Raw genomic sequence first — 53,610 nt, 5'->3', positions numbered from 1 at the left:
TAGGTTAGGACAATTTTACCAGATTTAACGCCGATTCGTCAAATAGAGATAATTCAAATTTGTTGCTAAAATCTTGTACGTGAAGAGGTTTATCAAAGAAATGAAGCTTGCATAAATATTTATGATGAAAAACAAGTTATATAGCAAGTATTGCCTGATTACGGAAAGGTGGCTAGTGATCATTTATGACCGTCATCACGAAAAAAGAGGGTTCATTCAACGCTAACTTGCTTAGAAACATGGTCCGTTATCTAACAATAATCTAACGATAACGGACCAAGAAAAAATATCGTTGTAGAACGATTATCGTTATATCGAGGGAGACAGCACAATCATTACGGAACATCAAATTCATTCTGTTATCGACATCTCTTTTTGAATCACCAGTGCCATCAGAAAATGCACTTGCAAGTATTTATCCACTGCAAAATACTATAATGAATTATTCCATAAATAAAACTCAGATTGATGATTCACGATAGCAAATTACCCTAGCCGCGCTGTGGTGATCGAGTGGCCACATTGACGGGCTCCCATCACGAGGACTCGAGTACGAACCCCCAAACCGGCGTAACAGTGGTGTACCAATTTGTTAGAAATGCTCCAGATCAATGTTTATGAGGTGTATGTACAGGTGTCAATGTGGTTCCCAATTTCGAGGCACAAATGCGAGCTGATCTTCCCATTAAAAAGTCTCGCCATAGACAGCAACAGGCCTCTACAACGGTATGAATATTCAATTATTATACTTCACTGACAGTTCAAAAAATACACGACAGATGACAGCACTATAACAAGGTGATCCGGGTTCGAACCCCACCGTCACCACAGTGGTGGTCGGCTGAAGTAGGTTTTCTGCGGTTCCCAACTTCGAGGCGCACATGCGAGCCGATCTCCCCGTTAAAAAGTCTCGCCACAGAAAGCAACAGGCCTACAAGCAGTACAAATATTCATTCGCTACACTTCACTCACTTTACTTCTGAAACATAGATGGCAACACTGAAAAATCATGCACAACACCAGATACGCACTCAGACTGTTAGGTACACACACACTTACACTTCCGGCACGACTCGCTAGGTAGTAAATTGCCCATGGCGATAGACCTGAGTTATGCTCGGTGTGAAAAAAAAAAAGCACTATAACAAGCACTGATACAAACTTCACGTTAGGTTTACACCACATTCAAACATGCAAAAATTCATTCGAAGTTACTCAGATGAGTACGGACTAAGTACGTGTGTGGTTAAGTAGCGATAGTAAATTTCCCCATGGCGATAGACCGGAGTCATGTTCGGTTTATAGCATGGTTTCCCAAACTCTTTGTTCCATTGCCCCGTTGTTTAGAAATTTTTTTCAATTTACTCCAAATTTGGCCAACTTCTTTGTCATGCCCTAATTGAGACATTTAAGCATATATTTATAATCCCATCAACATTTACTGAAGAAGAAGTGTTTTAATTGTTCAAAAGGCTATAGAAATGATCATTTGGCACAATTTTTTTTGTTCTCGCATACCGTGGGACCCTCACAAAATGCATTAAAAATATTTGTTTTTATATTGGTATTTCGAATTACCTCAATTTGGAGCGATGCTGTGAAACTCTGAACACGTAAAATTTCAGCAGCGCTCAAAAACAAATGACACCAACAAAGAATCAACTCTTTCTAAATAAAAAAAAGTGTTTTACTTGTATAGCCGCATTTTGTCTTGAAATAACACTAATAGATGTTTTCTAAATTCTTGTCATGACCTTGCTGAAATACCTTGTTGTGAGACACACGACTCCGAATCAAATTTAATGGCAGTAGAGTGCTTCGTATTCTTCAATTAAAACAAATAGTAGTGTAGAAATTTTTCCATAAATTTTTACTACCATTTCAGCAATACAGGGTATCCCATAAGTTCTAATACGGCCTTTCTAATACGGCATCTCATCAATTGTCCGTCGTAGAGGCATAATCCCCAACTTAAAAAAAATGCTCAAAATTCCTTCAAAAATTACCCTGCACCAGTTTTGATAGTGAAAATACAATGTGTAACAAATTTTTTTATTTTGTTACATACTGTATTTTCACTCTCAAAATTGGTACAGGGTAATTTTTGAACGACTTTTGGGCGTTTTTCATTTACGACGGACGGTTGCTGAGATAAAGGCAGCATCAGCACTTACAGGACACACTGTATACCGTAATCTACTAATTTTCATTTTGAAAAAAAATGCAAGCAAAGTGATTATTTTAGTTACAACAAAGCAGAGGTCCGTATCATCATTATAAAAACTGTATCTCCTCCTTTAGAATAATTATTTTATAAACATATTTTAAAATAGGAATTCATCTCTTAGCTTATACCGAAATGACAACTTATAATTAATCAATTACGATAAGAAAGGGAGAAAAAAAATCACAATTTTAAGATGTTAAGTAGTAAAGAAGACGGATTATAAGAAACGAAATCTTGGAATGTATCGCTCCACATAATTAGAGGGATTGATTAGTCTGAAGAGAAAGACAAATGGCTCTCCAGGAAAAAAATAATAGATGCCAAGAGTAATTATAGGGCATGAATTTCGCATATAAGAAGGATCTTGAAAGAAAAACAAATCTCTCTTTTCTGTTATAGATTAAGATAAACAGTTTTATCAGAGTGGGAGAAAGACGGAGCGCGCAGCTCGAGTTACAACCTGTGTAATAACAGCGCATGCCCCGGACGATTTCCCTGACAACCGTTATCCAGAACAGCTTTAGGAAAGGTTTGGGCACACAAGGAAGGGTTTCACTCCTTTGATTTCTCTTGTGTGTGTGCATGTGAGAGACAGAGAGCACGAGAGAGAGAGAGAATCTCAAAACACAGCCACACCGACCAAACGCAGCGCTCGCTTCAAAAAACACAGAGCGGCAGAGACATGGTGGTGGCAGCGAACGGCTCGAGAGTCGCGATCGCCCGCCGCTCATCGAGATCATGACCGCTCAGAGCAACAGTCTGTATTCGATCGGCCTGGAGCCGAACTCCCCGCAACAACAACAACAACAACATTGCACGCCGGTCGAGACCATGCGGAAGTACATCGAGTCCCTGCCGCAAGATCTATCGTGCAAGGAAGAACTGACGAATTTCCACTTCTGGAAGGCCGTGAGGACCGAGTTCCTGGCAACTCTGTTGTTGACAGTCATGGGATGCGGTTCGTGCCTCAGGTGGAAGGCTCCGCCGACGGACCTCGTCGTCGTGGCATCCGTCGAGCTGAGGGTCGCGTTAGCTTTCGGACTAGCCGTGGCGACGTTGGTCCAGTGTGTTGGGCAGGTGTCCGGTGCTCACATGAACCCCGCCGTAACCGTGGCGTTGCTGGTGACGAGGCACATCACGGTGGTGAGGTCTGCGGCCTATGTGTTGGCCCAGTGCCTTGGTGGTTTAGCTGGTGCCGGCATCTTGTACGGACTGACGCCACCGAACCAGAGATCGGTGGCTGGTCTCGGAGCTACAGAACCCGCGAGTGGTGTTGCAGCCACTCAGGCGTTTGGATTGGAATTCTTAGCATCTGTTTTCGTTGTCATCACAGTACTAGCCAACATGGATCCTCAAAGGTCGGACATGGGGTTCAAATCTTTATCCATTGGCCTTGCTTACGTCGTGGGTCACCTTCTTGCGGTAAGTTGCACCTTTTCTTACATACCCAACGTAGCTCGAAATTTTCGATCATTATATAGAATTGCCTTTTTATGAATGAACAAAATGTTAAAATATACACATGCTATCAAGTTATTTGAGCTACTACGATACCCAAATAACGATGCTTTTTTACTACGATGTTTATCCAGATTAACATGTTATGGACGAATATGCTGAAATATATAATTAGGGCCATGCATATACGTTTGTAACGACACCTTTGTTATAACATCAATAATTGGTGATTCCAATTGATTCCCATAAAGAACAATGTTAATTAACCTTGCTTATGATATCGTCTTTTGACCCCGGATATAACGACAAATTTTCGTCACTCTTTTTCCTGTTTCAATGGCGTTTTCCTAAAATATACCGTAGCTTAGAGCTGATCACATTCAGGGGAATGTCCGTTTGTTACTTTGTTTATACCTAATTTGAAAAAAGTTTTATCACATGTTTAATGTTCATTGACATGACTAGTACATAAAACATTCCCGTATAAATTTTGCCTTTCCCGACTATTTCCCTATAAAAATGTCCCGTTTTTTTTCAGCGAAGATTACTTTAATTACTACTCTTCATTAGAATCGGGCAAGGGCTGAAGGTAATTTGCATTATTTAGAATTGTGCCATGATTGTGAATACAACTATAAATGAATTCTTTGCCATATTTTATAAATACAAATACAAATACAAATACAACGCCACAACAGGCAAATTGCGCAACGAGGTGGCTGACTTAAGAACATCATGGATCCCCGAGCCATTTTTTGGAGGCCCTATCTACTACTGCTACACCACACATGCACCCCCCTCCCGCGGAACCCCCCAACGAATCGGTACCTGCGGGAATGTGCGTGTACATGTAATGCAACCTGCCGTAAAGTTTGTTTCTGTGTAATGCTTGTTATGTGTAGTGCTGTCATCTGCCCCCAGTTTTTCTAACTATGAGTGAAGTGTTATGGTTGAATGATTTACCGTTGTAGGACTGTTGCTCTCTGTGGCGAGACTTTTTAACGGGGAGATCGGCTCGCATTTGCGCCTTGAAGTTGGGAACCACAGAAAACCAACTTCAGCCGACCACCACTGTGGGGTTCGAACCCGGATCCTCGCATCACGAGTCCGTGATGCGAGGATGTTAATTTTTTACCCGAGAAATATATTTTAGCAGACTCGCTATATCACTGTATTTTTTGCCAAGAGTACGCCGACAATTGATAATATGTTTGATGAGAACTGGCGGTGACACGTATTAATTATCCCAATATCCCGTATTTTTACCGATCAAATATGGCCATCATAATCATAATGAAATAAAAACTTCATATGCGGTATTTGATTGCATCTGATTATATTTTTCGTCGATAACGGTTTTAAAAATGTCTATCTTGGTTGTAACGACACCTCGATTATAATGACAAAATCTCGTGGAATCTTCGATGCCGTTATAACCTAGTTTGACTTTTAACGTCAATGAAAACGCATCTGATGAAAACAACACATTTTTCTTGTCGTTATTCTGCAATATCTATTATGATAATTTAGACAAGTGTACGGGACATTTCGTAGTTTTCCCTCCCCAAATTTCTTTTTTTAAATGTCCCGTCTTTTCAACGGTGCCTACTTAAATTTATAATCCTTGCTGAAATCATAGATGAAGATAATTTGGATTATTTATGAATTTTTTTATGAATTTCGTATAATAAATATAGATATGAATAGTAATTATTTTATAATCAATACGGTTATAATATTAAATTTATTATTTTAATTATACGTATTTCTCATGTTCAGTTTGTTTACGTGAAATGCATTTTAAATTACTGCATACTTGCAGTAGCATCGCACTTCTCGCCAAGAGAGATATTCATGAGAAATAATTAACAATTTGGCTGAAAATTTGCAACATTTTAGTGAGAATTGGTGATGTCCCGTATTTATGATGAAACATTCCGTGAATAGCCACCCAAATTATTAGTCTGGAATTTTAGGCACTAAAAATAGTCAAAATAGGCAGGCGAGTGTGTTCAAAAACTGGCTAAAAATTGGTTGCACTTATTCTATCTACTGTTTTTCAGTTATAGCTCATAATAGTTGAATTATTTTCAAAATTAAATTGTTTTCATGCCAAAAATAAAGTGTTTGTGGTTCTTCAGGATTACATTGATTCCAAGGCCAGCATTACCAGACGCAGAGCCCGTAGAGAAAGTGATTGTGAGGCTCCTCCCAGTTACGAATGACACTCATTTATTTGTTGCATCATTTGGAAAATCAATTTTATTTAAATCAATTAAATCAATTATAGTTGAAACACAACTATAATGTTTTATTCTTATTAAAAAAAAAACCATTTTTTTCTTTTATTCATATTACCACGCTCATACACTTCAAGGGCAAGGTTCAGTGTGACCTTACTCGTCTCACACACCCCTCAGGGCTTCTTTGGTCAATTCGATCGAATACTAAGTTCCTAAAATAACTTGTTGTGGTTGTTTGCAGTGTATTTGTGCTGAAATGGGCCGCAATACACAATATGGGCTCCAGGACCAGAGCCCTCTCAACGCCTGCACGTCCTGGGTAAGACAAGACGTCAACTGATGACCTCTCGGGACAGCGATCGGCAGGTCGACCAAGTGATGCCTAGCAGCAGGTGGCAACCCCCCCTCCCCCCGTTCCTCAGGCGTGTATCCAGGGTGATGTGCCGGATGGGCAACTTATTGTTTATTGCTAGTCACTCTACTGTTTCCTAAAATGATTTATCTTCTGAACTGATTTATCTTCCCATATTATCGGACTCTTGGGGGGATCTCGCCATCAACCCCTACCCCCAGAATTGCACCTACCCCCCTCTTCCTCCTTCCTGGTTGACTAAATTAGAGAAGTAGTAATTACTTTGATAATTACTCCAAATTAGAGAAGTCGGCTAAATTAGTAAAGTTATCCAAAGCTTTTTTTTTTATAAAGTAGAGGTTTGATAAACCTGATTTAGTTGTAATTACTTTGAAAATTTATTTATGATAAACAATATTTAAATATTCCTTGAGGGAGACATAGATGTAAATAGACGAAAATCGACATTTTTTCTACAAAAACGTGGAAAACACACCGCCCCCATTCCTTAAAATTTCATTATTAATGGATGAAATTTTCTTACGGGGTTATAATATACCGCTGCAGACTATACGTTTTTTTTCCTCTGAAACTATCGAAATTCGCATCTGTGGATTATACGCAGAAAAATAAGTTTGCTTTGTTTAATTCTCATTCAAGATTCACATCGAGGAAAGAGAAAAACAGAAAGAAATGATTTACGTCTCTCCCTCAAGATGCTGAAAAAATCTAATAACTTGAAAACTAATACTGTGTAACAAAAATATAGAATCGAAAATTTCTCACCAAATTTTCATCTCCATTAAATTCGTTTTGAGCTTGTTGGCCCTCGGCTTCTTCGTCGACATGTCCACGAGGCGCATCAACGGCGACTCCATCATCAATTCCATCGTGCACTTCTTTGACGCCAACTCAGCCGTCCGGTCCATGAAGATCTACACCGATACTACCAGCAAATCCGCGTGTTGCTTCTAGTTGATGACCAGATCGTTCCTCAATCCCTCATCGCCTTCGCCAAAATGGTCCTCACGGTTGTCGATCAAGAAAAAGCTGTTGTTCACAAAAGGCTGTTGATGTCGATCCAGAGCGTTATCGGACGTTGCGAATCCTGGGTTCTGCGCAGCAGTGTGCCGTATAGCATTTACGGGGATGAGTATTCTATTTTTTGTTATTTTCCGACTCTAAGCGTCCATATTATGTAAAACTATTAGCCAGGAAAAAATAGTGCCTTTCATAGTTACTTTTGTCCATAGACAACAAATGGGTAAAAAGAAAATTTTATCAGCCAAAAAATATCCTTTTTAGAAAATAAATATACAGTATTATATATACTATGAGCATGAGAAACATAATTTAATTGGAATACCTTCTGCCACCTATCAAATAAAAGACACGTCTGTTAATAATTCTTCAAAATGAATTTAGTGAAGACTAATGTGCTGCATAAAAGCAATGCAGTATGAAATTAATAAATATTTCTTTGAACAATAATAAACTGAAGAGCCAAAAAAACTGGTACAGGCATGCGTATGCAAATAAAGAGATATAGAACCAATCAGAGTACGGCGCTGCGGTCGGCAGCGCCTATATAACACAACAAGTGTCTGGCATAGTTGTTAGATCGGTTACTGCTGCTACAATGGCAGGTTATCGAGATTTAAGTGAGTTTGAACGTGGTGTTATAGTCGGTGCACGAGAGATGGGACATAGCATCTCCGAGGTAGCGATGAAATTTGGATTTTCACGTACGACCATTTCACGAGTGTACCGTGAATATCGGGAATCCGGTAAAAAATTAAATCTACGACATCGCTGCGGCCGGAAAAAGATCATGCAAGAACGGGACCAACGACGACTGATGAGAATCATTAAACGTGACAGACGTGCAACCCTTCCGCAAATTGCTGCAGATTTCAATGCTGGGCCATCAACAAGTGTCAGCGTGCGAACCATTCAACGAAACATCATCGATATGGGCTTTCGGAGCCGAAGGCCCACTCGTGTACCCTTGATGACTGCACGACACAAAGCTTTACGCCTGGGCCCCTTACACCGACATTGGACTGTTGAGGATTGGAAACACGTTGCCTGGTCTGACGAGTCTCAGTTCCAATTGCTTCGAGCTGATGGACGTGTACGGGTATGGAGACAACCTCATGAATCCATGGACCATACATGTCAACAGGGGACTGTTCAAGCTGGTGGAGTCTCTGTGATGGTATGGGGCGTGTGCAGTTGGCGTGATATGGGACCCCTGATACGTCTAGATACGACTCTGACAGGTACGTAAGCATCCTGTCTGATCACCTACACCCATTCATGTCCATTGTGCATTCCGACGGACTTGGACAATTGCAGCAGGACAATGTGGCTCCAGGAACACTCTTCTGACTTTAGACACTTCCGCTGGCCACCAAAATCCCCAGACATGAACATTATTGAACATATCTGGGATGCCTTGCAACGTGTTCAGAAGAGATCTCCACCCCCTCTTACTCCTAGGGATTTATGGACAGCCCTGCAGGATTCATGATGTCAATTACCTCCAGCACTACTTCAGACATTAGTCGAGTCCATGCCACTTCGTGTTGCGGCACTTCTGCGTGCTCGCGGAGGCCCTACACGATATTAGGCAGGTGCACCAGTTTTTTTGGCTCTTCAGTGTATAAATTGAATTACCAAATTTGCCGCAAAACAGTTGATGTCTGTAATTATTAAAATATTACGTGCGGGGATATCAGCTTCTCACGATTGTAACCGAAAAGCATTACGGCTTTATGTTACATCACTTCTGGATTATAATCACAAGAAGAATGCTCTCCCCGTCCAGTTTTTCTTTCTGCGCTGAATAAAAAAAAAAGCCCTATATTATATAAGGTAGTATATTGTTTTGAGATTCTGCACAGATGTCGACATTCTATGTTCAGAGATACATGTCAGTGCAGGTGAAATATAATACAATACGCCCAATCTGGAAGAAAAAGTTTTTCGAAGAGCGCATTTCATGTAGGAAATAGAATTTTTCCTTTCCCCACTTCCCCACGAGAACTTCTGTGCTCATGGGGAAAGGAAAAATGCCTCCCCCCTTCCCCGAGACTGAGATCTTCAGTGGAGCCTCTTCTATAATTAATTTATACTGTAAAAACTTAGGAGTGCGTCCCTTCTCAAGCCGACCAACAATTCAAAAAAGTTCAATATTCCGGTTAAAAAATTAGACCGTTTATGTGCTATTTTAACCAATTTCTGTCAATTTTAATGCTTTTTGAAGGGTGGTAACTCAAAATTTCTCTGGAAGACATTTGTACCCCCCCCCCAAGCCTTTTGTACCCTCTCCAAAGGTCGATCCTTCGTACACCCCTGATTAAGAGGTGGTGTGTTAAGCCAATGAGTTAATATTGAGCAGGACATGAAAGGCATTAAATTGGTTATAATTATTATTATTATTAATTATAAAAAACATTAATATTGGTTAAGCAGCCTCATTATCATCAAGGGTTCCGCGAGCAACTCTACGTTGGAAATCCCTGTTTTATAGTGTAATATCCAGTATTCTAAGTGATATTCCTGTATTTTCGGTCGTTCCTACTTTTTTCCATGCACTCGTGAAGTTTTATTCAACGTAACATATTTGAATTTGTAAATCTTTACTAAAATTGTGAATGAAAATAAATTTTATAACTCGTGAATTATACAGTGATATAATAACTATGACCTACAAATATTATCTAAACATACTGTATTCGTCATGTTCAACGTTTTTTCCGTGAACTACATTTAAATTCACTGCGAGTTCCAGTAGCCTTTTATGTCCTGCTCATTGGTAATTTTTACGCAATAACTGGTAATTTGCCAACATATGGCAATGTTATTGATGACAATTGGCAACCGTATTTTACACCATTTGATATCCCGTTTTCCTGCATTTTTTTGAATGAAATATGGTACAAGATATGAGGAATGTTGTTTTTTCTCTTCAATTACGTTTTTTGTTATTACTGTAGTGTGATTTGCTGCAGCTGTTCAGAAATTTTAGCAGTAATTAGCAAATTTGTCGTTAACTGTATTTTCTTGGCTACAATTATCGATATACCGTACTTACGAGGATCGTAATCTCTCGTATTTTTCTCGTTAAGATATGTTTATCTTAAGAAATGAAGATCTAATTTTCCATTTCATAAACCTATAACGATATTGCTTTACTTAGAGCAGCTGATGTATTTTTTCATTCAGTTAGAATTAAGTCTGCCTGCTGACCACTTGTGCCATCGTCACGGAACATAGATATTGAGGGAACACTGATCTGAACCAGTGTTATTCAACCTTTTTATAGCTGCGGACCGGTGAAAAAGTAATTGAACTATTCTACGGACTGGCGGAAATGGCAGGAAAAATTTCCGGACCGGGAAAAAATAAATATATATATATAAGAGAAATAATTTGCGGGGACCGGCCATCACAAATGAATCAGAGAAATAATTGAGGAGTCACAAAAAAAAATAGATAAATGGAAAAAAATCATTTACAAATCTTCTCTGATGGTTTAGACACTAATAATTCGCAGACAGGAATAAAAACCACTATAGAGAGCAGGTATGGTATTTAAATTAATCTAAAATATAGTCGAATCCCGTTTTAATGAATTCCCGTTTCAACGTTCTCCAGATATCGGAGAAATCACTTATAACGAAATTTCGTTATAAAGGAACTCCAGGTTTAAGCAGTGTTAATTCTTAAGTAAACTTATCTGGAGGGATTAGAAAACTTTTCGTTAAAACTTTCCGCTATAACGGTATTCGTTAAAACAGGATTCGACTGTATGTAGTGACTATGAGAACCGGACGAAATATTTTGCGGACCGGCACCGGTCTGCGGACCAGCGGTTGAAAAACATCGATCCAAGCCATAGCATTTTCTGGCGGTATTTCGACAACTCCAAACCGGAAGAAAATTCTGTATAGTTTCAGCGCTTCCTTGACAACCCCAGGCTGACTTATCCGCAATCATTGAGAGAAGAGTGATGTCAGTATTATCACCATAGCTAATTGCTGTTCCCTATCCTGCTTTTTTTAAAGATTCCACGTCACTTTGAACAAAAAAAAAAAACAAAAACAGGTTTTACCGCTCCAAGATGGAGGACGGCGAGTCTTCCCGGTTGTATAGGTGCCTTAGATTCAGCGGTTCCTGTCTGGCCCATGAAGAAGATGACGCATTATCGCAAACAAAGTTGTAAAGAAAGAGGGATTTTATTGTTATAAATTCACGGTTGACTGATCGAAATTAATTGCGTTCAAATTCAAGCAGTTTCGGTTCAGGACAAATTCCGTCGTTAATTCTCGAGAGAGAGAGAGAGAGTAAACACGCTCAAAGTGTACTTATGTCCAAAACGGAATCTTTCTTAACTTGGATTAAACAATGCAAGCAGCAGCCTCATTAGGAAGTCAGCAACGTTCTCGCTTTTGTTCTCGAACTTTCTCGTTAATTCCGGGCTAATTAGTGACTTGAAAGGGGACGTCTTTAATTCAACTCCAATGACGCAAATTCCGCGGTACACAGCCCCGACAAGGTACAAAAGGAGGCGGGAGAGATGTCTCCCAGCACAATCTCTGTTCAGCGAAATGTCCAGTTTTCCCACTCCGACACGAGAAGATGAATGGGATCGGCGAGCAAGGTTAAGTAAAGCTTGATTGGAAAGTCCGAAAGCATAGCCACGTGAATTAATTAATACGAGGATCAGTTGGATCGTGCGAAAGAGCTCTCGCTGATCAGTTTTCGAATACTGTATAATCATTCCAATCCAAATTAAGAGATAATTATGAATTAAAACAAATGCTTTTCTTCCAAAACTTGCTTCATCTGATTATAAAAAACACACACACATTAGTACATCACAGGAGCGCACAACCTTTTCAGTCCACGGGCCAGATATGCAGTATTTATTCCACCCGTGGGCTTGTATACAGGGTGTCCTGTAAGTCCTATTTCGACCTTTATCTCATCATCCATTCTAATTTCAAAAATGCTCAAAATGTGTTCAAGAATCACTTTGTATCAGTTCAGAGAGCGAAAATACAGTGTGTCACAAAATAAGAAAAATCTTAAATTTTATGCGGTCCTCTAACCTCTCTATGTCCTCTAACTTCCAAGTAGAAAGTTGTTACCCTGTCTCTTCCAAGGCCAACAAAAAAAGTGTTCCATGCTCCTAAATGTAACATCCGCTGAGATATTATGTGAGTAAATGCCTTTTCCCAACTTTTTTCTATTTTTCAATTCAAATATACATTGGATACATGGATTTTTTTTGTTGACCTCAGGAAAGACAAGGCAACAACTTTCTGATTGTAAGTTAGAGGTTAGAGGACCGTATAAAAATTTAGATTTCCTTTTAAATTTTATTTTGTGTCAGTGTATTTTTACTATCGGAACGGACACAAAGTGGTTCTTGGACGCATTTTGAGCTTTTCTGAATTAGAACCATACTTCTACGATGAACGGTTGATGAGAAAAAGGCGAAATTAGGACAAGACATCCTGTATAATGACCATATGACCAGTATTTTACGGGATATTCCCGTAATTTTGCGGCCATCCCAAATTTTTTATTAAAAAAATGTCCTGTTGTTTTTTCCCCTATTTCAAAAAGGTTGGGTTGAATTTTGAAATCAAGAATTAAGGTTAATTTCATGTCATAAATATTATTATGATAATTATGACTAGTTACCATAATTGATTATTGTCATATAAATATTCATCTCACATAGTATTTGTGAGCTATATATGTTTTATTTCGTAAATTGTATTTTGACTATATCATATATACATCATTTCCCGCGAATGGCGATTTTTCAGCACGTTTAGCGATAGTTGGCAAGTTTACTTGCCTTCGATAATTTTTTGGCTGTGATTGACAACTTTTCGTACCTTTGACAACTTAACTCGTTGTAAATGACAACTTCAGTCGATTTTAACAAATTTTTGGCTGTAATTGGCAACTTTTCTTGCCTTTGATATTCCGTATTTTTTATAAAAGAAATATGGGGGTAAGCATATGCATTTATTTATTGTATTGTGTATATTTATACTTTCCTGTCGAAACAACTTTCGCGGGCTGGACGGAGCCCCTTGGCGCGCTGGAAGTTGTGCAATCCTGCTATATCATGTCATTTACGCCATATTTTGTTCACATTGGTAACAAAATATTTCCCTCTTTACCATAATGCAGAGTGTCCGGGATAAAGGTATCCAAAAAGTAATAACTATGCTACGGTAAATGTGATAAATCAGTTTATTATGATCATCAGTTTATTAACCGCTTATTATTACTAACTATTTTGGTAATTTTGACGAATTTCCGAAATTTATATTATTTTTACCGGTTATTAAGGCATAATACCCAAGTGTCGTTGATAAATTGGATAAAAGCTAAAAACAATTATCACTTTTTAACTGTGTTTATGCATAATATCAGTGTCGTTATCAAATTTGATAAATCGTATTAAATTCATCCCATTTGGTTGGTAATTATGCATAATCAAAATTTTCTAATTAAATAAATGTGATAAGTTGGTTCCATTGCCGTGATAAAATTTGTTATATTTAGAAGACCGTACTTGTAAGCCACAGTCTGAACAGGATATAATGAACTCTTATTCAACAATTGTTCCCGAACACCCCGAAATAACTCCTATTCGACGACTTCCAAAATAGTACCTTGATATAAAACAAATTTTACGATCGTCTACCCCGATATATTGTTCAACCATTAGAAAAACTTACAATAGTACCCCGATATAACGAATTGGTATTTAACAAATTCTTTAACTTACCGAATTTTTAGGTTTTGTACGTGTACAATCAGTCCCCAATATAACAGATCCCTATTTGACGGATTCTACAATCGGGTTTCAATATCCTGTTTAACAACGATTCAGGTACGATTGTACCTGCTATATTATACTGTATAAACATTCGTTTAAAACCCCTATAATTTAATTATAACTAACGGCGCTTGGGTTTTTTGCATAATCACCTATGAAAGTGATAGATTTATCAAACTTGCTCAAGTTTTCACCAAGATCGCGCATGGGCACTGTCGACAGCTGCTTTGAGACGCAAATTTAGAAGAGGTATAGGAGTAGAGAGAGAGGGAGGGACCCTATATTTTTCTGGTGCGGACTGTTAACGTGACTTATAAACGATATCCCCCGCAGCGGTCATTTTCTACGTGTTTAATTATAGCCTTTTGGAAGTGTTGTCTGTTTACTTGCGTTATTTTTGTGGGCGCTTCCATGATATACCTATGATTGTTATGAAAAGCATGTCAAAGGGGGAACGAATAACGATTCACAGGAATAAAAAAATTCATTCAATATTTTTATATTTTCTAACAGATATTAGTTATTGAAGTTTTTGCCATGCAGAGGAGCATTCATTAGAGAAATTTGTGTTCTAAAAGCTCATATTTCAATAAAACTCAGTAAAGTTGATCTCAATGAAAGATAAATTTGATAGTCAAATATCGGTTTTGAAATAATTTAAAACCATTATTTTGATACACGGTCTATTTCAGAGTAAATTTTGATTTTTCCAATTAAAAAAAAAAAGTGTGCCCCTTGGGCTTTCTTTTTGGTATTGTGAGCGTATGAGTCAGGAAATTCTAGTATACATATGTATATGTTGTTGTTAGGAACCATCGAGTCGATTCCGACTCCTGGTGACTCTATAGATCACAGCTGGTCTGTCATTCACAGCATGCCTCAGTTGTGCTAGCTTCATTCCGGTGCTTTGCAACACCTCCTCTATCCATCTGGTGCTCAGTCTGCCTCTTTTTCTTTTTCCTTCCATTCTTCCAAGCATTACCATTTTTGCTAGTGAGCCTTCTGTACGCATTATATGACCAAAGTAAGATAGTTTCTGTTTAGTAACTTGCCTCTAGAGAATAGTCAGCCTTGACTTCTTCGATAACCGATTTATTAGTCCTTTTAGCTGTCCATGGAATTCTAAGCATCTTCCTCCAGCACCAAAATTCAAAGAAATCAATTGTTTTTTTATCTGCTTTCCGTAGTGTCCAGCTCTCACATCCATACATTAAGACAGGAAAGCTCAACGCATTTACAATCCTAATTTTTGTTTTCATTTAGATATTTTTGTATTTCATTATTACATTAAGCTTTCTCATGGCTGTTTTACTCAGAACTACTCGTCTTTTTATTTCTTCTGTGCATGTTCTCTCTTTTACAATTCTTGATCCTAGGAGATCAAATCATCAAATACGTATGTATATAGCTCACTTATTCGTATTTAATCGCATTTACTCATAAAAAGCATTCTTATCCTTCATTATGGATTATTGGAGTGAACTTTTTGTTTTATTTTATTCGGGTAATCCCGGTGGAACACTGGTTATGTAATTTTTCTTCTCTCTTGTAAGCCTTTAAGGCGTCAGGTGAACCTATATAAGGTGTCACCAAAAATAATTAACTTATCTAGCCATGGCATTTTTGCACCACTGCTTCTTGAATCGTTAGAGCGATGACTTGACGCGTTATTGCTACTCGTTGGAACCTCCGCATCACCAATCAGGGTCTTCAGGTTTTCAGTTTTGATTTCGTTTTTCACGCACTTTTATCAAAATTAAATCGGTTTCACTGGAGGCGTCTATTGTCGATATATTAATTAATACTTTCTGACCTTATATACACTGCTGGCCACCCAAATTGCAACACCAAGAAAGACAAGAGATATCGCAACAATATTTATTTTGTAGATAACATGTTGACCAAGCATCAAATGATTAAATTTATAGACTTCTGTGAAGTGTGGTTCCTGCCAAAATCAGTAGCCAGAGTAGCCGCCATTGTTGGAGATCACCGCTGCCACACGCCTCGGCATTGATTCAAAGAGACTTTGGATGTGTTCTTGGGGTACAGCAGACCAAGCAGCTTCCACGCGTTGCCAAAGTTGATCTGGTGTGGCAGCTGGGGATGTAATCTGGGTCAATCGTTGAGCAACCATGGACCACATGTTTTCTATCGGCGAAAGATCCGGAGAGCGAGCTGGCCAGGGAAGAAATTCAATCTGGCGATTGACGAAGAACCTTTGGACAATGCGTGCCACGTGTGGTCGCGCATTATCCTGTTGAAATATGGCTGTGGACAAGCCCTGAAGGTAAGGAAGGACAACTGGCTCCAACACCTCGGAGATGTAGCGCTGGCTTTTTAAAGTACCGGCAATGCGTACTAGAGGAGTGCGAGAGTGATATCCAATACCGCCCCATACCATAATACCCGGTGCAGGACCAGTGTGGCGGTGCATAACGCAGCTGTTCAGCATCCTCTCTCCACGGTGTCTCCAGACTCGAATCCGACCATCGTGGTGTTGCAGACAGAAGCGTGACTCGTCAGTAAAGACAATTTCATTCCATTGTGCCGTCCACATCCTTCTTTCATCGCACCATTGGCGGCGGAGACGTCTGTGGTTCTGCGTCAAGGGTAGACGAAGCAATGGACGTCTCGCAGACAGACCACTCTGCTGTAAACGGCGTCGAATGGTACGCGCAGACACTGGATGATGCGGTACAGACTGAATGTGCTGTGCTATGGTTCGTGATGTGGCTGAGCGATCCGTCACTGCCATACGCACAATACGCCTGTCATCACGTGAAGTGGTGCACTGAGGTGGATGCGATCGAACACGTCGGTCCGTCGTACCCTCCTGCATCCAACGATCACATATCCGCATTACAGTTGTTTGGTTTCGTCCAACACGACTACCGATTTCCCTGAAAGATAATCCACAATCTCGGTAGGCCACTATCCTTCCTCTGTCGAACTCGGATACTTGATCAAAAGATGATCGCTGCTTTCTACGAGGCATAATTGATCGTTTTTTTGAAAAACCACAAGAAAAACACAATTGCCGTACTTCAAATCGTCGAAATCTCCAAGCCTTAAATAGCGCTTTGAAGTGGCGCCACAGGCGCGCGTGATGTGCGTCTGCGCTGAAATTCTAATCATTTGCATATCTCACCTCCGCTAATGCATGTTGTAAATTTCATATTATTTGCATGCTTCCTTCAGGGTGTTGCATTTACGGTGGCCAGCAGTGTATATATATATATATATATTTAAATGATATATTTTCTTTATTTCCTTCTGAAAAACAAATTATTACGTATTATTAATTTACATCGAACAATGGGTGGCCAACCTTTTTACAAGCTGTGCCATAATCAAGAATTTTAACAATCAGACCATACGTCCTGCTTTACGGGACATAATCATTCTCTCCGTTCTTGCAAAATATTGTTCGGCTGTGTTCTCATTTTCGGAAAGATATTCAGCATGTCACTCCTTTGAGTTCTAAATTGTTTTTATTTTAGAGTCATGAATTCAATTATTGCGATACAGATTGTATAGATACGCATATCGGTGGAAGTTCATCTTACCTACATCATATTGGGTACACACACCGGAACCCCCTGAGGACTCCGGGTGCTTGCCCTCCCCCTAATAAACTTTTGTACCAATGAACGAAAGAAAAAGGAATGTCATGTACCGACGGCTTTGACTTCTCTAAAGACAAGGAAAATATATATTATCCGGACGGCTGTGACTTCTCTAAATATTTACAGGACAGTCCCTACATGTCTTTTACAGATCATTCCGTTCTAATATTAACGAATGCACAGTAGCCATTAAAGTGATTTTCGGTCTCACAGCAGTTAACTCTCCAAGATATTTTTTCCACAGAATTTCGTATTACCAAAGCGCCTGTAAAGCCGGGTTTTCCTAGAAGCAGGTTTCTACAGCGCGTGCAGCGTAAAAACGCTGATTGGTGAAAAAAAACCAGAATTTCAAGTTTTTAACCATCAGTGTTTTCACGCTGCACACGGAGCAGAAATTCTACTCCTACGAAAACATCGGCTCATTGTTCTCACGGACTGGATACCTCTGGCAATTTATTTATAACAAAAACATACATTGCAAAATACATTACGATCATCAGTAAAAACATCAATAAAAATCGGTTGTAAGATCACAATCTACGTAACAATCGGAAATTAAGTACATAATCATATATTCCATATTAAATCTTAATTCGAATATAAAATCCTAAATCGCATATTGAAATCAATATTAATTCAGATATAAAATTCACATAATTGATTTCATCTTCAATTTTAAATCGTTCGATTTCAACGGCATTATATATACTCTTCTTGTGCCCATCAGCGTCTTCTTTATAGTTGATCAATTTCTTTTTTTCTTTGTGAACGGCGAGGTGGTGCAGTTTGTACTTGCATTATTGTTGAAATGGCGTCAGTGGGATCACTTTGTCTTCATTGTCTTCTATTCATCTAATTATTTTCTTGACTTTATTCACTCTCTACTTCCATTTTTAAAAATTTCTCTGATCCAGAGTGTGACATTTTTAGCAGCTGTCACAGCCATGTGCTTTAGATATGCAGTTAATTTACAGGTTATTCAGTAATGGATGGGAGTGCCGATTTCACCACAAAGGCAGTGATATGTTGTTCCTCGTTTTTTTTGAAGTGGTGAAGGTAATTTGGAAAAGGTCAGTGATTGGACGTAAAAAATACAAGTTCTCTGCTCCATTTTTTTTGCGTTGCATGAAACTTTTGGTACTATTCTGTGGACATTTCTGACGGTTTTTGCATCATTCCATCGGGTTTGCCATATATTGAGTATTTCTTTTTTTGTCTTTTCTTTTGCTATAGATGGTGGTTATAATATTTTGATTAATTTATTAATTGTGTGCCATTGATTGTCGCTGCTTTAGCTATTGTGTCTGCTTCTTCGTTTCCCCACTCACCCACATGAGCTTTGATCCAAGATATGCGAATCCATGGGCTCTCCATTTGTTCTTAGGGGAATCATGGCGACCTGTCGAATATCCCTAGCCATGCCATGAATGGTCATCGGGTTCTGTATTGCATATATACTTGAAAGGCTATCGCTATTATGATCTCTCGCTACTACATATGCTGATGCTGCTCCTGAGATACCTTTCTAGCCATCTATGTATATATAAATTTATGACATGAATGTCGCTCTTCACTTGTTAATACAAGATATACTGAAGACTGGATGTTGTGAAGATATTTATTATTTGAGATGTTAATTTTTTTTAAGGAAGGAAAAACTCATCTCTGCCTCTACCGGGAGTCGAACCCGGGTCCCTCGATTGCCGGACGAGTGCTCTGACCACTAAGCTATAGAGGAGATAGAGATTTTCCTTCGCTAGAGCGTATATATGTGCCGAACGGTGAAGAGCGACATTCATGTCATATACATAGCCATCTGGTGGCTCGTCGTCCATGAGCTATTGGCTGATCGGTTCACCGTCCATTGCACGGTTCCGTTATTATGGTCTAATATTTCTTTGTTTTTGTTATTTCCGATAGATAATTGGTGTTGATGCAGGTCTTCCGATGGGTGGATAGTTATTTGTGGAAAGATTACCAGTTACACTCCGAATGTTTTGTGCAAGGCTGCCATAATTTGGCGACTTCTAAAGTGTCTTAAGCCAACACCGCATATAGAAGAAGGTCTCCACACGAGGCTCGTGACGAAACTGAAGACGGTCCATCTCATCTACAGCCATTGGATATAGCAGGCTAACGTATGTGCCGTCTGTACCTTTTTTTGTGGTATATCCAATTGCTATAGCTGAGATTGCCTTCTTCGGTGATGTCACAAGCTTCTTGCGCAGACCTTCTTCTATAGGTGGTATTGCTGAAGACCCGTCACTTGAATAATTGTTCCGTCGTAGGCCTGTTGCTCTCTGTGGTGAGACATTTTAACGGGGAGAGCGACTCGAATTCAGATTCGATCGGCAAAGTTCTACTCTCCACTAACTAAGGTTTCGAATTATTAAAATTTTATGTTTTTTCCGTTACCTTTCGATCACCTTCTACTTACTGCCATAAACCAATAAATTTAAGCGTTCAATTTCATCTTTGGTGTACGATTCTAACGCACGAACGCATCATGCTTCCATAAATTTTGCAAAATATTTTAATAAATTGATTTTAAGTTTCTAAATTCTATTCGAAGAAATTTATTGAAGAAAATTTCATTTATCCTTTTTCTCAAAGGAAGAAAATAGGGAACCTTACCTTTCACCAGAAGTTTGCGAAAAATCAACGAAAAAAAGATATTTTCCATTAAAATTTACCATCGAAAAGTTCAATGCGTGAGTGATTTATCTTCCGAAAATCTTCAAATTAAATCGGATTTAAACGAATTAATCAGAGTTTTTTTTCTTTTTGTGTGTGAGCGTAAATAAACTTATTTTTTTTTATTAAAAAAATAATTTCATCCTTGAATGCGAATGTTTTATGATCAAGGTTCTACGAGTGCCCGAAGGAATTCGTGAATTAATTGAAAAATCCATATTTAAATAAGTTTTCGAAGGAAAATGCCTTTAACAAACGAACGAAAATATTTTTCTATACAACTCTTATGAGTCATAAATTCCATACATTTACGAATTTTATATTTTCTGTAGACATTGGAAAAATAACCTGCGGCACACTGCCACAAAAATTTTCAAAATAATCTTATTTCTGTAAGGGAATTTTTGTTTGTAGAATGAGAGAGAGAGAAGACATTTTGATTTCGATTTCGTATTTAGTAGCTAACATCGTATTAGCAAGTTTGAAATCCATATAAATGAAGGTGTTCAAAGCCGAAAAAAATCACTTATTTTTAAGGGAGAATAAAATTTATTTTTTTTTGTTTTGATTTTAATGCTATTTCTATGGACATAGGAAAGTCCGGAAAACATACAAAAATATTTCTTTTCATCAATTTTACGGTTGATATCTCTAAAATAAAGGATTAGAAGAGGAAGTAACGGAAAAAAATTAGAAAATCAATTCAATCTTAATTCGGCCGGTAAAAGATTAAAACACGAGTGTCTACATCCCAATGAAAACCTTATGTAAGCTTCAGTAACAGAAAAATTCAGAAATGAGCTGTTAATCGTACTCCCTGCATTTTATAGGACTTTGATTTGCATATTTCCCTTTGATTCGCTTTCATGTAGAGATTTTTATGGTTCTCTATCGATAAAAATTTGAACTATTTTTTTTTTGTACAAAGCAAATCCCCTCTCGTGTTAACACACTCAACCATACCAGTTCATTCGATTTTTATGAATTTTTAAACTACATATTCATGAATTTATGGGACACACTGTATAATTTTCAGAATTTAATTGACATTTATTTGAGACTTAATAATTTCTTTTTAAATACTCGGTGTCTGGAAACTGATAAATGAATTATAAATGATAACAAAAGGAAGAAAAATGAATGAGTGGTGAGTATAAAAAAAATAATTTTAGTATTTTTTTAATACTGAAATGTATACATGGGAGTGCATAAAATTTCTGGCTTTGTTCTTTGTCATCACTGCATAATAGACCATAAGAAAATTTTGAAGATCAAATAAATTCTTATTTATGTTATACTATAAACTTCATTAAGAAATCGAAGAGAATTGCCATATATAGATCAATGTCCTTCAACCCTTTTTTTTTACAAGAGCGGTGTAAATAGTGGAAAGATTTCGTGAACTGGCAAAAAAGGGACTAAAAAGTTTGCGGGTCGGGTAAAAAGGCTAATAATACGAATGAAAATTTGTTATATAAATATAATAAGAGACCGGTATAAGCAAATAAATATGAGGAAATATTTGTGGACCGGCAAAAATGCATGGGAAAAATAATTTGAGGAACGGCAAAAAAACAAATAAACAGAACAAATAATTTATCGACATGAGAAAAAATGCATAAATAGGAGAAATAATTTGCGCACAGGAAAAAGTGCATAGGAGAAATAATTTGCGCACATGAAAAAAGTGCATAGGAGAAATAATTTTCTTATCGGAAAAATAGTGCATAGGAGAAATAATTTGAGGACCGGAAAAAATACGCAAATAGGATAAATATTTTGCGGACCGGCGAAAATGAATAAGAAAAATAATTTGAATATCGGGAAAAAACCGGATAGGGGGGGAAATAATATGTTGGACCGGCTAAAATAAATAAATAAATAAGAAAAAAAATCTGCAGACAGAAAAAAAAAAAGTCATTTGCAGACCTTCTTTCGGCTAAGACAGAAATGAAAACCAATTTACTGTATTTTATAAATAAATCTGAAATTGTAGCGACTACGTGAATTGGGCATTTAGTATTTTCGAACCTTTTCTCAAAGTTATTGTAGAGAAAAGTTATAAACAACTTTCACATCTCTGCATATTCAGTTGTGAATCTGTAGGAATTGTCAGATTTCCTTATTCAATGTACATGTATACTATATATACATAGTACATGCGGAACTATCCAAAGCATAAATTGGTATTCGAGACGTTTCCAAAAACTGAATAGCGAAGATGAGCTCAACTTTTTTGGCACGGCACATTGGAGCCATTCATCGCTTTACTATCAGGAAGGTTTTTTTTTTTAGATAAAATCTTACGATACTTCAGAAAAAAAGAAAAGATACGTGAAGAAATGGTACAAACAAATGATCCAATTATCTCAAGAAACTATATCTCTCCATTTTTCTCCGAGAATTCCATTTCTTGGCCGACGAACTGTTGGTTCATGAGAAATGGAAAGTTGCCAGCAGTGAAACAACCACCCATTTTGTTGGCAATCTCGGAATATCTGCATAGAAGTAGGAAAAAAAATAATATGATGCCATCTTCATTCGCAATTAAACATTTTTAAGCTCTACACTATGCTTAATTACTTGTTTCAGCACTGTAAATTACAATGTTCAGCTAATTATTGCTAAAGAAGGTAGTTTGTGTAACGTTACATAGCATAGCATGTATGAATATAAGGATGTTTTATAACAGCCCTGAAAAATGCATTGTTACTAGACAGAAACGTTTCAAAATTTGCTCAAATAGGACTGCCAGAATTCTATCAATAAAATGAAGTGATATTACTCGTGAATCGGTGATATTACTTTAATACAAAGTAACTATAAATTGTTCTTATGATGAGCTCTCTCTACCATTACTATTTATCTAGTAGAATCTCGGTAATCCGAGTCCCGGAAGTTCAAGATTCCGGATAATCCGTGAGGTGTGTGTGTGCTGGGAATTTTTCGAAATTCATTCTCTAAAAAAACGTCACTCTCTCCGTTTTTTTGTCAAGAACGCGTTTTGTTTCATTTGTCCTTGGAATGCCTGTAGATGTTTGTTGCTGTGCGGTCGTGTAGGTATTGTGCTGAACTCTCATCGTGAGGATCCAGGTTTGAACCCCGTCGACGACACAGCGGTGGTCAGCTGAAGTTAGATTTTCTGCGGTTTTCCAACTTCAAGGCGTAAATGCAAGCTATTTCAAAAAAAAAATCTTCCCGTGGAGAAAGAATAGGCAGCAAAAACACGAAGCAAGAGCACAATTCTGACGATATAAATACGTTAAGGGAGACACACACACATTCCGGCATATACCAATTCGAAACTCCGTAGAGCAGCGTTTCTCAACCTTTTCTGACTCGCGGAGCCCTTCTCAGTGTATAATTTCTATGGCGGAGCCCTGTTTAACTCGAGGAGCCCTTTTTAGTATATTATTTATATGGCGGTACCCTTTAGGCCTCTTTTCTTTTGTTTGTTTATCAAATTTATTGCTTTATTTTATTATCCTCGAGTGGCCGCGGAGCCCCTGGGTAGTGCACACGGAGCTTCAAGGGCTTCGCGGGGCACCGGTTGAGAACCGCTTCCGTAGAGGAATGTGTACAATGTGTATATATGGTTAAGTAGTGGTAGTTTTAGTTTGAAGAGGACTTTGTTCGCATCTCTGTCCATGACTGAAGGAGGATCTGGATTCCTATACCATTCCTATACCTATATTCATAGAGAAACCATATCATTGAGAAAACCAAATAAAATTTATTGCACACCCTCATTTAGAACAGAAATATTACGCAAACATTTTTACTACCTTGCTCCTAAACTTATTTAATGAATTGTCTTTGATAATACAGAATTTATCTAAGTTTCTTCATCATTTTAAAAATAATCACTCTTTGATTTTCTAATAACAGTAGACGATAACTGTGTATATTTTCAAATATAAAGAAGCGAATGACCTTTATTACAATATGCCTGTGGTTGCCTCATATCAAATTTTTTGCATTAAATACTACTGTCATGTAAAATTTATTTTGATATAAATTTTTAAAAAAATATACAAAATCATTATTATTGTTATTTTATTTTATAACTTTCGTATATTTTTTTATATGTTTGTCTTTATTTTTAATTGGTCGCTCTGTACAGGCTTTGGTCTCTTGATGACAAATATTAAAATTGGACTGTTTTTGATATTTTGTTAGTAATTTTGGAAATAAATTTGAATATACAGTATATAATAATTTATATATATTATAATTTTTTGGGGTGAATGACATTTTGATTCATCGGTACTTGTGAAATCAATTAGTATTCACTATTTATATACGATATTTTTAGCAAATTTGGCGATCGTTTTCATATACTTGTCCCTGACATTTTTTTTTTTTTTTTGCTGTGATTGGTAACCTTACTGGTCTGATAATTTTTTGTTTGTAATTCGCAACTTTACTTGCATTTGATAAATTTTTAGGCTGTAATTTTGTAATTGGTAACTTCACTTACCTTTGACAATTTTTTGGCTGAAATTGACTACTTAATCTGCATTTAACAATTTTTTTTACTGTAATTGGAAACACTTTTTGGCTTTACTTTTGGCAACCTTGACTCACAAGTCACTTCAATGTCAAAATTTTTGGCTTTAATTGACATTACTTGCATTTGGCAATTTTTTTGGTTGTAGATCGCCAATCGCCAATTTACTTGTCTTTGATAATTTTCTGGCTGTCATTGGCAACATTATTTAAATTTGACAAATTTTTATGTCAATAATTGGGAATATTCTGTATGGATACCGGTTTTTCGTTTTTTTTTGTTGAAGGAAATACGGTCAGTCTAGTTATTTAGGGTTCGTATCCCACCTCTGACACATGTTTTTCAGAAGGGAATGAGTACTTTGTATATACTGTATATTTGCAACCATAAAACTTTTTCTGCGGGTTTTTGGATCGGCGTCCGGGGGGGGGGGGTGATTGGGGGTGGCGTCGGCGTCTACTGGGTTTGTGAGGTCCCCCTGGGCTTGCCCTGGGTGGGGGGAGCTGCGGGCCGAGGTTGCTCCGGGCAATGGGGGTAAGGGGACCAGGCATCACGGCCCGGAGCACCTATCCTAGAGTCGAGGGCCGGCGTGGCTGGCCCTCTCCAGCGTAGTCCAACCCTTCCGGGTAAACGGCTTACATCCCACCAGGGACAGAGCCTGGACTACGACTGCCCTTTAAGTCTTTAAGTCTAGTTATTTATTGTGTTGTGTGTGTGTTAACAATTTTCTGCCGGAGAACACCTTTCGCTGCCCGGATTGAGCCCCTTGGTGGGCCGGAGTTTGTGCACCTCCTCCGCAATGAGAAAGGCCTTGGAATTCGTCCCTTTGCCTTTGCTTTTGTATAGCTTATAAGCTCTACCAGGAAGCCGAATTCACAAGGTCTGTTACCGTAAGGAGCCGTTGTAACAATGAAGTACCGTTGTTTCCTGATGCAGACCTATGTCTAGTCAACGTCGACGTAGGACCGCGAATGGTCAAGAGACCTATTTTCGTTCAATTCCGTTAGAAATTCTGTTTTGCATTTATTAAGTTCTTTTTCACAAATCTATAATGGTTCTGTGATTTCATGTTAAGGACACGCACGCACACACACACACAAAATGAATAAAAATCCTTGTACATGCAGTCCCCAAAAAATGCAGAATTCAAAAAAATCCATGCAGTCCCAAAATAAAGTGTTAGTGGTGTTTTCCTGTCCCTGTGTGTAGTGCCTTAATATACGTGTTCCCATTGATAGAATCATGCTTCGAAGGATGCCTGACTTCAAGGAATGCAAGCATCCTCGACAGCAATACTGAGCCCTTCTAGGCTCTAGAGGCTTTTACAAACTGTGATTATAAACCTTACAGATAAGAATACAACAAAGATTCTTTATCAGGTTCAGACCCGGGCTCAATGTTAGTAAGTCCGAAACAAAGAAAATTTATTGTGTGGGTTAATGCTTTGCTCATGTTGAAGTAGGAACGGAAGCATTTTCACGCTGAAACTCCCACTCGGATCCCTAAGAAGCTCGTCAAGTGGTAGTAAATGTTGCTAGAGTGTTTCCTGATTATTCTTCAAGTCTGGGTTTGTCTTTCTTCAAGGATCGACAGAGCGGTTTGATCATTCAAACCAAATCCTTTCCAAATAATTATCAACCCGTTCATTGGCCGAAGACTGTCCTCGGCTCTTCCGTAAAGTTATTGTCAATAAGTTTTCTAGTCATCATGGTCATCTAAATTTTTCTCCTTGATGAATATTACTTTCAAATATTTTTCACCATAAAACGTACACTTTCTTGTCCCACTCCGTTCTCATCTTTTGTGACATTGTTTTAGACATAGTATGCATACACATTTCATTTCCAGTTTAATGTAGTTGCAGTTCTTCATACGTCTATGTACTGTATCTTTTGACACATTTAGCCACAGACTATTTTTCACATTTCTTACTTTTCATAAAGACATATTTTGAGTTATCACCGTTCTCTGGACCAGTCTGTCCGTCCAAATACACGTTGCACGTGGCGTTCCACGTCCGGGTTTTTCCATCATAAACGTCCTTTTTGGCAAGAAGTTGACATGTACCACGATTCGCCAACAGTCTCGCCTTCCGATTTGCACTTGAAGATTCTAGACATCGCCTCCCTCGTGAACTGTGACGAATTAAGTATTTTGATTCACTAGCAAAAACATTCCCTCTACTTCATTCCGCTCTAAAAATATGTCAACTCAGCTGATACGTGACACGTCATCTTTTAAAATTGCCTTAAAGTGCACAAACTTTTGAGACAGAGATTTCCCACCACAAAATAAAAATATATATTATTCTAACTAACTATCAATGTTGTATTTGATGAAATGCATTTATTTCAATTCATTTGGATTGCACTTCATTTATATACCCATGAACATTATTTTGAATTTGTGTTTTTGATTTTATAGGCATTTTTCATCGTGTGCTTAAATTTTTGAGATGGACTATATTTTAATGGAAATAAATAAATTTCAATGGAGAAATGTTTGGTTTCTTAATGCTGTAGTTTCAGAAATAATAAACTTTGAAGAAAGTATGTGATATTCGGTGCCTTTTTCTCTATATTGTAACGTCTCTTCCCAACTAAATATGTATCTGACATATTTCCTAGAAAACTTTTCCCCAAGAAATATCATTTCTGTAGGCTTATATGTGTTTCTTTTTTTCGTGTGACATTATTTTTTATATATATATGGCCTACGTATGACAGTTCTATTTCCAGTGGAATTCCTATTTCTATGCCTTCTTATCCTTTTTTTCCATAAGGGAATAGAACTTTGATAGGAAAGCAGAAGAAGAGAAGAAAGCATTTTATTGTACTTCTTGACAGCGAGTAATGATGCTGATTCGGGTACGTTCCCATACCAGTACACTGTATAGTATATTTATGGTGAGAAGGGATAAGAAGGAGCAAAAAGAATAGTAATACTTCCTTCGCATTTATCTGAATCAAATACTCATGGTTCCAAGTTCGTGATAAGATTCGGTAAACATGAAAAGAGTTTGATCGATCAATGATGGCCAGTGAAATGTAAAGGTACATAATGCGTTTGCTGTAACGTGAATCGGATATGCGATGATATTTTTGGGACTACAGTAGATGCCACTTATTAGAATCAAGGATAAAGTTATCATTCGGGTATTGATATCACTTTCTTAAAGTACGGAACGCACCGATAGCATAACATGGGAAGAAATTCGTTTATAGTTATCGGGACTTCGGTTCATGTTATCAATTTTATTTCGTTGAAAGTTTTTCTATTTGCACATTTTGAAGCTAGGGTTTTGTCCTCTATAAGTTTTCAATCTGCAAGACAATGTAGGAGCTCGGAATGCTCCCTTATTGAAAAACATTTCCGTGCTCGGTTCACAATGTTCTAAACGGGCCGTAATAGCCGCTGTGATCCATGTACGTGTCGAGCTTCCCGGTTAAAGAAATTTGCAATTTCTTTAACCGGGTGTGCCAGTCATAGAAACTAGGAAGCAAATACGTCAGAAAAAAAAATTCGATCCTAGTTTATTCATCAATAACCTGTCACAATATATGTAGTTATTTCTGATGTTGCATTTCAAGGAGACTGCTACAGAAATATTTGCACCAGGCAGACCCAGTGATTTTCAATACTTAAAGTCCATAACCATTAACAAAAAAAAAAAAAAAATAATTCCTTCTTTTGGTATAGGCTAATCGTAAAGTTTAGGCAACTTTGCAAGTTGAAGTATTTAGAAAAAAATCTCATGAGTGTGTTTCACCATTCGAAATAAGTTCAATCATATGTATACAAATATAAATACAACGCCACAACAGGAAAAATGCCCAACGAGGTGGCTGAGAAAAAGATGCCCATAACAAATATGGATGTCATATATTTCAAAAATAACAGCAACCCAATTAAATATGTAATTACAAACAATATATATTTCAATGATGTTATCCTGAAAACATGGCAGCAAATGATATGAGGTTCAACCGAAAACGTAAATAATTGACTATGAAGTTGATACATCGATTTAAAAATTTTATTTTTTACAAACATGTATTATACTTGATTCTCTTTGGTCTGTCGTATATTTGAATATACATGTCAGGTAGATGGGTCAAAAAACTCGTTATATCGGTTTTTTTTATCAATTGTTTGTATTTTATAAGTACATCAGTGTCATTTCAGTGCGAAATACTGCCATATAAGTACAATGCTCGTTTTTGAGATCTAGAAAGTGTTTAGTTAACGGTGTAAATTTTTGAAAGCCGCTGAATTCTAACGTGTTCAGAGATTTATAAAATCTCGAGAAATTGAGGGGATTGTGTGTGTGTGTGTGTGGAAATGAAATTCAAGGTAATAGTTATTCTACTTCGCTGAGCAAGATTTTATTGGTTTATTGATAACGTTAAAACGAGGGAAACTATATTTTAGCATTAATTGTCCACTGTATGTGTGTGTGCAGCGAATTAAGTAGCACACTATAATTATTATTTATATTACTCTGTTGCTCTGTTGATGTATTGTTTCAATTATGTTAACAACACCCATTTGTATTCGCATTTATTAAAAAAAATTATCAATACATTTTTATCAGAGTACACTATAAAGAATTAACCCTTTATCTACCTGTAGGTCATTTTAGTTTTAATTAAAAGCTAAAAACAAAAATAATAGTTCTTTTTTCAAAAAAAAAAATTCAGTACACAATGAATTTATCAACTTGGTAATTTAAGGTACCATCAGCACTATAGACTTACAATAAAAGTGAAAAATACCAATTGAAACACGTTGAATACTGCAGTTGCATGAATATTTATTCATTTTACCACAACGCATTTTATTTTAAACATTTGTTTGGAAACACTTTTTTTGGTTGTGCAGCTTACAAAAGTTGTAACGCGGTAAAGGCTTTTACACACAGGGACGGAACATGTAACTGAATGTTTTTAATTAACTTATCAATTGAAATGTTTTGTTGGTAAATGAATACCAACGGTGATACTAACAACGTGGATTTGAAAAATAAGTCAGAGCAACGTAAATTGGTGCATATTACATGATGCTCCACCTCCCGATACAACAAAAAAATCCATACAAAGATTTTTTTAGGACTTTCTGTTAGTCTGCAAAGTGTTATATCGTGGTTTCATTAACTTACTAGTTCTACAAATCAATAAAACTGCACGTTCAAATTATAATAGAATTGAAATTCACCATTGTTTACATACAATCTACACTTCACTATGTACTTAAAACTCCCGAGTACCATTGCGATGTCAGCCGCCTCCAGAATGCTACGTCTCCGATATCATAAACACCACGCTGGTCAACCGCTACCCGAGTACCATTGCGATGTCAGCCGCCTCCAGAATGTTACGTCTCCGATATCATAAACACCACGCTGGTCAACCGCTACCCGAGTACCATTGCGATGTCAGCCGCCTCCAGAATGCTACGTCTCCGATATCATAAACACCACGCTGGTCAACCGCTACCCGAGTACCATTGTGATGTCAGCCGCCTCCAGAATGCTACGTCTCCGATATCAAAAACACCACGCTGGTCAGCTTCCATAATGAATACCACACTGTCTTCCTCGGTTACGCAGCTTCCACCTCATCGCGACTAGAACTGTCTTCCTCCGATATGCCGCGTCCATGATGATGAACCCCGATGAATTCTGACGGTCAACCAGATCTTCCGTCGTCGATCATGCTCTTATCCTGGACCGTAAGTAAATTAACTCTAATCCTCTGACTAAACATATGTTCCGCCCAAGTAATGTCATTACCCTTCCCCATCCCGACAGCTACACTATCGTGCGAGTTGCAAAGAAACTGTAAAAGGTGTTAAATTTTTTTGTCTGTATAATTCCATAGGGGGCCCCTAAGTTTCATACCAAGTGTTATTGTTTTTGCGTGTGGGCCACCTATGAATAGGGAGTATTTACGTGTGTGTGTGTGTGTATATGAAGAATGAGTATAATAAATAATAATCACAAAAATAATAACACTACACCTTCCATTTTTCCCATTCTTCATAACACAATTGTTTTACAAAAATGCAGACATAAACCAAAGTTTGGATCAATAATGAGTCAGAAGAAAAAAAGAAATATTAAGCATTCAACCTTAGTTGTTTACTTAGTTATACGTCTTTGTAAATTTGCAGCAATAACACCGGTTACTAGTCTTCGTCATATTAAAAAAAAACTAGTTGTCCTACAGTTGTGATGTCATCTGGTAATCGCGAAGTCGGTTATACAGATTTTATACTTCAAAATACTAACACCAAAAAAAATGTATGTAAACGAGATGTCTCGGGTTCTTTTTTTTTTTTTAAAAGAAAGTGGTCTTTTTATACTTTTTATACTGTGAGCAATGACGAAAAGAGTGACTCAGAAACATGGGTATACTTGCAGGAGTGGAGGGAGGCAGAGTCCCAAGTGGGCTATAACATACGGGGCAAATTCGAGAAAGAGATAGCCAAGAAAATTAGACTAGAATGGAAGAAGGGCGGTAAAACCATAAATGCGCCTCTGTCTTTGGACTAGAATTATATCAGTTGTGAAGATTGAATCGATGACGTAAAATTTTCTCAGAGGGCAAATGAGGTTAATAAATGAGCAATTTTAACTCGATTTTTGTACTTTTTAATACTAATGCTCAGGAGAGTAGCTCTGATACAGCATATAGTTCTTAATCATATGATCATTGTCAACCAGGGATTCAATCCAAATTTTCTTTCAATCTTTAAGCATACTGGGAAGTAAACATAAATAAGGATTCTAGAGACGAAAACATCATTCGAAACTATCAAACGAATCGGAATTGTTCAACAAAACTAAATACATTATATAGCATGGTTTCCTAAGTATACAGTTTCACTTTGAGGCAAACTATAACGCAACAAATAAAAAAAAATCATATTTCTCTCCCATCTTAAAATAGATTCTCCAACCACTGAAAATGGGGGAAAAAAGAAAAAATATATAAAAATCCTATCGCACCGAAAGTTTTTCTTTTCTTGGTGAAGCCCTTCATCTTTTATTGGACAGGAGTTAGATAGAGACAGAATGGGAAAAAATAATAGGAACAGAAAAGAAGTAACAGTTGGAAAGACGATATAACAGTTGTTTATGTCTACTGATGTGGACTGTGTGGGCACTGGAAAGACAAAAGAAAAAGAAATGGCGGTTGCTATGGCTATTGGTTAGATTAGAATCGATCCTGGCTTTCTTTCACCAAAAACATTTTCTCCACTTTGCGTCTGTCCTCAAAAGCGTTTTTGTCTCTTTGACTGATAGTGGTCAAAAGGAAATATGTTGCGTAGGTCAGGGTTTCTGCACAATATGATCATTTATCACACTATGTAGCCTATCGGTCACTAGAGTAACGGAAAAAAATGTAAAAATTGAATCATATGCTGAGGAAATTCTAAAGCTACGCTTAGTGCAGAGCAATTTTAAAATTGAGATATTCCTAGTTAGAGTTTCCTTTAGAGAAGCGTTTCTCAACGTATGGTTCGCGACGATGGCACAGATGGTCGGCAGGCAGACTTGATAGATAGATAGATAGATAGAACCGCTCACAGCCCCGGACTGATGCAAAGCACTTTACTTCCGTTACCTCAAAAAGGCAGAGCTGTGTCGGAAAAGTAAGCAAAGGTTTGTAGTGGTGGCTCCCCTTGCCTCGTGCTCGCAAGTTTCGAATTACTCGCGTCGTTCTCCCCCATGAAGACAGCCATCAACTCAATGCAACATTTGACAAAAATGGCAGACTTGATAAATTTATTCACCCGTTGTAATTGATATCACTATTGCCCGCATGAGTTCAAATAAAATTATACCTTCACACTTAGGTTCACCAATCATCATCGAGGAGAATACATAAAATTTCAAAACGCCACCTGGAGGGACATTCTTGAACTTTTCACCTTATCTTGACAAATGGACGGGCCTTAAACAAAATTACAGCTCAAATTTGTCAAGTTGTATTTAATGAGATGATGATATATAGAGGATGCCCTGTGGGTGCTAAAGCGGCCTCTATGTCATCAACCTTCCGTCGTAGAGTTATAGTTTCAAAATTAAAAAATGCTCAAGAGGTGTTCAAAAATTACCCTGTAGCAGTTTTGAGTGAAAATACAGTGTGTCACAAAAAAAAAAAATCAAAATTTTTAAACGAATAAACAAAGTTCAATCAGAAAGCTGTTGCCATGTGTCTCCTGAGGCCAACAGAAAAAAAAAAATCCATGTTTTCAAGTGCAATATTCGCAAACATATTTGAATTCGAAAATCAGAGAAAAATTGGGGAAAAACAGCAAAAACTAACGGACACGCTCCTTTCCCTCCTTTATGCTGCCCTTTCTTAACTTTTCTCCGATTTCGAATTCGAATATCTCAGCTAATATTGCACTTGGAAAACTGGATTCTTTTTTGTTTGCCTCACGAAAGACAGGGCAGCAACTTTCTGATCGGAAGTTAGAGGACAGGGGACCGTGTAAAAATTTAGATTCTTTATTTTGTGACACACTGTATTTCCACTCTCAAAACTGGTACAGGCTAATTTTTGTACGCATTGTGAGCATTTTTTAAATTGAAATCATACCTCTACGACGGACGATTGATAAGATAAAGGCCGCGCTAGCAGTTACAGGACGCCCTGTATAAAGCTTACTTAGAATATGTACACTGCTTGACAAAAATTTCAACATTTAATACCATCAACTTCTAGTATTTTCAACCATCGATGTCTCGGAAAATTTTTCTTCAAATGTTGCGTATTGAATTTCTTTTCGTATAAAACTGAGAGTTGCAAATTTGAACAATTTGCATTTTTCAGACTGAAAATCACATAAAATATTTGATTTTCCCCTCCTTCAAATTATAGTTTTAAAAGATTTTTCCCCTTACAACTGATTTAACGCTGACAATTTTCAATATGTAACTTTGACTCCGAAATGATTCGTAGAATTTTTGTCTTTGGGACACTTTATAAACCCTTCCCCGTACAAGAACGAGATATCTCAACCTAGAGTGGATGGCGGAAATACACTCGCGAGCTCCCTCTCTGTTCTTTCCCTCATCAAGACGCTTTATTAGCAACCCTTATAAACAGAAATAGAGTTTTTTCCTTCATCACCCAAGCATTATATTCTAACTGATTACGATTTGACGAGTAAAAAAAAAAATAGTATCTCAGATAAATAACACAGAAGGGTGGCTGGCGAGGCGAAGTAAAAAATTGACTCTATGTTTTTCCTTTTATTTCCTAAATCTTAAATAAAGATGCAGATTTTAGAAATTTATCGCTGGTATTTCAACTATATATCCTTCAAATTTGTTACAAAAAGTCTGCATGTGAAGGAGCTGACATAGTTACAGATGCAGGTGCGTAGCGCTACAAGATACAAATACAACGCCACAACAGGCAAATTGCCCAACGAGGTGGCTGACTTAAGAACATCATGGATCCCCGAGCCATTTTTTTTGGAGGCCCTACCTACAACTACTACACCACACATGTACCCCGCCCACAACCCCCCACCCCGCGGAACCCCCAACGAATCGGTACATGCGGGAATGTGCGTGTACGTGTAGTGAAACCTGACGTGAAGTTTTTTGTTTCTCTGTAATGCTTGTTATGTGTAGTGCTGCCATCTGCCACCAGTTTTTCTAACTATGAGTGAAGTGTTATGATTGAATGATTTATCGTTGTAGGACTGTTGCTCTCTGTGGCGAGACTTTTTAACGGGGAGATCGGCTCGCATTTGCGCCTTGAAGTTGGGAACCACAGAAAACCAACTTCAGCCGACCACCACTGTGGGGTTCGAACCCGGATCCTCGCATCGCGAGTCCGTCACTATAACCACTCGACCACCACAGCGGCCATACGCATATTTTTGTCTATCCTTCATTTTTGACACTTAAAATGTATCAAGATCATTTAAGGTTTTTCAAAATTGGTGCTCTCTGTGATGATATTTTGTCTTAAAAAATGCTGTAGGATGTTGAAAACTTGGGAGCCACTGCTGTATCCTCTTATACTAACAAAGGGCTCGGATAAACAAAGACAAAAAATTTTTCCCTTTTACGATCATCATGCAATTATTATGGTTTAAGGAAATTCAGGTCCCGACATTTCATACCTCAGATATTTTGACCCTAACATTTCTGCCCCGGACGGGGCCAAGTATGTAAGTGAGTAACCGCCTAAGTGACCATATGATATACCAAGTGAGTGGGTGTGAGCGACAGTATGAGTGGGAAGTAACCGATTGAGTGAGTGCTCGTGTGACAAGACTCAGTCACACTCGCTCACTAGCTCATTCACACACTCACTTAGCCACTCATATGACCATTTACTCACTCATACGGTCATTCACCAACTAACTTTGTCACTCATACGGTCATTCACCAACTTTGTCACTCATACGGTCAGGTCATTCACCAAATTTGCCACTCATATCACTGATTTCTTCGCTGATACAATCACTGATTTGTTCACACATACAATCACTGATTTGTTCACACATACAATCACTGATTTGTTCACACATACAATCACTGATTTGTTCACACATACAATCACTGATTTGTTCACACATACAATCACCGATTTGATCACTGATACGATCACTTATGCCGCCACTCAACAACTCACCTGGTCATTCTTATGGTTACTTACGCGATCACTCTCACAGTCCCTTATGCGGTCACTCCCCACTTGGTTACTCTTACGGTCATTTTTCGATTACTCAACTCACCTTGGTCACTCAAATGGTCACTGATTTGATCATTGATACGCTCACTTACCCACACGGTAACTCATATTGTCGCGTATGCCGTCACTCACCAACTTACTCGGTCACTCGCGCCCACAATTGAGCCTGTCTGGGACGAAACATCGAAGGCCAAATGTCGGATACTTGGGAGAAATATTGGAGGCGAAACGCCGGGGGCAAAATGTAGGAGGGGAATTTTCCAGATCCCAATTAGTTTGATACCACATCTTAAGCCATACGAAAACACTCGATGAACTTATTTTGACTAATTGATGAGTCACAAAACTGTATAATTACGTAAGCCTGCAGAAAAAAATGGCGAAATAAGATACAAAAATATTTACTAAAAGTGAAGAGACATGCGGTGAAGCTGGAAAAACGGGGTCTGAATTATTTTGTTTATTTATTCATTATTACGCTGCAGCGGATATTTCGCCCGAGGATAAATTGTATATGCACAGTGATGATGATGCAAATTAGATTGCGTTTGAACGAGTCAAAGCTTTATGCGGTCATTAGTTTAATAACTTCACCCACTTTCGGAACATTTCGGCTCTCTCCTGGTGGTTTCCAGTGTTGTTAATCTGTATTATTCACGAAAACAGCTCTCTCTCTCTCTGTGTGTATCTCGGTAATGGGCATCTTCATTTAATGGGATTACACGCGCATCTTCTTCTAAAAAATTATTATTTACTGTCATTTGTAAAAGATGGAAATTGTTTTCGCTCATAAACAAACACTCCCCGTTTCTATGAATTTTTTTAATACAGCTGAGTATTTATCAACATTTGTTTGTTTATTTCTCTGTTTTCAAGGATTATGATTATAGATACGTAAATTTCGCAATAAATTATCCGAATTTCACATTTATTCGCAAAAATGAAAGAATTAACATTTAAAAAAGTTAAGAATTTTGCATTCATTCGCAAAAGCACTTCTTCAATCAAAGATATTGCATACGATTGGAAAGTGCATTCTTTTTCAATGAAAAATTTTGCGTTCATCCACAAAAACATTATCAAACATTTATCAATTTTTTTTTCAGTTCACTCTACCTAAATCAATAGTGAATCGAACTACACTTGTGTATTATATGTGTTTTGTATTTGTGTATTTTGTTCTGTGTATTGATATATGTATTAGCAGATTTCGTTACAAATTCTTAGTAATCCCCAGCGTAGACCATGTGATCCCATTGTGATTCGAATACTTATTAATATGTTATAACATGTTTGTAATTTGTATTAATTAAAAAAAGAGAAATCAGTTATTTTGCATTGGTCTTCAAAAATATTTTTCAAAATAAAACTTGCGTTCATTCGCAAAAAAAATTTTCGAATAAAAATTTTGTATTTATCCGCAAAATATTTTTCACATGAGAAATTTTGAATTCGTCCGCAAAAACAAACTAATGACACAATTTTTTTTATAGTTTTAATCACTTGGTCAAGTATTAAAGTACTTTACTTGGTTGAAAGTTCTAGAATTGAAGTGCTCAGTCAAATTAATACCTTTTTCCGCTTCGAAAAGTTTGGATTATCAAGATTTCGCAGAAAAGTGGTACAAATCAAATTCTCGCATTTATTCATCAAAAATGGCAAATTTCGCATTTATCACGTCTATGTTTCGTAAATACGGAAATTGCATATCCTATATTATGTTTTGTTCATCAAAGAATTTTAAAAAAATTATTAATTTAATTAATTAATTAATTATCGTATTGTTAAATTTTATTTCGGAATTTCATTTCAGTTCCCGTACACCGGAGCGAGTTTCAACCCTGCAAGATCATTCGGTCCTGCAATCGTTACGAATTCATGGAGATTACATTGGGCGAGTATTTATAGTAATCATTATTTTTATAAAAATTTGTAAATTTTGCGAAAATTTGGTCACAAGTACTTGAAACTCATCAGAAGTATACCATATCTCCAGTTTCTAAATAGTGCAGAGAAATCTTTAATCCACGAATATGCTATGCTTGGAACTTTTTAAATTTTAGAACATGCTTTTATTTATTTCCCATCTTTTATATTTTTATTCAACCAGCAATGTCAACGTAATAATGAAATAAATGTGAACTTAATAGCACAGAAAAAGGACGTAATATCAAAAATGAAGGTAATTTGAAATTAAATTGATGATCGAATAATGAAATTTGAAATTAATTTAACATAAATAAGTATAATAGAGCAAAATAAATTTGAACGAAGTTAATTTTTTCAATATAAACCAAACAACCAGCTATTGTAATGAAATGAACATACTCCTAATAACAAAAGAAAATGAACGTAATGTAAAAAAATATAGAAAGAATAATAGCAAAATAAATACAAGTGTAATAAGTTATCACACTAATATTTATTTCTTCAGTTATCAGTTAATAACTAAAGAAATATGAGCATAAAACCGAATTAAGCATGAGCGTAACAACGAAATAATTCCGAACGTAAAAGCAGAAAAAATATATGAATGTGATAGCAAAATAAACATGAATGTTATGGCAAAAAAGAAAGATGAACTTTACTAGAACTTTACTTATCGGCAAGGTAAATGTTATTGTATTAGCAAAGTAAATGCTATTGTATTAGCAAAGTAAATGTTATTGTATTAGCAAAGTATATGTTATTGTATTGGCAAAGTAAATGTTATTGTATTAGCAAAGTAAATGCTATCGTATTGGCAAAGTAAATGTTATTGTATTAGCAAAGTAAATTGGAATGCATCAGCAAAGTACATTGGAATGCATCGGCAAAGTAAATTGGAATGCATCAGCAAAGTAAATTGGAATGCATCGGCAAAGTAAATTGGAATGCATCAGCAAAGTAAATTGGAATGCATCGGCAAACTAAATATGAACGTTTTAGTAAGGTAAATATATGAACACATTATTGCAATACAAGCAACTGCAATATAAATATAAACGCAATTTTGAACAAAGTGACCGGTAATAGTCATAACTAATAATTATTTAAATATACCGGTAATAGTCATAACTAATAATTATAACTAATATTATTAACATTATAACCAATAAATATTTAAACTTCATAATGCAGTAAGAATCAACTTAATAACGTATTGCAAGGCACACATGAATGAATAAACGTGTTTATACATCAATATATATTGCTATCACTATTAAAAAAAATGTCTCGACTTGCGAGTCATTGCGAAATACGAGCCAAAAAAAAATATTTACAAAAATGCAACTTGCATGTAAATTCTTGACTAACGAACTTGAGACGTGACCACTGTACTTGCTAGGTACGCAAAAATGCAAAATGCACATGAAACGCATAGACTCAATTTAAATGAGAATTGCTACCAGAAGTACACGTAAATTAGAAAGATGTCTAAATAAAACGACAATATTCGCGTCCTTTGAGGCGTTTTATTTGATGTAATATTTGGAAAGAATATTTTAGTTGAATTTCTTTTTTATTTGTCAGAGTATAGGGTTTCTTCGTGTAAGAAGAGCTCCTGCGAAACGACGTGGTATCATTTAGGATACGTGATAAACTGCAAACACGGAATGTTGTTCGAGTTTATTGGTCACGCGATATCCGAAATGTTTCCTTATTATTCTTTTCTTTTCCAAGAATCTTAAGTGTCCCATACATAATAAATAGGTTTTTCTACTCCCCGTTTTCTGTCATTACCTAAGCCAATAGTGTCTCTACATCACGCAATCTGAGAAAAATGTGAAGTGGGATTTACTTAAGAAAAGGGGAAAGACATTGGTTTCAAGTCGAGAACTATTTATCAGTTTCAATTTAAATGGAATTTCAAAGAAAAACGCTTCTATTTCTAAAAGCAGTCGGAAAGAAATAATCGAAACAGACAGAATCTCGAAAGCGTTCGAAACGCGAGATATATATTTGACTTGGGAAATTAATGGATATTGCTCAAGAAACTGTGGTTTCGTCCCGTTTCATTCAAAGATGTTTGAATGCATTGCATTTCAGGATTGTAGATTGTATACCTAAGTATAGTTTTATTTGATACACATGTGAGAGACTCGTATAGCTTTCCAATGCTTTCGTAAGAACTTGTCTAATGAAAATGTCATGCACTATTTGAAGCTGAAACGTACCGTTGAGAATTCAACATTCTTGTGATATTCTTCCCCTCAAATTGTAAGCAATTCGAACCCGTTTTACTTTGAAATGGTACCATTCTAATAAATTCCAGACGTAGTTATGGAAATTCGCTATCTTGGAAGTATTCTTATGAAGCTCATAGCCTGTCTCAGCAAATCCTCGCTTGCAGATCATTTAATGTAACACGATTTTAATACAGCGAAACCTCGCTACGACGGTGCTCGATATAAACTGGAAATTACTTATGCTTACCAGCGTGTGACCAATAAAACAGTATATACAGTGCACCGCAAGAGTTTGGACACTTAGTTGAAAATCACACCGTATCTGACAAATACTAATTGCAACACCACCAATTAATAAATTACCACTTATTACGGTAAGCACATACTTTATATTACGTTGAGCATGTACTTAAGTGACAATATTAGACGTTATAGACAACATACCGACAAAATACACAAAAATAGCATATAAGCAATTGACGCAATATAAAAATTATCTAAAATATGCTTGGATGTCCCTTTTCTTTAATAAGTAAGTTAATGCAGATTTCCATCTAAAATTAAGTCTTGCATTATCTGAGCCTCCAATTTTACTTATAACTCTCAATGGAAACTCTAAGATATTTTAAAGACGAATACTATAGATTATTTCCAGAAACCTCGTAACAAAATGCCACAAAGGTTCTCAATAGGTTTGAGATCTGGGCCAGATGCAATCCAATCGTTAACTTCAATATTTTGTGCACTAAACTAGGATTTTGCACGACCTGCCTGCATTATCTTGCTGAAACTCCCATTGGAGATCGGCTAGAAGTTCACCAGATAGTAAAAAATCATACTCTAGTGTCTGCATGTAATTCTGAGCATTTTGGCAACCTCTAGGAGACGCTATTGATACTTACCAATTGCAGCAGAACGCAGCCTGATGGTTTAACAGAACTGTTATCCGTAGCTCGCGGCATCTCAAATTACTGATGCTATTGCGTGGAGAACATAAACACTGACGGTGACGTAATTAGCGGCGAATTTGTATACTTCGACGACCAATTGTGAAAATTCTTCATTGTGTCTAAACTTTTGCAAACATGAATTTCACACTTTCCAATGTTTTCTATTTCGAATTACAGCACTGTTTTTGATATTCAAATGGTCGAAAAATATTTTCAGAGACAGAGAAAGAAGTATCTGCTCATCCTTATTATTGAATTATTCCTTTTTTTTTTTTAATTTAAGAGGGAATTTTTTAAGTGTCTAAACATTTGCGGCGCACTGTATATTGTTGAGAATCTTTTGCAGCATACTGATGCCCTTCGTATGTACTTGGTATATATGAACTGATGTAAATGAGACAAATATTTTGAGACGTTATTACTTGTGTTTTTATTATCGGAATTCCACCAGATACATCGGAGATCGGAGATCCTCAGGTAAGGGGTACATATCAGGCGGATTTCCGATAATAAAAACACAAGTAATTTTTTTCAATTTCAAATTTATTTTACAATTTGTGTGAATACATGTTATATCAAATGATCAAAACATGTTATATGATATTATTGGTAACCAACGAGACAAATGTCCCATACTGGTTGTTGCAATGAATAGGTTTCAAAAAATACAGTACAGTGATATTAGTTTCAGATATATGATGGGAAAAAATATAAAAAAAGGTAGTAGTTACAGATAAAAGTAGTATAATTAACAAAAAATAAATATGTTAAAAATTGCAATATATAAATAATAAAGGATATTCTCATGCAACGGCGGAAAAGTCTCATGCAAAGTCTCAAAATATTTGTCATTTACATCAGTTCATATGTACCAAGGACATCAGTCTGAATTTATTGAAACATATTTTTGAATATACTGAAAGTATATATATACATTGAAATATATTTTATTTAAACATATTAAAAATATGTTTAAATAAACTCATAGTTTTCAGGAAAATCAAAATATGATTAAAATACAAAATTTTTTTCGCTAATTATCAACCATTATTCATAAGTCTATCATGAATTTTTTGCTAAATAACATAAACCTTGTTTGTTTCAGAAATTTATGAACCTCAAAACGAGGGAATCAAATAATTCAATACGCATTCACAAATACGTTATACTAGAGCCTACTACTCCTTGAAATATACGTATCCTGTTTTCTTTCAGATATATTGGGTGGCACCTGTACTTGGAGGTATTATAGGCGGCGTTACTTACGATTACACCCAAGAGTCTCAACCTCATCAACCGCTCAGACGCTCGTTCCGTAAAAAACCTGGAAGATCTATGAACCGGGACTGCAGCGCATTGTCAGCAAACGAGACGGAATTGACCCTTTCTTCAAATGAAAACTGCAAACTGTAATGGGTCTGAGGAATTCTCAGCTTTCACGAGCAAAACAAGGACTTATTCCTTCATGAACGAACCTGAAAAAAGAAAATAATAATGGTTATCCATTTTTCTTTTCCTTTAAGAGCCTTTTTCATTTCTCATAAACATCAAAAATTTCAAAAAGATATATATAAATAAATAACAGGGGAAGGAAATCTCATCAAAATAACCATCGTATGTGAAAAAGAAATGTATTGAAGAGAAAAAAGAAGTCTTTAAGTAAATTTACTTTATTTTAATACCAAGTTTCTAAGGAAAAAATTTTTCTTTCGCCAGTATAAATATCGTCTATGTTAGTAGTTTTGCACACGTTATTCTTGAAATCTATTCAATTTTTAATTGCATAAAACTTAATTTATTACTTAATATTACAAACAATATTACACGGTATGTACAGGATGTCCCATAAATTCTTAAATAGTTTAATCTATAGTTTAATAGTTTAGTACCGAAATTGGTATATTTGATTGCGATTTGTAAAAAAAAACAAACTCATTTTCACAAAGGGAGGATTTGAAAATCTTTAAATCATTGGAAATATGCAAATCAGACTCCTATCAAATGCAGGATGTACGACTAACATCTCGTCACTGAATTCTCCTGTTGCTGGCACCCATATAAGGTTTCATTTTGATGTTGACATTGGTGGATAGATCACTGTTGGTGAATTTTTGAACCTCAGTCTCGAATTACCAGCTGAATCTTTACGCAGAAGAGATTGTTCGGATTAAATGACTCTTGCCCGACATTCATGCAGCGACAAAAATCTATATATAAAAAAAAATCCTTCTTCGTGAGAATAACGTTTTTGCAAACCGCATTCAAATATAACGATTCCTTCAATTTTTACGAATTTTTTAATTATTTACGAATTTATGGGACGCCGTTTTTTTTTCTTCTCTGAGACCTGAAATACCTCTGAATCGAACGAAGCTTTATATAACAAAAAAAAAAATTCATTTTCAAACATATTTGCCATAATAAGTTTTTTTCTTGTTTTATTATGTATTAATGTGAATTTATCAAATCTATATATATTTGATTCCTTAGTTGTTATTCCTTGTTTATAAACCATTGGTGAGCATGGACAAAAAACTATATTCTGTTCAAGTTTAAACATGATCCAATATGTCAATATAAGTCTGAAATATTTATCACTGGATCAATGTTCTTGAGGTCGTTAAGCAAATTGTATTCTTTATTCATCCCCATTCGGATGAATAAAGAATGTTCCATAGGAAAAATAGGTTAATGTACTCATAATTATGTATTCTTGTTTTGAAGTATTCCGTCCAAGAATCACATCATATCATTAAGGCTGGGATTACACTATAAAAGTTTTACAACAGTTCTTTTATGAATTTTGAAAAATGTAACCAATAAGCGTATCGGTTACATTTGCTTGAATGCAACCAAAATACTTATTTTTTTTTTTTCAAGTTTTGTGAAAGATCTTCTATCGAACTTTTATAGTGCAGTCTCGGCCTAAGGGAAAAGTCTGATTGGCCTTAAAAATTGGTGAAGTTATTCTACTCACAAAGAGGTGGATGACAAAATTGAGGAAAAAATAGTTATTTTAAAGATATAAAATATGGATCTAAATAAAATACTTACCAAAAAATAATTTGGTAGTTGCTGAAGTACTCTTTATCATTACTACTAGGCTACTCTTAATCATGGCATGTTGTTCAAAGTAATCTCAACCGAGCGCATCACATCAATCTATACCTGGAACCAGAATGTATAGAAAGGAAAAATAAAATTAATTCGATATATTGTACTAAAATTTCCAGTAATGTGATAGCATTATTTGCATAAATTGAGAGAAAATTAACTAACAACAATAGGTTTACTGCGCACAGACTTCGGATTGATGAGAATTCGAATATATTTTCAAGAACGTTTGACTGCGTTTGACAAATTACACTTCGAAACATTACTGCAACAAATCACTGCAAGAACTTACGTGTTTTTTGCATAGACTAAATTATTGGCCTAAAATATTTTCAAGCTCAAGGAGATATTGGATTTTAATGCTTTTTGAAACTCCCTCTCAAAAAGCATCATTCTATTCAGTCTAGGAACTGAATTAAAAAAAGTTGCGAACAAAATACAGTTAAATTGTGTAGAAATTGCAGACTTCAGGAAGAAAAAATTCAAGTAAGGGGAAAATATTATCATTAATTCAAATTTGAGGTAAGATACTTCAGTATTTGCAATATGATCTATGAAGGAATGAGTTGAGCACAAACGCAGGTTAGGAGAGCTATAAATCATATACAGAGAAACTTGATTGATTCGAACGTGGTCAATTTGAATTTTAGGAATGCCTCTTGAGTTTTCCCATTCATTTTAATGTTCAAATTACCTTTATAGTTCGATTTTTCCCTTACTGTTTTAAATAATTCGAAGTTTGTATTAGATATATCATTTATGAAATATCTCTTATATCTGAATTCCTGCCTGACTTATTCCGTGGTTTACTAATCAATTCTACAATATAAAATATAGCTTAAAAGTTACAAAATCTGAACTTTTTCCTTGTTTCTCTATAAGATATTTTATATAGATAATTATCTCTCTGAGATGCGAAATGGGGTGTATCCGGCCCTTCAATGTTTCTCTATGAATTAGAAGCAGTGATTTTATTACCAGTTCCACACACTGGCTTTTGTCTTCCCGTGAGCAGGTGGGGTTTTGCCGGATCTTCGATGACTTCATTAGCAACTACCAATGACAGGTTCAAATGCTACTACCATGCAAATGTTTTTGTGTGTATGGGGGTAATTACTTCTCCGCAGACAGTGCTGAAATCCCAATTTATTGCCTGATATTTTTTTTGTTTTTTGATTCGTGTTTTTCCAGTAGTATTAATCATTTATATTTTAATATCTCAGTATAGCTTAATAATATTTTGTACCATGTCCAAACGAGATCCATGCGGATGCGGACAGGGTGAAGAAGTCACATGAAATCACCTGATAAATAGGACGAAAACTTATCTATAAGAGAAATAGAAATCCCTATTCTAGCATTTGGAAAAGTTAAGGACACGTTAGAAAAAAAATAAGGCTGTTAAAGCTCGAAAATCGCATTTTTCATCCCCTAAATTAACTTGAAGTGCAATGTTTAAGAACATCCAAAAGAAAACTAATAAAAATTACAAATTTACGAATGAAATAGTTTTCTTGATCGTTTATATTTTATAGAAACATTAGTCGCAACAACGAGGGAACTGGTTAGTAAGTGATAGCAGTGATAGAGTTCAATACATTTTTATAATGGTTAAGAATTTTTCGTTTTTCGTAAAAACCTAATTATCCTATATTGATGAATTGAATAATTCGAAATTTTTGCTGCCCCCTCCCACCCTTGAGCTTTAAATTAACCAAGTTTAACTGTATTGAATTTGAAAACACTATTGCAAGAACTTACGTTTCTTTTAAATAGACTTAACTATTGACCTAAAACCTTTTATTTATTTATTTATTTATTTATACAATATTGTTTGGCCGAGGCCTACACAAGAGGATGCGAAATTATATATGGCAAAAGTGTCGATTGATGGTACGAGAAAATTCAGAAATCGTAGGGCAATCTACAATATTTGATGGTAGGTTGTTCCAGTCGATAATAGTTGTTGGGAAAAAGCTAAATTTGTGACAATCTGAAGAGACAAAGATGGGCTGTAATTTTTTGGAATGATTGAGTCTAACAGAGAAATGTGAAGGTTGGATTAGAATATTGGATGTGTCAATATTAAAAACCCCATGGAGGAGTTTGTAAAGAAAAGTTAAACGAGAGATAAGTCGAAGAGAGGAGAGCGGTTGGATATTGAGTTGTCGCTTGAGTTCCTTAGCTCGAAGAGGAGGTGGATTTCATTCAGAGAGACTTCCTCTGAAAAAAAACATCATTATATTCAGCTTGGAAAACTAAATTAGAAAAAAATCTGAACAAAAAACAGTTAAAGCTTATAGAAATTAAAGAGGCTTCAGGAAAAAAATATTCAAGTATAAAAAATATCATCGTCTGCTCTTGTAACTCATCTCTCAACGAACTGAAATATTTTTGAATATTCTTGCTTGGCAGTTGCTCCATCAAAAATCTGACAAATTATATACATTTGATTGTATCCAAAATATCTGCTTTCTGTTAATTAACGGAATTAACCTGAGAATTTAATAGATCCAAAGTTTAAGAAGTTCACGAATTTTTTTCCGAAGAATTAAAATATAATTTTGATTCCACTTTTATATACCCGAATGTGTGTAGTACGCATTCATTTTCATACAGCGGTCAACGGAAAAACCTAAAAGATGCTCTTGCAGAAAAATGGCTGGTCACATTTAGAACAAAACTTACTCTCAATAAATAATTGGAAAGAAAAATAAATGAATGACGAGAGAGGTGAAAAAAATAAAGATGACGACGAAAACAAAATTTCTATTTTTTTGAAATTTAAGAACAATATAATATAGGTATATATAATGGGTATTATGAAACAGCTAAAAGATACATATCCCAGCTGAGAAGTTTCTAGTTTCGTTATTCAAATCAGTTAAAAATTCATTATTATAATCAAAATAACATTTTCTAATTTATTCATTCGCTGTTTAAATTAATGTAATTACAGATCGAAAATCAATGCATTACAGCAGAGGTGCACTGCACAACCCAACACTCGCGGGCCGAATGAAGCGTGCCAAAGTGTATGGCAGTCTGACTCGTGAAAGGTGTTCGGGTAGAAAAGTTTCAGTACACAGAACACAATATATATATATATATGAATTATCCATAGTTGGCCATATTTACTAGATAAAAATACGGGAAATCTGGTCTAACGGATTACTTAATCGCCAGAAAAGGCAATCACAATGTTGACATTTTCACTAAAATCACTGAAAAATTGCGATAGAATCGCCGGCTGGGAATGTTTCGCTAATGAAAAGTGCAGTGGATTGAATGTAACTTACGGAAGAAACATAAATTTGACAATTAAATGAGATAGGGAGATAAAAATTTATATATGACTACAATTACTTATGATAATTATAGTCATAATTATCACGACATAATTTATAAGCTATGATAGTAATCTTAATCTATGGTTAAGATTACTTAGTTATTTACAGTTTCAGTAAATGAAACCATGTAACGACTTCGTTGAAAATACGGGTAAAAAAGGACATACATATATAATATGAGGGGTAAAGTCGGGACTGCTAAATTTACGAAAACGTTCCTTAAAATACGGGTTATAAGGTCATCCCTTATATACAAGTTTCTAGCCCGCGAGCCGTAGAAATGTCACATAACTATCCCGTGGATTGGAAAGGTTGTGCAAACCCCCCCCCCCCCCGCATTACAGCATTTCATAAAAACAAATAGCTTAATCTGTTATAACTATAATAATACCCATATTCATGAAGTTTTGAGCTCTGGAAACAAAACATGTATATACAAAAAACCGTTAATGTATTATCACTGAATTTATGAGTTACGAATTCTTTGTTATGGATATTTATGTTTGTGGATTTATATATATGAAATAATTTATACGTTGAAATACGTTTGTTATATAACTTGGTATGTACGAGTAGGTGGAAATGTTTGTTATTTTGAAAATCATTCTTTTGTATTGAAATTATTTATTGATTCATTAAAGAATTACATTCATAAAGTAGCCATTTTCTTCACTATGATTAGACATGCGATGTCTTGATTTTCTTGGATTTTTCTCTTCGATAAATTGTGAAATCAAATTAGACATGAACAGTGTATATACGTGGTGATTATTACACATGATGATTAAAAAAAAATTGTGGTTTACTCGAATGGGATGTGGGGGACATGGGATTTTTTTAATAGGAAATAAAAAGATCGCGGTCACTGATAGATGGAGCTGAGGTAAAATATTCGAAGCAGGTTTAAGCAAAACTGGCCGTCATTAAATTGGATTTATGTACGTTTATTCTTTACTCGATGACGGGAGCGTGATTCGTATATTCTGCTTCCAACATTGCATGTCAGTGACATCTATTGGGAATGACATACAATGTATATATAGGAAGTGCAGATGACTGGTTACTAAGCGAAGATAATTGGAAAGAAAAGTCACATTTCTGTGTGGGGAATCGAACCGCCAACGTCGCACTTTCCGGGCACGTGCTCTACCAGCAAGCTACAGAGGCCAGGAATTTTCTTTCCTAAGAACACTGTGTTCCTTTGGACTGAACGGGACTGCGCAATAGACGACAGCCTCCTAACTCAGCAACAGCTCGTAATGAAATTAGCCTCCAGATGGCGATATATAACGAAATGAACCTGTCTGCTAATTATACGAAGAGCAGATGACTGAACACCAAGCGAAGATAATTGGAAAGTTACATTCCTCCGTGGGGAATTGAATCACTAACCTCGCACTTTCCGGGCGCGTGCTGTAGGAGCTTGTCAAGATCTACGTGTTAATAAAATCTTGTATTAAACAAGCAGAGAAGACATTTTTCTCCACATTTGCATCAACCTCTGGTGGCCTTGATGTCGGTCACGAGCCTTTTGCTGATATACACTCAAAGGAAGAAACTTCGCATTGCTTCTATAGCATAGTGGTAGCTCACTCGCCCGGGACTGCGACAGACTCCAGTAGGTTTCTCGAGTGGAGGCACAAAAAATGTGAATTTTTCTTTCCTAGTTATCATCTGTGCACAACAAACAACTTTCTGCGTGTTTCGTAGTGGATATCTTCCTCTACATATATGAGTTCAAAGTTTTATTGTGTAACACCGTTGAAGGTTTTGTGGACCTAAAATAAATGTTTTCCGATATTATCGTATATTTTTCTCATTAACTCAAAGCTTTTACTGCCTGTGGTCTTTAAACATTAACTGTCTGTGTGTTAAACTGTACTAAACCCGAAACGCGTTAGCCTTTTTCGAAACTGATAAGAGAGACGAAAATTAGAGGAATAATGTTCAGTCCGTTAAGGATTCTTTTCTTGACTGAAAGAAGGATTAAAAGGAATTTCTTTGGACGCAGACTTATTGATCCCGTATTATCTTGCCTTTTCTATATCATCAGCTTTTGTGTGTTCCACTCCCCTGTTTTCTTTTTTTTTCTTCATTCTTAATCAATAGTCGTTTGTTGGGAAACAAAATGTCCTCGGGCTTCTTTTCATCCACCTCCTTTTTTTTTTATTTTGTAAGATAGATGGCGGGTAATGGAAGTCAAAGATAACCTAGAAACTTCGCCAAAATATTGCCCACGTTTTGCCGAAGAAACTTGCCATAAAAACACTGCCAAAACAAAGAATGACTACACTATTTTATCCTTAGTTTTTTCACCACATATCATATGCAGTCGAACTCGGTTATAACGACATAGAAGATTCTTCAAAGTTTTGTCGTTGTAACCAAGACTGAAGTTTCGAGGAATGAAAAATTTAATAAATTACTATACATTGAATTGTTATTTCATGATGATTAGGGTTAAGATACATGAGGAAGGAAAATACAGGAAATCGGTATTGTAAGTACGGGAATGCTCACCGAAAATGTTACCAATTTTGAATTTTTCTACAAATTACGCCGAGTTAATCTCGGAAAGAAATGTCTACTGATCTCCACTGGGATTCAATAACCTGGTCCTCTTGCAATCTAGACAAGCGCACTACCCATATATACCACAAGAGATATGACTTAGCTGTGCTTATAAGACCCCTAAAGAGGCGAAGTGGACCCATCGTACTCCATCTTGGAGTGGCGAAACCAGTTTTCTATCTAAAGTGACGTCCAACCATTGAAAAAAATGGCACAGTAATAGCGCTAACACTGACTTCACACTCCGCGCAGAGATGACGGATAAATCAGCCCTAATAACACGCACTGTGGCGTGACGCGTTGAATTAGAATTGGCAGCCACCCTTAACTTCAACAAGTCACCGCCAGGTGGAAAAATCTCTACTCTCACTATCTAGGAGCAAATCAAATTCAAATTTAGAAAGGTAGAAAGGAGCGCCACGCGACAATGTGTGTTATCAGGAAAGCTAGTCTTATCTCTTGTGGTGTGTACGGATAGCACGCTTGCCCAGATTGCTAGATGACCTGGTTTCGATTGCTGGCGAAAAATATATTTTTTTTTTGAGTTCATTCACTTCAGCATAACATCCAGAAGAAATCTCTTTCTTTGATTCTGTGCCACGGGATACTTGAGTGATGTGTAAATATGTCGCGGATAACATATGTTATGTCGAACAGTAACAATGGCCACTTAAGTAATCTGTAATTGTGTCGCGAACTACTTAAGTGCTTCGTAAATGCCGTGGATAACTCAAGTGATCTGTAAATATGCTGCGGGCTCTTTAAGTGATCTGGAACTGTGCCAATGATCACTCAAGTTATCTGTAAAAATGTTCAACTTGGCCCATTTTTACAAAATTAGGTTTGAGTTCATCGGTCACATCAGATGAATCTGAGGGCCGCATTTAGTATGCAGACAGACAGAATTTAATTTTTCTCGTCGCTGCCCAGCCCAAAGGGGCTGCCTGGCGACTTACAGACTGCTCTTGCTATCTATGAAGAGGGTTATAGACAAGTTTGTGCGTGTTTGTGTAGATGTGAAGTGCTTGTAAGTTAATAGAGAGAAAAAAAAAAAACACACACACACATACAGTCCGATAAATGCTACCATCAGAATAGTAAAATACACAAAGATCAGCCAAACTTCACCAAAATGCCACTCTATGCAATAGAGCAGTTGATCAGTAAAATCAATAGTAGTAAAAAAAAATATATATATATATCTTATCTCTAATACAAATACAAATACAACGCCACAACAGGCAAACTGCCCAACGAGGTGGCTGACTTAAGAACATCATGGATCCCCGAGCCCCTACCTACCACTGCTACACCACACATGAACCCCCCCCCGCGGAACCCCCCAACGAATCGGTACATGCGGGAATGTGCGTGTACGTGTAGTGCAACCTGACGTAAAGTTTGTTTCTGTGTAATGCTTGTTATGTGTAGTGCTGTCATCTGCCCCCAGTTTTACTAACTATGAGTGAAGTGTTATGGTTGAATGATTTACCGTTGTAGGACTGTTGCTCTCTGTGGCGAGACTTTTTAACGGGGAGATCGGCTCGCATTTGCGCCTTGAAGTTGGGAACCACAGAAAACCAACTTCAGCCGACCACCACTGTGGGGTTCGAACCCGGATCCTCGCATCACGAGTCCGGCACTATAACCACTCGACCACCACAGCGGCCAATATATATATATATATATATATATAAATACATACACATATACACACACATATATACACATACATATTATGCGATAAATGTATATTATAATGGACACAAAAATGAAATTACTTAGGTACAATTCGCCAAAACGCTACATAATGCACTAATGAGAAAATAATAATAAAAAATAAATCTAACATACAATAGAAGGCATAGAAAAACAAGTGAGTTAGCCGAAATTATACAAATTGGTGCAGTGCAAGATCAGTCATGTACATCAAACCACAATGCCACTCTATGCAATACAGTTGATCGATTATTTCGATAGTAAATTAAAAGTACAAAAATATTATGATAGATCGACAAAGATTATACAGCTCAGTAGTTCAGACCCTAGCGCACCGACCATGGCACGTGCAGCACGTTTTGAGGTCTAAGAAATTTTAGTCTTTCACGTGGGTTGTAATCGACCAGCTCTCTCAGATGCTCGTATTCTGAGTTCCTCATCCTTTCAAAGTGATCCTCTGAGATTTGTTGGATGTAGCTGAGGATGGTTGGAATCTTCAGGTCTTTTCTAATGTCAGCCCCTCTGATGTACTTTGGTGCACGCACAAGAGTTCGCAGTATTTTATTCTGTTGACTTTGCAGACGCTGCATGTTGGTTTTTGAAACATGAGCCCATACTGGGGCGGCGTAGGTCATGATAGGTCTAATGATTGATTTAAACAATATGACTTTGTTTTTCAGAGTTAGTCTTGCACTTGGAAATGTAATGCGTGACATCATTCCCATGGTTTGGGTAGCCTTAGTTCTTACGTGATTTATTTGCGGAACGAAGGATAATGATTGGTTTAGAATACATCCCAAATATTTCACTTCCTTCACAGGTCTTATGGCTTCTCTGCCAGGTAGATTGGTGCTCTAGTGAATTTGGTTCTTCTTGTTAACCAGATGAACTGACACTTGGCATGATTAAGCTCGACAGCATTATCCTCACACCAGTCTTCAACCTCCTCTAGAGTCTCCTGAAGATTTTCTCTGCATTTATCAGATTTTCTGTTGTTGGTGATAATAATTGCATCATCCGCAAAGAGTCCCAGTATGCCCATTTGGGGGGCAGGGAAGTCATTGATGTAGATGGAGAAGAGCTGAGGTCCAAGAACTGATCCTTGGGGAACCGAGGCTCTTATTGGACGAACAGAAGAACAAGCATTTCCATTTTTTACCAGAAAATGCCTGTCTTTAAGATAGCTGTTGAAGAACAACACGTAGTGGTCAGGAAAACCGTATTCAACAAGCTTGGCCAACAGAGTTACGTGATTCGTTTTGTCAAACGCCTTGCTAATGTCCAAGCACATTGCGCAGGTGAAATCCTTGTGGTTGAAGGCTTGTATTGCGAATTCTACGACTCGATGCAGCTGTGTGACACAGGAGGGGTTTCTTCTGAATCCATGCTGCTCAGGACGAAGAAAATTAGAAGATTCGAGATAGTTATTGAATCGTATAAGAAGAATACGTTCAAACAGCTTAGATATATTGCTCAGAAGGCTGATCGGTCGGAAATTTTTGGCTATGAGAGGGTTAGAGCCAGATTTGTGGATAGGTTTGATTACTGAAAGCTTCCATATCTTCGGGAAGTGACAAGTTTTTAACAAGCTATTAAAAATATTGATGAGAGTCATTAGGGCAGATAGGGGCAGATTTTTGAGAGCGAGATTGGAGATTTCATCCAGTCCAGAGGCTTTCTTGATCGAGAGCTTGTTAATAAGTTCTCTAACCTCCTCCATAGTTGTTAGCTCTGAATCTTGAAACCCACTAAGACTCTGATGACGTGGTCTGTTGAGAAATTCCTCAATTTTATGCAAGTGTTCCCGCTGAGTGCCAATCGGTTGATTCGTGTTAGGTTTGAATTGACCCTCATTAGTTTCGGCAAGCACTTCCGCTATCTCAGCATCAGTGAACATTTCTTTTTGCTAGGTCACAGGAATTTTTTGACAGGGAAAAAAAAACAAACTCAAAAAGCAGCCGATAGGTGACGCTAATTTACAGAAGTCAAAGAAAAGATACGTAACGAACAGAATGCCTCCAGATCGT

At 36.6% G+C, this 53,610-nt stretch overlaps 1 protein-coding gene and 1 non-coding gene across 2 annotated transcripts; one reads left to right on the top strand and one right to left on the bottom strand.

Annotated features, from left to right (window-relative positions):
• The first annotated feature begins 2,781 nt into the window (after positions 1–2,781).
• On the top strand, positions 2,782–42,409 carry LOC149078637 (lens fiber major intrinsic protein-like). The gene is made up of 3 exons (XM_089240501.1): positions 2,782–3,649; positions 37,524–37,604; positions 42,045–42,409. Exons 1-3 carry the CDS (start codon positions 2,966–2,968, stop codon positions 42,240–42,242), a joined length of 963 nt encoding a protein of 320 aa, XP_089096627.1. The 5' UTR covers positions 2,782–2,965; the 3' UTR covers positions 42,243–42,409.
• On the bottom strand, positions 19,449–19,520 carry TRNAA-GGC (transfer RNA alanine (anticodon GGC)). The gene has a single exon. It is a non-coding gene; the product is annotated as a tRNA-Ala (tRNA).
• Positions 42,410–53,610: the final 11,201 nt, after the last annotated feature.

This window comes from Pholcus phalangioides, unplaced genomic scaffold (genome assembly GCF_987345545.1).
Source record: "Pholcus phalangioides strain wild (caught in Gottingen) unplaced genomic scaffold, Ppha-v1.0 ptg000013l_1, whole genome shotgun sequence".
Classification (NCBI taxonomy): domain Eukaryota; kingdom Metazoa; phylum Arthropoda; class Arachnida; order Araneae; family Pholcidae; genus Pholcus; species Pholcus phalangioides.
Note: the sequence above shows the minus strand (reverse complement) of the source record. Positions and strands in the feature narration are given on the sequence as shown.

Bases quoted from the DNA above. Each gene is read 5' to 3' on its own strand.
- LOC149078637 (XM_089240501.1), top strand. From the start codon at position 2,966: ATGACCGCTCAGAGCAACAGTCTGTATTCGATCGGCCTGGAGCCGAAC. The intron at 3,650-37,523 runs GTAAGTTGCACC...ATTTCATTTCAG, and splicing joins TCGTGGGTCACCTTCTTGCG to TTCCCGTACACCGGAGCGAG. The intron at 37,605-42,044 runs GCGAGTATTTAT...GTTTTCTTTCAG, and splicing joins ATTCATGGAGATTACATTGG to ATATATTGGGTGGCACCTGT.